Consider the following 72,089-nt stretch of genomic DNA (forward strand, 5'->3'; position numbering starts at 1 on the left):
GCTTTTCTCATCTCTTGCTGTTATGGTAGTTTGCAAAATCAGATATTCATGGAATAAGGGTTGTGCTAAATTTTGAATATGGTAGAAGTTGGTTTATATTTCTGCTTTCAATTTTGGTGCAATCATTCCCTAGGAAAAGTAATACAATGTATTATTCTCCTTACTCAAACAATTGGTATGTAATTGCTTCTCTGTGGTTCCATTTTATTGGATACTGGGCTTTTTCGATGGTACTGAGGCAAATTATGTGAATGATGCAGGAATATGTTGTTTGGTGGTGCTCGCCCACGAGAACTGGTGAGTTTTTTTTATTTATATTTAATTCATTAATTTGCAATGTCATATACAAATTTTCTTTGTTGCATCTTCATGCTGATGTTGACAATTATATGTTATCACATATGGTTTCTCTCTGTGTGTGTTGGGGCTTTTTGGGGGGAGGATTAATAATGGTTATTAGTTTGAAAATATTGTTTCTCTTGTTCCTCCCCCCCTTCCTCCACATTTTCCACTACTTCATAGTCTCTGGAAGGGTACTGTCCTGTGTTGATCTCTTTCTTTTCTGTTATTCAGTCATCAGTGGCTTCATGTTCCTACCTTGACAGCATAGCTAATCCACTTCTCAGGTTCTGAAGGAGCGAGGGGTTGATGATGTTGGAATCAACAACCTGGACTTGGTTCAACAATCTGATAGGTAGTGACTTTCAAATCTTTTCTTTTTGTTTTACTACAACTCTATTGTCTCTTAATTACCATTTGAAATTTCAAACTAATTCTAACTGATGACTTATTGTTTTGTGAAGGGTTGAACAAAATGTTCCTAGGACTGAAAGAGTTCATGGGCATGCAATTCCTGCTCGCCACAGTGAAAAAACTGAGAATCCTCATCTTGATCAAATGACTGGAAAGAGATATGAGAGGAAAGATCACAGGCAAGACTCTGAGAGAGTTGATATGCAGAGGAGGAACTGGCGTAATGAGAGCAGGAGGAATAACAACAGAGAGACTGAAAGGCAGCAGCAGCAGCCTCAGCAACTGCAGCAGCAAGTGGAGAGGCCACCTTCACCAGAGACTTGGCGCAAGCCTGTAGAGCAGCCAAAACCAGCCTCCCCTGATGCTGGTGGTCTACGCTATGGGAAAGCAGCTTCGGCTGTTGAGCTTGCCCAAGCATTCTCTAAATCAGTCTCTGATCCAAAGATAGCAGATCAGTTTTCTGGTCAAAAGGTCCTCCCTGGCCGGACCCAAATGCCTTTTTCAAGGCTGACTGGTCCAACCCCAAGGCCTCAGATTAATGGTTACTAGATTTATGAGTGGTTTGGTGGGCAATTGGGCATCCATTGTGGTAAGAAGAATGTGTGGTGATGTAACATTAGGTATGTGCAAGCTGCAAAAAATACTTGCAGCTTGTTAGCGATGATACCTGCACCTGATTCTTTTCTTGGTTTTCTTCAGAAAAATGATTTGTCATACAAAAACAACTCCAATAATCTAGCTGACTGGTGCCATCTGCTTTTACAACTACACATTATTTTTAATTTATTCTTGTGCCTTTTCTCCTTGGGCAACTGTACTTTTCCTCATCTTTTTAGAGGAGAAAGTGTTCTGTTGTCTTTTTTACTTGAGATTTGAGGCCATTGTAGCATCAGTTTACAATTTGCATTCATGGTTTTGGTGGTGTTATTTGGTAGTTTACAATGAGAATGGGCTGGTTTCGTTTTTTTCCTTTCGGGCAGCTCAATGAGAGCCTACCCCCAAAAAAATAAAGGTCAAAGAGAGTGGTTGAAGTTGCTGAATTTGATTTTTATTTATGGGTTAAATATTATATTTAGTTTTAAGATTATATAAAAGTGGTCTGAAGGGTTCCACTGTACGGTATAAAGAGGCAAATATGGGGAAATGATTTCAAGAGTTAATTTTTACGGTAGGTTTTCATTGACTTACAGCGACTTCCGTTGTAGATTGAACCCGATTCAACTGATGTTAAAACACTGTATTGTATCAAAATCTTAAATTTTCTAAAACCACACTTATTCCCTATTAGAATGCATTCTTTAATTCTGACTCTCAGTGGTGGGATCCAGTATCCACTAAGCGGTAGTTTTCGTTACAGAATCAAGCCACTAGGAAATTGGCGGCATAAGTAACGGAAAAGGAAAGGGCTAGCTGTGTCAAGCAAGAATTCTCACGTGGAATAAAATATTTATGTTGGACCCTAAAGTTGGTCAGAGTTTTGGGTTCTGAGCTTGTAAATATTGGCTTCTTGGATTTCCCACATATCCTCTAATTCATTCCCATATTATCTTGCAGCAAGAGTTTTGCAATAGCAACTATTTGTTCTCCTAAGTGAAGTCGCAATGCCTGCTGTGAGGTACATGACCTCCAGAAAAGAGAGTTTATAGACGCAACTTTCATGCCACAATTGTTGTCACAACCTTAACATGTATGACTGTGAGTTTATCGAGAAAAAATGGTGGATTCATGTGAAAGTGATTTTTCACCAATCACAGTTACACATGTCATCAAATTATTGCAAATGATGTGGTCCTAGAAGTGCAATGTGTATATCGATATTAACTGCTTGGTCATAATGTTGTATTACCTACTTCCAAGAAAGAGTTGGTTCTCTCCTAGAATCTTTGTTAGTCTATATATTATTTATATCATTTTAAAATGCCTTAGTTGCTTCTTATTCCCTTCATTGTCTCTTTATTAGTAGTAACAAACATGGTTTCTATACTTGTAATTGACTGAGCAACAGAAAGTTCAATGACAAATAGTTCCACTATTTATCTTTCCCTCCTTGGTGCACAACTCTTTATATCCCTTTTTATCCTTCTGGATCAGTCTGAAAAGTCCATCTTTTCCAAACCTTTTCAAGTTGCATGAACGTTTGTTTTAGGTGGGCTTTCAGATTTGTTTATGTGAACAATGGAAGGGTGCTGTGATCTTGAGGTGGATGTCAATGGGGAAGAAGTTTTTATGGTCCATAAGGTAAACACTTCACTTTGTTTGGCATTCATATCTGTTAAAAGTTTACTTCTTTTACACCTTAATCTCTCAAAGCATTAGAAAGATCTTTAGACCTCCTGCTTTGTTTGTCATTTATATCTATTGCTAATTTTTCTTAGTGGAATTAAAAGCTTCATGAGTTAGTAGCCTTTCAAGCTCTAAGATGTCAAAGTGTTGAGTCTTGTGAACAAGTTTCTTGTTTGGTTCATTAATCAAAGAATGTTAAAATGAAATCTTTTGTCTTTTGCTCCCATTTCTTAAACGATTTCCCTCTTTTCCTTCTTGTAGAAAACAAAACAGGAACATTCTTTTCTTTTTTTTCCCTTAAGTTTGAGAGTAGTTAATTTTCTGTACTTTTTGCTAGCCATATGACTCTGTTGTGTCATACATACTTGCAGAAAATTCTCATGTCCTTCTCAAGTTTATTTAGCAAATTATTTGGTAATTTGAAGGGCACAGCAAGGAACTTGAAAGTGGTATTCAATGAATTTCCAGGTGGTGCAAAGGGTTTTGAGCTCATGGCAAGGTTTTGCTACGACAATGGCAGAACTATGATAACACCCTCGAACATGTTTCTCCTAAACTGTGCTGCTCATTTTTTGGAGATGGATGGTAATGGTTCTAGTAGACATAGTTTAATAGACCAAACTGAGAAATCTCTTAAAGGGATCAACTTTTGGACTTGGTCTGAGCTCTTGGAAGCTTTGAAACAGTGCCAAAATTTACTTCCTGCCACAAAATCTTCAGTTATGCTTCAGTGTATCTTGGATTGTCTGATAGGAAGGATTGCTTTGCCTAGTATTGCAAGCCCATATACATGTTCTTCAGATAGTTCTAGTTTCCAATTTTCCTGTGATACAAGCATTGACAGCCTGAAAAGCAGCTCTTCTCAACTAACCTGGTGGTTTGAAGATCTTTTTTTCTTGAATGTTGATTTGATAGACAAGTTAATCAAGACAATGGTCTCCCTGAAAGTCAACCATGCTACAATCTATAAGTTTCTCTTCTATTATCACAAATCAAGATGTATTGGTGCAGCAACAGCTGAGAAGCGCAAAATCACAGAGGTTGTAATTAGTCTGCTTTCTTTGCTTGATAGGAGTTCTCTTTCTTGCAAGGGCTTATTTGAAATTTATCGAGTGGCTTTAGGCTTGAGAATCAGTAAATTTTACAAAAATAATTTAGAGAGCCTGATGGGTTCACAGTTGGATCAAGCAACAATTGATTATCTGCTCGCTCCATCTCCACATAAACGAGCTTATTTCTATGATGTTAATTTGGTTTTAAGGCTAGTACAAGCATTCCTCCTTGAAGGCGGTAGTTTGTCATTTACAAGTCGATTAAAAAAGGTTACCAAGTTGTTGGATTCATACCTTGTGGAAGTGGCTCCAGATTCCCATCTGAAACCTTCCAAGTTTACTGCATTAGTATTGCTGCTACCAGATTATGCCAGAGCATCTTATGATCGTGTTTACCTAGCCATGGATTTGTTTCTAGAGGTATGTACCATATTGCAATGTTTCTTACACTGATAGATGGAATTAGCACTTTACATTCAATAAAAAGCTTAGCTTGTTTGGTGCTAATTATGGAAATAGTGTTCAAGTGTCATTTTGTTCCTCTATTCAAATTTTAACTCTTCACAAAAAGTGGTATACTCCATGTTTTTACAAAATTTCAATCCTTGTACTGACTTCAGGTTTCCACAGGTTCATGCTGGATTATGTGAAGAAGAAAAGAGGAGTGTCTGTTGTGCACTGAACCATGAGAAGCTCTCAGAAGAAGTTTTGAAAGATCTATCCTGGAACTCAAAATTTCCTTCACAAACTGTGCAGATGGCTCTTATTACACAACAATCCATGATCAAATGTTCACTCCCAGACACCCACCATCTCTTAACTTTCTGTGACTCTTTGTTTTGTAGCAACACTAAGGAAAATTTAGGTAAGGAGGATTCTGAGACCAAGAAGCTTAGAGCAGATTTGCAAGGAATGCATTGGAAGATGATGGGGTTGGAGAAGGTTTGTGGTACAATGCAGACAGAGATGGCAAACATAATGAGATCAAGATTATCTATCCTTGGCAATGCTAGATCCGTACCAAAACTCTGTTCATGACCAAACTTTGGATACTTGCTACTCAATTTCATGTATATATTTTATGTGCACTTTCTGTCAAAATGATTTGTTGAGTAATAATAAAGGGCTAAATTTTTATTTCTTTTCTGTGAAGTAAAACAAATTCAGATTTGAGACTTCAGAGTATAAATGTAGCAGATGATATTTATATTTACACGAGGACAAAAACTTTTCATAACAAGTGCAAGCCAGCAAATGGGAGCAGTTTATGACTTTATAAACGTGAAATTGATCGTCTAGCACTATCCAAGTAAAAGGACAAAAAGATTGTTGAAGTCCAATCATAGCTCTTGCTCTTGCTCTTTATGCTTCTTTTGCAAACACCATTATTTTGTTGCTCATGATAGAAACGCCAAAAAGCACTCATAACAGTTCCTTTCTGACCTCGTTAGTATACACCACTTTTCCCTTGAAGGGTGTCATGCTCAAGTCCAAAGGGGATGCCTTAAACGAAGCATTTGGATTTCTTCATTGTAAATTGGTAATCTTTGTCAAGAATTCTGAATGAAACAAATGATACAATTGTTTCATCTTTTCAAGTCCAAATGTCCAATAAACATTGCAAAACTGCTGTTTCCTCAGTTTGAGATTGTATTTTTTGTCCCAATCCCTTGGAGTTAAAGTATAGTACCCAATTTACTCCACCAAAAAAAAAAGTATAGTACCCAAGTTTTGTCTTGTACAATTAAGTGTTGTATGATAGATTTCTCAATTAAATTCAACTATATAGTCGTATTAACCAATGAACCAAATGATTGAGTCTAATTCATCAACAAACCCCAAGTTTTGTCTTTTTTCTCAAACTGCTTTAAAAAAAAAATCATAATCTGATTGTGTAAATTTAACAAAGATAATTTAAACACATAGTAATGTTGAGTAAAGCAGACAATGTGGGCATCAATGTCCTTTCCATAAACCGAGGATGATGAAATTAGGCATTAAAAAAATCAGTGGATGTTTCTGAAGAATATTCATACAAACTAACGTCCAAGTCTATCGCCGACTGCGTCAGCGAGCTATGCGGCAAAGTGCACGCGTATTTGTGGGGCTCGCTAACACCAACGTTAATAGTTGCAATAACCAAAGTGTTTGTGCTTGTGTGTTTTTTTTTTTTTTTGTCATCCCCATTTGTTGTTGGAAAATCAAGATGAACACTTTGTCATGCCCATATTGTGATGGAAAATGCACCATGATTTACTATGGCTTAAATCTTATTGGGCTGTGAAGTAAGTAATAATGGCCAAATGATTAAAAATGTAGTAAGTACAACACAGTCAACTTTTTTTTTTTTTTTTTTGAGATAAACACAGTCAACTTTGTGTGGCTATTAATTGCAATTGGGGTTAATGAGCCTTAAATGCAAGCTATGCAGCAAAGAGAAGAGTGTCATGAACCAACATACTTGTAATCACCCTTGAATCTTACCAAGGGAGAAACACAATGATATTGATAATGGGGTTGTTTTTTAGACTTCCAATTTGTTGGAAGCAGGGAGCATTAAATGAATCGACAAAGTCCAGGAGCTCCTTCATAGAAATATTTCAAATTATTTGTATGTAAATTGTAAATGGAAAAAGTTTAGCTTTCAACTACTTTTGAGCTATTTCCTCCCATCTAATTTGTGACAATTTATAAGCTTTGAAGTTATTACATTTAATTTATTAAGTAATAATTTATAAAACTATTTATCTATATTATTTGAACAGATCACATAATACTTTAGAAAAATTATATGATTGAAATTACACATGAACAACCTCTTTAATCGCCACAATATATGGATTGAAAGAATATTGTTTCATACCAATTTGAAGCTAAACTCATTGTAAATACTCACTAGTCAGTCAAGACTCAAGAAGCATTCAATCTTCCCTCAAGGTCTATATATTTGTGTTTTAAAACTGGGGTGTATGAACCCATAATGGTTGGACTCCGGTATGTAAGATGTATAATCAATGTCACTAGATTCTCTAATTAATATAGACATTGTTTTTGTCTTCTTTTCCAAAGGTTTCTTTCCATTTAAAATTGATTATTTTATGTTTCATATTAAACATTACTACTCTAATTTCATATCCAGTGTCATGTTATTTTTAAAATAATGTGACACTCTATACAATGTCTGATCAAAAAAATAAAATCTGAAAACGTGAAATGAATTTTGTCAATTTCAAGTGAAATAAAGAGTGTTGTATTTCCCAACTGTTTTATTAATAATTTGCATTGGTTTAAAAGTAATTGGTGCTTTCGTGACCCTTTGTAGCTAATCATATTAAGCATTAAGTCTTTCTGAATTATATTTGATTTAGTTATTTATTAATAATAAAAATGATATGATTGCAAATTCTGGCATTAGTTTTATGATTCTTGTTTTTTTATCATGTTCATGTTATGATGTCAATGGGTATCTTTTGGTGCACACAAGATTTGATTCCAAATTTCTTATTTGATGACAAAATATTTTACCAATTTAGTTATTCGAATGCATGTACTCTTAATTTACAGCTGCAATTGCAATCGCTTTTTTAACTTTCTCAGAGATTAGTTTAATCATATTTCTTTTCTATACTTAAGATACAAATATTTAATATGGACAATATTGTAGGACCATTTCCTATGCCTTAGTGTCTTATTAGTTTGAGGACCCGTGAGGAAATATGAAGACTGCTATACTTAATAATTTTTAAAAAAGTGTTTAAAAGGTTATAAATAACCAAATAAGTTGATAAGCTAATGAAAAAAGAAAAGAAAAAAAGAAGCTCATCCAAATCCACTTGCCAAAGAAAAAGCTATTGAGGAAAAGAAGGAAGAAACCAAAGGTGCACATGAAAGGATGAGGTAGCTATTAATTGCAATTGGGGAGTGTGAGCCTTAAATGCAAGCTATGCAGCCAAGAAAAAAGTGTCTTGGACCAACATCCTTGTAATCACCCTTGAACCATACCAATAGAAAAACATAATGATATTGATAATGAGGATTATTTTAGTCTTCCAATTTGTTGGAGGCTGGGAGCATTAATGAATTGACAAAGTCAAGGAGCTGGAACTCTTTCAGAGAAAAATTTCAAACTATTTGTATGCAAAAATGCAAGAACTTACTAGGGCTATCAAGAGGCACAAAATCGAGGACTAGATCGAATTAGAATTTAAAAATCGAATACTTGGATGTATGAACCCAGATATGGTTGGACTAAATTGTCAAAGATGAACACTCTATTCGTGACTTGATTCCCTTATTTATATGTGCAACGTTTTTGTCTTCTTTTTCAAGGGTTTAAGGCTCAAAGTGACTAGCATTGTGAACCAGTTGTTTTGTTTGTAACTCACACTGGTCTGACAGTACAATCTTACGATCTGAGATGTTTTATACAGTTCAAATGGTACATAAAATCTTAAATTTATAGAACTGAACTGAGATCGAGATTTTGATTACAAAATCAAATCAGTACGATTAGGAGTCAATACTGATTTTAGATTAAACAGGCCCAAATGTCAAATTAACTTAAATAGACCCAAAATAATAGTATTTGCCTGAAAATGAAGGCATGCTCTATCAAAGTCTACCTAACAAAACTAATTTACAATTTTGGTTAGAAGCTTAGGAAATGACTTTGTCAATTACAAAACTTTGAAGCACGTATGTAATTGACTATTAAATTGGGAGACGAATGCCTATGCTGATGCTCTGGCCAGGAAAGCTGTTTCCCTTCAACAAGAATTTTGTATTCTAGACTCTCCGCCTGTGGAGTTGTCTTAGTTTCTAATATATATCCTTTTAACCCCCCCACCCCAAAAAAAAAAGACTATTAAAGTAATACGAAATATCAATGTGTCATCAATTAAACATTGATATTATAATATTCTATTACTATATATCTATCACTTTGATTTTCAAGTAAAAACATGATAGGATTTGAATTCGCAATGAACTTATTATTATTATTATTATTATTCATACTTTTAGTTGAATGAGAATCTGACATTTTTATTCATACTTAGTTGAGGTTAATAATATATATATATATATATATATATTTTATAAGAAAACTGAATTTTATTGAATACATGAAAACCTGAAGTACATCATGGATAACAACTAGCTCAATACAGCAAGGATCCTCTTCAATCCAACTAATATAGTCTACAATGCTAGATGCATGCTTTGCTAAAAGATGCGCAAGCTTATTTCATTGTCTATGTATGTGGGAAAAATCTATTCGTCTAAACTCCTTGCATAGCTCGAACAAACCCATAACAATTGGTTCCACAGAAGAAGGTGGTGGGGAATGAAAACAGGAAAGAAAGAATAATTTAAAATGTCAAAATTTGATAATAGTTTTTATTTTATTTAATATTGATTTTTGCATTTTATCTTACTTATGTTGGCTACTAGATCTAAAATGGCTGCTATACCTTTTAGGTTACATAGCCATTTATTTTATGACCATAATTTGTGCTAAAAATGTAATTTCTAAGATTTGGATAGGACTTCTTAACATATAGTATATGGATAAAGTTTAGATACAAAAACCTTACTTAATATCTTTTTATTTGAGGTGAATTTCAACAAATCCACCATTATATTACATCTTTTTCTTATATCCTCTATACTTGCAAAATTTCTAGAAAATTAAATATCGATAGTTATGTCATCAATAAATTGTTTAAATTGCAAATTTTTGTAATTTAAAATTATGCATAAAATATAAGCTTATAGATCATGTAGTAAATAATATCCAATTGACACAAAATTCAACATGTGTATTAAGAGCGTAAAGAACATGAAATTCAAAAGTTAGATTTTTAAAATATGTAATAATATTTATTTTATTGAGTAAGATTGTAACCTTAGGTTACAACCAATTTTGTAGCTAAATTTTGTTCATAGTATGTTATATATATATATATATATATATATATATATATATAGCTAAATTTCATATTCCACAAAATCTTACTATATTTAATTTGATTTTCATTTTTATTTTTTAGATTTCAATAGTTATAAGCTGCAATAATGGGAAGAGAGATTTGAAATGTTGATTCACTTAAAAAAAGAGATCAAGCAAAATTACTGAATTTCAAGATTCTTGACCACTTTTATAAACCTTCTTTCCAACTCAAAGCAACATCCCAATTTTAACAACTTTGGTGCTAATCATATTACCCATTAAGTCTTTCAAACTTACATTCAAGTTTTAATCTACGGTTGCAATTGCTACATTTTCAAAAACATGTTTAAAATACATTTTTCTTTCAATTTTAAATCACAAATGTGGATGACATTGCAATATAGCAGGCTTGCCTTGTTGATGTAGTTGATTGTACAACTTGATCCCAAATCCATGAGAACTTGCGTTGAAAATAAGAATAACAAAAAGTGCACTGTCGTTAGATCAAGAAGAAAATCTGTGATACTTAAGTCAGCAATGGTATGAATATGTCATATGTACAAAAGCAGTAGTGGAATGGTGACAATGCAATACTTATAAAGAGAAGGTAGAAGAATAGTTCCTAGGGTCAATAAGATCTCTTTGTTTTGGAAGTTATTAGGATTTAATTAGAGGAGAACTTCTTGAAAATAGGATCGTAGAGGTAAAATCTCACAATTTTTGGAATATCTCTCGAGCTTGGACCATAATTTGCTCAACTTGGCATTGATGTTGCTTTAGGTCAGGCACACAGATGTCACATCATTCTTTTGTCCATAATTTGTTTTGTATACATGGTTAAAAATCAAACTCGAACAGAAAACCAAAAAAGAGAGTGAATTTTGGTTAATGGATAAGATGAGCTTTGAATAGTCATCAGCTGTGGCATCACAAATCATAAATAAAAAACATTATAATAGTATATAGATTGTTTAACTTAACTTGTGAGCTTCATTACCCTTAAACTTACATCTTCTTTTTAACTTAGGAGAGAAGTTCTTAATAAAGCCTTGCTCAAATGGTTATGTAAACTATCAATATGAGACTTTTCCATCTCAAGAACAAAAGATAAAAGAGAAAATTAGCTCACTTATCTGTAAAAACTAATCTAAAAGTATACATGGTACCAATACCATCTCATTTAAGATCTTACTTTTCAAAATAAGGGATGATAACTTACAATAATTAGTTTTAAATGAGGTGGCTCTAATTTGTATCTTTGGATTTGTAAAGATAAAATTTTATCAAGAAATTACCTTTGTTGGTTCGAAAATACTACAATGCCACATCATTTAACATCTCATTCGATCCAAATGAAAATATTTAATTTTAAAGATGTAGCAGTAACACACACACACACACACACATATATATATATATATATATATATTTATTTAAATTCATTAAAAAAAATTAAAGCTTCAAGATAAAATAATCTCCCTTTATATTAAAGACAAATGTGGGAAAAAGTCTAATTCTGCCTTTTGAGGCCCACTCAATCTAGTCTTACTTTAAATTGGGCCTCCATAGAATTTGTAAAAACTCTATGGACCAAAACCCTTGGCTAACAACAGAAAAAGTCCAGACCCATAGAAGAAATGAAAAACAAAAAGAGAAAGTATAAAGTCCAAATGAAAATTTCTTTCTGGATAAGAATGGCTAGGTTGTGTGTGGGTCCATAAGTGGGCTTTTTTACACCCAACCATGAAGGCCCATTAATCTTTACCTGAAACGACGTCGTTAGCTCTTCCAAGTTCCAACAATGGCAAAAGCGAAAATTAAATTATCCTCATCATCACCAATAGAAGTCAAGTCACAGCTTTCCTTGAATCTTTTTCTTTACTTCCTTGCCAAACCCAAAATCAAATTCTAAGTTTTCTTTCCCTTATAATAATAAATAGATAAATAAAAGACCTGTGAATTAAACATTTTTGATTCTCTCTTTGATTTTTCATTTTCCTTTGAAAACTTAAAATTTTCCCGGAAAACAAACAAGGCGAAGAAGATGTTAGAGAAGATCGGATTGCCTGCTAAGCCATCATTGAGAGGGAACACTTGGGTGGTTGATGCTTCTCACTGTCAGGGATGTAATTCTCAGTTCACTTTCATCAATCGCAAGGTTTTGTTTTTGTTTGACTTTCCCTATTCTTGTCTTTATCAATTTTTTTTTTCTCTATGATCCCATTACCCAATTGATATTTTTTGATTAATTTGTATGTTTCTTCAAAACCCATATCGCAAAATTTGTTCTTTTGGTTGTAAAATGTGTACTTGACCATGATTAGGCTGAAAATGCATTGGTTTGGGGTTTGTGTGTGTGTGTGTGTGTGTGTGTGTGTGTGGTGGTTTTAGGATACATTGGAATAATAGAGTGTTAATGGAGCAACACTTGATTGTTAGTATTTTGGGAATTATGTTGTTTCAGTGGATGGGACTTATTAGTCCTGTATGCTTGCTTGCTGTTAATTTAAATTTGGAAAAGATTTGTTTATGGTTGTTTTAGATTAGGATGGATAAGTAGAGTCATGAAGGATTGGATTTTCTTTGATTGGTCAAATAAAGGCTTAAAATTGAGGATGATAGAGCAATATAGAAGGGTTTGATTTTTGTTTAGTAATTTGGAATTGAGTTTTGGTTTCTTTTTCCTATAAGAATAGATAGAGGGTGAAGTCTGGGGTTTGAAACTCATTTCATACTTGTAGCTTACCAATAGAAAAAAAGATTTTTGTGACCAATTTCTTGAATTTTTCTTTTACTCATTTTATGCTTTTGATGGGACTTGGGGGTCATTAAAATCTTTATTTTAAGTCATTAATAGTTCTTGATGATTTGCATTCTGGATTTTCAGCATCACTGCCGAAGGTGTGGGGGCTTGTTTTGCAACAGTTGTACTCAGCAAAGAATGTTTTTACGTGGGCAAGGTGATTCACCTGTGCGCATATGTGAGCCTTGTAAGAAGCTTGAAGAGGCCGCACGCTTTGAGATGCGACATGGGCACAAGGGCAGAGCTGGTAGAGGTATATATGTTGTTTTATTGTAGTTGGCCCATACATTTAAAAAAAATTAAGTTTCTATTTTATCGCATAGCAGTGATACAAACTGGGTCACCAATTGCATGGCCTTGCCTCATTCAAAGAAGCACATGCTCATTCCACTTCTTTGTTCATTTCATGTAACCCCAAAATGCCCAAAAAAATTTGTCATTCTTTTTATAACTTGTAATTACTCAGGTTTTTTTTTTTTTTTTTTAAAGTTGTTAACACTTTAAATCTCTTTGCAATTGAAATTGGTTCTATTATGACCTTCTGTATTACCTGAATACGTTATTGGTATCATTAATTTCTTATTAAAAAATACAGTATTGAAGCAATATATCAGTGTGATATACTTTGAAGAATTATTCTGCTGGCTATCAATTACAATGGACAAATCCAGTTGAGACAAGTTTAGCTGTTGCATTTGTACTTTCTTAAAACTCTGGGGAAGTGAGATCAGAAATTTGTTGGATGCTGTGCAAAATTCTTGTTTCCATTATGAAATTTTTAAATATAGATATTTAAGTCGAGCGCCTGCATATTAAGGATTGTTGTCAAAAAATGTATCATCTAGTTGAATTGTATGTCTCTGGGACAGATGTCTTATTTTTTTCCTTTTTAGTAACATCAGCAATCATTTTAAAGCCAGATTTATTATCTTGCAATATTTCACATAGTTATAGAACAAAATAGATAGTTACTATAATTTTATAGCTCTGTTCTCAATATTTTCATACAGGCAGTTCAAAATTGACATCAAAGGATGAGGATGAAGTTCTGAACCAGATTCTAGGTAGTGCTAGAGAGGAATCTTTTTCGTCAGCACGGGAGTCAAACAGTGACTTGGTGTCCAGTGTTCAAAGGACCACTAGCAGCGCATCCTGTTCGAATGCTCAAGAAGTTTCTACCCGGGATGGGGAAGGAGAAATAAATAGAAGTATATCTCTTGATGAGCCGAATCATTTAAAGAGTGAAATGGGATCTGCTAGTCCTGAGGAATTGCGTCAGCGAGCTTTGGAAGAAAAGAAGAAGCATAAAATTCTCAAAGGAGAGGGTAAATCGGAGGAAGCTCTAAGAGCTTTTAAGAGAGGGAAAGAGCTTGAGAGGCAAGCTGAGGCTTTGGAAATCTACTTAAGAAAAAGTCGTAGAAAGGTCTTGTCTTCTGGAAACATGGCTGATAGCCAGAATAAAGATGTTCCTAACGAATCTGGTAGAAAAAATACGATCATTCCTCGTGCAGGTAAAGAAAAGGATGACCTTGCTGCTGAACTCAGAGAACTGGGATGGTCTGATAAAGATCTCTTTGATGAAGGTAAAAAGTCTGTAAATTTGAGTTTGGAAGGTGAACTCTCTTCTCTTATTGGAGAAGTCTCTCAGAAGACTAATAAAGATAAGGGTGGTGGTGGCATTGACAAGACCGAGGTTATTGCTCTTAAGAAAAAGGCACTTGTGTTGAAGCGTGAGGGGAAGCTAGCAGAAGCCAAGGAAGAATTGAAGCGAGCTAAAGTTTTAGAAAAACAACTTGAAGAACAGGAACTCTTGGCTGGAGCTGAAGAAGAGTCTGATGATGAGCTCTCTGCACTAATCCGTAGTATGGACAATGATAAAGAAGAAATTTCTGTTCAATATGAGCAGGGGCATGGTTTAAATTTTGATCACCTAGTGGGTGCTTCTGATGACTTGATTGTTGATGGTAATCTTGAAGTGACGGATGAGGATATGGAGGACCCTGAAATAGCTGCTGCTTTGCAGTCATTTGGTTGGACTGAGGGATCTATTTATCCTGAAAACATTTCACACCAATCTGTTCCTGTTGACAGGGAAGCGATGTTAAGTGAAATTCATTCTTTGAAAAGAGAGGCTCTTAATCAGAAAAGGGCTGGTAATGTGGCAGAGGCAATGACACAGCTTAAGAAGGCCAAGGTACTTGAGAGGGACCTTGAAAACTTTGACTCTCAAGAGGATGACTTTATTATACAGAATCCCAAAGTAATTCAGAAACATTCAACTTCTCTATCTGCTGATAAATTTTTGAACTCAACAAAGGTAGATGATGCAAATGTTAATGCAAGGAAAGATGTTGATCCCAGACTTGCACCAAAGAGTAGATTAACAATTCAGAAAGAGCTTCTGAGTTTGAAAAAGAAGGCTCTTGCTTTGAGAAGGGAAGGAAGATTGGATGAGGCAGAGGAAGAATTGAAGAAGGGTAGGGCTCTTGAGCTTCAACTTGAACAGATGGATAATAGTTTTGGGGTGAAGGCTGCACAGGTTACTGTTGGTAGGAAAGACTCGGATTTTTCCTACAAACATCCGGATGTTAATAGAAATCTTCCGCTTGGAGAAGGAGAAGCCGAAGACGATGTAACAGATGAAGATATGTTTGATCCAACATATCTATCAGTTCTAAAGAATTTAGGTTGGACTGATGAGGATAATGAGCTTGCGAAATCTGCATCTAAACCTTCTAGGCAAGATGATAATCACTCTGTGCAGATAATTGAGCCTTCTTCAACTCAGTCCCCATCTAATACTCTAGTCAAAGCATCTAGAAGTAAAGCTGAACTCCAGAGGGAACTCTTAAACTTAAAGAGAAAAGCTCATGCTCTGAGACGCCAAGGGAAGGCAGAGGAGGCAGAGGAGGTTCTGAGCAAGACTAAGGCATTAGAGGCTCAGATAGCAGAGATGGAAGCTCCAAAGAGAGAAGTTCAGATTGAATCTAATAGGTCTGAAGACGAAAACTTCAAGACCCTTGAGGGGAGTTCATTGGAAGAAGTTGCTGAAGTGCACATTACAGAAAAAGATATGCATGACCCAGCAACACTGTCAGTTCTAAAGAATCTTGGGTGGAATGATGAAGGACTTGCACCTGTAACCATGCAAGAAATACATAAACAAATTTCTGTCAGTACTCATATTGCAGATCCATCTGTAATCGAATCCTCTTTTGACACTCATATTGCAGCAGCGCCTAGAAATAAGGCAGAAATCCAAAGGGAACTTTTGGGTTTAAGAAGGAAGGCCCTTGCTCTTAGACGCAAGGGAGAAACAGAACAGGCAGACGAAACATTGAGGATGGCTAAGGTTTTAGAGGCCCAGATAGAAGTTTTGGAAGCCCCAAAGAAGGAACCTCTTATTAATGTGATCAAGGATAAAAGGCCTGAGGCTTTTGAATTATTGGTAACTCATGAAAATCATGGGAAATCAAAAGATACATTCGAAGTGAATAAAGGGTCAGCCCCAGCAGCAGAGAGTACAAACAAACAAGTTTTTGAGTCATCAATGGGTTTTGGAAGATTGGAAAGTGACACAGTTAATCCTCCCTTGAGGAATGCTGATGTTTCAATTTCCCTAATCTCTCAGTTCACTGAGGAAAATAGTTCATCTTCTGTAAAATTGGGTACTCCAAGTGAAATGAGTCCTCCAGAAAATACCAAAACAGAAGGTGCTGATTACGTTCCTCCACCTGGCCATTCTCTAAACTTGATGGATCTGCTGACTGGTGATGATTGGAGTTATTCTCATAAGCCTGATGAAAAGCAAGAGAAGAAATTAAATTCTGGTTCTGACAATCGGTTTACTTCTAGTTCCACTACTCATTTGGGGTCCCTGACGAGTGCCAAAGGAGATCTGGGACTGAAGGACAATGTTACAACTGAAAAAAGAGAAATGGTGCATGCTGATGAGAAGCCAAATATATATAATGCAAGTTCAGTTCAGGGACTTGCTTCTCAGAAGAATGACAGCTCCCTTCATCAAGAAATTTTGGCTCATAAGAGGAAAGCAGTTGCCCTAAAAAGAGAAGGGAAGTTGACAGAAGCTCGAGAGGAACTTCGTAAGGCAAAGTTGCTTGAGAAGAGTCTTGAGGAGGACAATTCCCCGCCAAAAACTGCACCTAGTGATGTGTCTACGTCTAACATTCATTCTGTTGGAAGAAAGGATCATGGTACATCAAATTTGGCTCCAAAACCATTGTCCAGTCGCGATCGTTTCAAATTGCAACAGGAATCTCTTGGCCACAAGCGTCGAGCTTTAAAGCTGCGAAGGGAGGGTTTTACAGAGGAAGCAGAAGCTGAGTTTGAGTTAGCCAAGGCACTTGAGACCCAGTTGGAGGAGTTGGCTGAGTCTTCTGGGAGTAAATCAGAAACGGTAGATGATGTGGTTGTTGAGGATCTTCTCGATCCTCAACTATTATCTGCCTTAAAAGCAATTGGACTAGAAGACGCTAATATGGCAGTAGCACACGTCCCGGAAAGACAAGAGCCTTCGAAACCCAATGTTGGTAAAAGTGAAACCTCTACTCTAGAGAGAACTCAATTGGAAGAACGGATCAAGGCAGAGAAGGTAAAGGCAGTAAACTTGAAACGTTCAGGAAAGCAAGCTGAGGCCTTAGATGCTCTTCGGCGTGCCAAACTTTTTGAAAAGAAGCTGTCGGCTTTACAATGAAGAAATAAGAATATCCATTTTGAAGTTGAGAAATTCTACTGTAAGCTTGGATGATTCTGCAGGTAAGGTTGCTATTGGAAAATAACTTAAAAGCAGGATGAGATGGAAGATATTTATGAATCTTCTCTTCCATTGTTTGATTGTATTGCTAATTTAGGTTGATGAATGGTGGATGAAAACTGTATAATCGCTTATAAAGAAAACAATTTTTGCTTGAAAGTTGAAGATGTGTTTTTTAGCAGGTTCTTGCCAAGCCTCTCTGTGGTTTCTTTTGTTTTACTGTCTTGAGAGGGAAGGTATAAGGTACTATAATTTTGTTCAAATTTGTCAAAAAAGCGAGTTCTGAATTTTTTTTTTTAATCACTATTATTATAAATCAAGGACTTTGACCTCTATGTTAAACTCTGAAACATGGTATTTCATTTTGCTTGGAGCATTTGGTGGTGCTCATCCATTAGAAATGGTAAAGCTGTTTAATTTCGTCAATTTAGGATATCAGTTACCCGTTCTTGTCATTGATATCTCATGCCAATTTCTGATAGTCAAATGGTTATATATATATATATATAGAAGACCAAAAAAAAAGGTTGACCTTTTTTTATAAGTCTGGCTTGTTCATATAATTAAATTCTTTGTACTTGAATTAGTTCTTGGGCTCTAATTTCTGATAGAACTCACTCAGCCTGAACCCAAAGTAATCTCAGCCTAGCAAACTTTGGGCTGAATGAACGATTTCGGTTGTCTAGGTCCAATCGACAGTCCAAAGTACAACCAGCTGGTATAGGCTACAGCGGCACGACCAAAACACAAGCTGGTATAGCACCGAAGAGCATTGCAATCAACCAAATCTATTTATAATTGTTAGAAAATGTTCAAAGGGATACACTCCATAGACCAAACTTGCATAATAACCACACAATCAGTTTATGAGATTTTCAGGGTATCTTATGGGCAGGTGTGTACGCAGAAATTTTTTACTTGGGGATCGATTTGTTGTAATTTTTTTTTTAGAATCTTCACAACAAAAATTATAGTATTAATACAATAATCATAATTCAAAAATATCAACTTTGATATATCAACATATTCTCAACAATTAATTAGTTTACTATAGATACATACAAAAACTTTCATTATTATTTTAAAAACTATCAACCCATCATTATTTTTAATATTGAAAATTTCTATATTTTAATTTTTAATGAATTATTTAGCACCTAATTTCAAAAAAAAAAAAATCAACTTAAAAAAAGTGATGAAATAGAGAGATAAAATATATTATAATATAGCAATACAAAAATTGAACAACAAAATCTTGATAAACAAAACAAATTCATTAAACTAATTAGAAAGCCAAAAACTCATATGGTTAGATTCATATTATAATAAATAAATTAAAAAAAATAAAACCATATGACCATTATCATATGTATAACAAAACTTAAATCTAACACCCATATGCATGAGTTTATTTGGTTGAGTTGAAAAGAGAGTTAACCTGTTGACTTGAGAGAGGGTAGTGTATAGTAGGGGTGGCAATTTGTGCTCACGGGTTGGGTTCGTGTCGTGTTGAGCCACGAGTATTCGGCTATATGGTTGACCCAAACCCAACCTGTTTAGTAAACGTGTCAAAAATTCTCAACTTGAATATGACCTGTTTATTAAATAGGTCAACCCGACATGTTTAACTCATTTAATTAACAATTCATTTAATAATTTATTTGATTAATAGGTCGTACCAAACCTATATAATCTTTATCAATTCTCATATATCTAAAATTAAAATACTATTACAACTATAAATATAATAATAAACATATAAAAACAACCATTAATTAAGCAATAATATCAAAATAACTAATAATTTTATAAGCTAAATGGATCAAACGAGTTCGCATGTTGAACATGAACATAACCCGTTTATTAAACAAGTTAACCATATCAACTCGAATATGACCTGAATCTGTTTAGCCTCAACCTATGACCTGTTTATAAACGAGTTAGTCCTGTCGGGTTCACGGGTTGTGTCAGATTTTGCCACCCCTAGTGTAGAGTAGCAGAAGTAGGGAGAAGAACTAAAGGTAACTTCTTAAGATTGAGAAGATGGAAAAAAAAGGTAAATTTTGGTTTGAAGAAGTGATTAAATGATGCTCTTTTGAAACAGAATGTTATTATTCATTGGGTTTGCAACGAATCATTTGGACAATTGGGGGGCTAACTAGTATATTATTTGAGGATTTGTGGACTTTGGGTAATATATCTATTGGACTATGTTGAGATCCTAGGAGTGATTAGGGGGAGGGGGGGGTCATATTTTTTGAAGGGAATCCTTGTTGGATCAGACCTATAGCCTAAAATTACCACAACAGGAGAAGAAAATTAAAATTTTGAGAGGGTCATGGCCCCCAAGCAATAAGGTAGCCCTGCATATGCTTGCAGGTATAAAGTGGAATAATTTGGTCAATGACTAAAGCACCACTTTCTTATATAAGAAATAAAAATTCTTACATAAAAATAAAAAATAAAAAGCATTGCATAATAACTTGTACTGGTCATTAACAATGACCTTAGTCCAATTAAGTATTAGCACATTGACATTTTCGAGTTCATCTCATCAACTATATCTTTATCAAGAGTTGCTTATTTTTTTGCAAATGACAGCCTATTATTTTGTTAGGCAAATATGGGAGATCTTCAAGTTATCCAAAATTTACTGACTTTGTATGAACATGCATTGGGGCAACAAGTCAATAGTATAGAGGGAAGACAACAATGGTTTTCAATAAAACTGTTTTATAGGAGAGGAAGCTGGAGATTATGAATTTTTAGGGGTGGCTGAAATAAGAGAGTATGAAAAGCACCTCAGCCTCTAGCTATGGTAGGGAGAAATAAAAAGGCAAGTTTGGTCTATATAAAAGAACAGGTTTGGCATAAGCTCCAAGGATGGAAATAGAAGCTATTGTCCCAAGCACGCAGTGAAGTTCCGCTTAAAGCGGTGGTAGTATACCAACATTTGGTTTAGTAGAAATAAGTTTTGGTGTAACAAACCAAGCCTCCCTCCATAGAAAGTCTTTGAACATGCGACTTTATTATCAAGATTTTAGTTAAGAGTCACTAATTGACCCCAATAGCTAAAACCTCTCAAAACTTCATAGGCACCCCAGATAGAGACTCTTTGAAGATCAACTATGATGAGGCAGTGTTTACCGATACACTCGAGGCGGGAATTAGTGTAGTCATTATAAGTAGTAGTGGGACAGTGTTGGTTGTGCTATCAGAGAAAATTCCTATGCCTCTGTTGGTGGAAGTGGTGGAGATTCTAGCTGCATGGAGAGCTACCCAGTTCATGGTGGAACTTGGCCTAGATTAGGAAATTTTTGAAGGAGACTCGAAAGTGGTCTTCAAAGCTCTCTCAGAGGGGGTGGATGCTCTCTCACCCTTGGTCATCTTATTAAAGACTTTAAGTCTATTGCAGGTTTGGTAAGAGCCTATTCCTTCTCTCATACTAGGAGGCAAGACAATTTTGTCACTCATTTTTTAGCAAGGAGAGCTACGTCTTCTTTTTCCATTATTAGTTTGGATGAAGTTTGTTCTTCTAGAAACTTTTAATTTTGTAATTTCTAATCTTCTTTAGTTTTTTTAATAATATTGTGAGGTACTTTTTCTCACCAAAAAAGAAAAGAAAAAAAACACTATGTCCTTAACACAGTTACTCAACTTGAATTTTAAATCTTGCATAATGGTCTCCAACATAGTTGTAAGTTAAATCTAGTGCAATTTAAAGTAGTACTACTCTACCTAAGTGAGTTTTTATTGAACTAATGTTTTGAAAATACCACAACTGGATTATTTGTTCTCTATTTTTTTTAACATACATCTCAATTTTCGTATCAGTCGGATGTCATTTGTTATTTGATCTATAAACTTATCTTTTATGAATAAATTTTAAATTAAAAAAATTTGAAATTTAAACCTTTTATAGGTACTCTCCTCCTTTGAAGTTTGTGAATGAATAAACATTCTCCTCCTTAAGGTATGCATAAATTAATAAAGTTTTTTTTTTTTTAAATTGAAATATTTCATTGTTAAAAAACTAATTTTTGCATTTATTTAAAATTCAAGGGTAATTTCATTCATGAAACTCATTTTGTAAAATCTCACGAAGGTAAGGTGTAATTTGTCTTCATTTTAGGTAAGCATAAGTATGGATCGGAACCCAAATATTAACTTCTTTAATTTTCGTGTCCCTTTCCCTCAATCTGTACCAGAGGTGGAGGCCCTTGCTTGTCGTCAAGTTGTATCCTTTGCTATCGACCTTGGTTTTCATGAGGTAATCTTCGAAGGTGATTCGGCAATTATGAATCAGGCCATCAACAGCAGACTGTCAAGCCTTGCATTGTATGGTCACATTGTGGATGACATCCTTCACCTAGCTTCGCAATTGCAATACCATAAATTCTGTCAGGTGTCAAGAAATTGTAATAAGGTCGCAGATGCTTTCGCTAAGAAAGCTCAGGTTGGGTTAGACTTTAAGGTTTGGGTAGATGACATACTTGGGGACATTATCCCCCTTGCATTGTTTGATGCTCATTAGTTTCCTTCACTTGTTTTAATAAAAGCCCCAATCTGCCCACATGCTGGTTTCTAAAAAAAAAAAATAATAATAATTAATTTTCTTAACATTAAATCCAAATCTCATAAAAAAGTCAAATCTCCAAAAAAAAGAAAAGAAAAGAAAAATGTCCTTATCATTTAATTTTTTTTATATATTTTTTCAAGAAGAGATTTCCTTATCATCTGACCCACGTGATCTAATTTTGTTCCAGGAATTCCTTAAATTCAGTTATAACGATTTCTAGCCATTTTAAACTATTTTCAAATCTATCTAAAACTACATCTGGCAGTCCTACATTCCCACTTGAAATCAATCTAAAGCTTCTTCCAATGGTCCAATGGTCCAAGTGTCCAACCTATTAACACTGATCCAAAGTTTTTTTTTTTTTTTTCAAAAACTTAAAATCAATTCAGGTATGAAATTCAATGAAGAATTTTCCCATATTCTAAAACATTTGTTGCTGTTGTTGTTGCTGTTTTTTTTTAACACGTATATCCATAAGAATTAATTTTTCATAACTTATTTGAAAATAATGTAATTATATATAATTTCATTATTGCATACTCAAAGAGCATGTGATGAAAACTTTTATTTTTATTTTTTTATTTAGTATCATAATTTTTTATTTATTTCAATTTGAGTTTTACATTTTTTTTTACCAAAAATTTGTGTATTCAAAATTATTAATACGGTCAAAAGTGTCATAATGTTAGCTCTAAAAAATAAACACCGAAATAACATTGAAATAAAGCAAGGTTTATTGACAAATTTTTTGCGCTCCGACTGTCTATGAATATAGCACACTTCAACTATATATAGGTGTAAACACTCAATGAATCTTCCTTGTGTATCTTCAAAAAATTCTAGTTTTTGGCATGTTTCTCTTTTATTCAATTAAGCCGCACGCACAGTACTGCTTTTATTCAAAGAAATAGCCCCTTGATAAGGATTGTATTTCTCTTCTATTCAATCAATCTTTGTAAACGTAATAAACACAATTGAGAAGAGATTTTGTACACGTAACAAACGTAACAAAAATTCTATTTGATTTATTAGGAATAGGAATAATAGTTCTTGTACACTTAAGTCGTAACAAACTACCAGCCGTGAAATTGAATTGGTCACACGTGAAACAACCAGTCTTGTCACTTTCACTTTGAAAGACTACCTGATGTTACTACCAATTCCACGCATTCTTTGAATCAGAAGACTTTATGGTCTGTTCAGCCAAAAAGAAGACGTTGAGGTTTGGAGTACGCTTCACGTTGAATCGGTCGTTATCTCGTACGTTGTTCAGAGAGACCCCATCTCCCTATTTTCTACGCTAGTCTTTAGCGTTTTGTAATTATCTCTCTTGCTGCGCGAGCATTCACATTACTGTGTATAATGGTTAGCCCAAAAAAAAAAAAAAAACATTAATGTGTATAATAGAAAAAGAATAGAATTTATGTATTTTTGTATAAAAATAATTCATATGAGTTTGTGTATAATTGTACAAATTTATAAATTTGTTATAGTTTTAATGTAAATTTATACTAATACTATTCATTTTGTATTTAGTTTTTTTTTTTTTTACGTATGAAGAAAAAAAAAGAGTAGATGGTAGTTGTTGTGTGTGAAGAAAGAGAAAAAATAAATAAAAATCAAGAAAATTTGATATTTTATTGAAATGTAGTGTAAAATAGATAATTTGATATGAGATATTTTTTTAAAAATGAATATGTAAAATAGAAAAGTAGGTTCTTATGTTAAAATATATTGAATTTTTTGCATGAATGGTTGTGAATACTTTAATGATAGGGGGCTGACCCTAGTCCAACGCTACTTTTTTTTTTTTTCTTATAACAAAAATATATATATATTGAAAACCAAAACAGGCCAAAAAAAAAAAAAAAAAAAGAGCAAATGGGTTGTTAATAAACTTACTTACATGTCTCCTCCAAAATTACATTTACAACTTGTCACCAATTATAAGATGTCCTTCAAATTCGATATATTATCTTCTTGATTTTTTTTACTTTTATTTGATCTTTAACATTACTCTTGTGTATTTGCATTAATTATTGGGCTTTCCAATAAAAGGGGTAAATTCAGGCCGGGATTGATCTTATTTTCTTTTGAGATTGCTTAGGTTGTAAGAGACAATCGCACTTTTAAAGCATTTAAACATCTAAAAAATGCGTTAAAAATTAGAAGGAAAAAAAATATTTTCTCCTTTTTATGTTTGAGGTAGTTCATAATATCTCCCTCTATGTTTGGGAATTCAAAAAATATCCTAATTTCGTTACTTTTTAATTTAAATCCAATAGAATCACAATAATTACAAATGCAATCCAAGAAAACAGCATTGTAATCCTCAATTTTCTTTTATCTTTCTTGTGGTGTATGACTAATAATTTCTTCAAAAGATTTCATTGGATTTTACTGAGAAATTAATAAATTGGGGATATATGTTCATTTTCCAAACATGAAATTGGTTGGTTTTAAAGGGAAGGAATTGTGAACTACCCTATATATAAAGGGGGAAAGTTGAAGTGATTTGTAATTCATTTGAGAGGGGGAGGGAAGTTAGGGTTCTAAACCTACATGCTACTGTTGGGGTGCACGGCTGCACCAAGAAGTCCAACCCATATATAATGAATCCTGTTTCAACATTAAATAGGTGAACTTGGTGTACAAGACTCCTAATTGTAATAGAAAAAGGAATAGTTGGCTTGCGTGAATAAAACTCCTATTCCTAATTATAATAGGAGTGTTAGGTGGCTTAAAAGTTTTTATATAAAGCTTTGTACGTGGGTTTCAAGAATAGAATAAGTGATATTTAGAGAGACTGAAGAGTGAAACACAGTTTTGAAGCCGACTGAAGGAAAAAGAATAGTGGTTTGTGTGGCATTGAGGGAAAAAAGAAAATGTGATTTTTCTTTTGCTCAAGACACACAAAGAAGATAAATTGGGGGTTTTCTCTAGGACAATTATCGTGTATCTCAAGAGACTAATGCAGAAGCTCTTTAGGAAAAATTGAAGGGTTTCTATGAAAGAAAGACAGCTCAAAATAAAGCTTTTGTGGCTAAAAAACTTGTGAATTTGAAGCTTAAGGAAGGGAGATCCATTACCGAGCATTTGAGTGAGTTCCAAGACTTGGTGAATCAGATGGTTACAATGAAGCTGATAATTGATATAATTTGCAATGGTCAAGGATAGCTTGTTCAATGAAGAAACAAGAAGAAAAGACATGGGCAAGGATAATGCGCAGACTCTTATCACAGAGAACAAGGGGAGGAGTAAGACTAGAAATTCTAAAGGGAGTGGTAAATCCAGAAGTCAGTCAGAATCGAAAGGAAAATTCAAGTGTTTCCATTGTGACAAAGAAGGTCACATAAGAAGAAACTGCAAGGCTTGAAAGAATAAACAGAAAGATGAGAAAAATCAGAAAAAGGCAGAAGAACAGAATACCACTGTTGTCTTGACAATTGAAGATGTGGTGATCTGTGTAGGAGAAGATGAATGTTGCAATTATACACATCCTTATGTTGAATGGGTGATTGACTCAGCCTCTTCCTGTCATGTCACTCCAAAAAATGAGCTCTTTACTTCATACAAAGTAGGAGACTTTGGAAGAGTGAAGAAGGACAATAACAGTTATGCTGACATTGTGGGAATTGGAGATATTTGTATTGAGACTAACACTGGATACACCTTAGAATTGAAGAATGTGCGACATGTGCTTGATATACGCTTGAGAATTTGATTTCTACTCATATTCTAGATAAGGAAGGCTATGGTAACTATTTTGGAAATGGTAAATGGAGACTCTTCAAAGGATCATTGGTACATGCTAGAGGGAAGATTTGTTGTACACTTTACAAGACATAAGTAAAGGTGTGCAAAAATGTTTTTAGTGCAACTTAGGAAGATTCTAGGCCTAACTTAAGGCATAGGCGGCTGGCTCACATGAGTGAAAAGGGGTTGCAGATTTTGGCAAAGAAGTCTCTCATTTCTTTTGCCAAAGGTATTTCATTTAAACCTTGTGATTATAGTTTATTTGAAAAACAACATAGAGTGTCTTTTCGCATTCCTTTTACTAGAAAGCCCAATGTGTTTGATCTTGTTTATTTTGATGTATGTGGTCCTATTGATGTGGAGTCTTTAGATGGTAATAAGTATTTTGTTACTTTTATTGATGATGCTTCATGAAAAGTGTGGGTGTATTTTTTAAAAACTAAAGACCAGGTATTTGAGCACTTCAAGAAATTCCATGGTAGAAAGAGAGAAAAGGAAACCTTTGAAGTGTTTTCATACTGACAACGGAGGTGAATATACGTCTAATGAGTTCAAGAGCTACTTCTCCGAGAAATGTATTAGACATGAGAAGGCAGTTCCTAGTACCCCACAGCAAAATGGTGTGGTAGAGAGGATGAACCGCACTATTGTTGAGAATGTCAGATGTATGTTGAGAATGACTAATCTGCCTAAATCATTCTAGTGTGAAGCTGTTCAAACTGTGTGCTACCTAATTAATAGGTCTCCATCAGTTCCATTGGAGTTTGATATTCCAGAAAGAGTATGGACTGAAAAAGATGTTTCCTACTCTCACTTAAAGGTATTTAGGTGCAAGACATTTGCGCATGTGCCTAAGGAACAAAGATTGAAACTTGATAGCAAGGCCACTCCTTGTATATTTGTTGGATATGGAGATGCAGGATTTGGCTACAAGTTATGGGATCTTGAGAAAAAGAAAATGATCAGAAGTCGAGATGTGATTTTTCATGAGAATGAAAATTTGGCAGACCTTGAGAAATTTGAAAAAACTTAGGATGCTATTGTAGATGTTCCTGACCTTACACCTACCTCTTTTTCCTCTAATCGTGCCACAAATAGGGAAGAGGTGTAAGATGAGAATCTTGGTGATGATCCAATAGCAGTTGATGGTGATGAGCAAGCAAGAGTTGATGGTGATTATACTTAAGATATTGAAGATGTTGAACAAGGGGAGCAGCCTATTCAACTTGAGATTGAAGAACCTCAAGTGAGGAGGTCTACTAGGAAGCGTCGTCCATTGATTAGATATCCCTTTTCTGAGTATATTTTGCTTACTGGTGAGGGGGGAGTCAGAATGCTTTCAAGAAGTAGAGTCTCATAAAGACAAGCAAAGCTGGATGAACGCTATGCAAGAAGAGATGAATTATTTGCATAAGAATAAGACTTATGAGTTGGTTGTGACCAAAGAGAAGCTTGAGCTTTGTGCCGAAACAGCTGGCATGAATTCTAACTATAGAGTTGGGATGAAGATCTCTTTCCTCAATAAGCTGAAGGGGGAGATTGTTGGGGTGCACGGCTGCACCAAGAAGTCCAACCCATATATAATGAATCCTATTTCAACATGAAATAGCTAGTGAACTTGGTGTACAAGACTCCTAATTGTAATAGAAAAAGGAATAGTTGGCTTGCATGAATAAAACTCCTATTCCTAATTATAATAGGAGTGTTAGGTGGCTTGAAAGCTTTTATTTAAAGCTTTGTACGTGGGTTTCAGGAATAGAATGAGAGAGATTCAGAGAGACTAAAGAGTGAAACACAATTTTGAAGTTGACTGAAAGAAAAAGAATAGTGGTTTGTGCAGCACTGAGGAAAAAAAGAAAATGTAATTTTTCTTTTGCTCCAGTCACACAAAGAAGATAAATTTGGGATTTTCTCTAGGACAATTATTTGGGTTCTACAATCATAGAGAATTGAAGTATTCAGTGTGGAAGATCTTGCTACTGGGTTTTGTGGTGAGGTTGTATTTGTTTCTAGAAGTATTATTGTATTGTCCCAATTTATTATGAACTTACGTTTTGGGTATAACTTGAGTGTTGTAATCTCTATTTTATTATAGTGGATTGATCAGATTTGTCCCATGGTTTTTGCCTTTACACTTGAGGGTTTTCTACGTAATTTTTTAGTGTTCTTGTTGTTTATTTTTTTTATCGCTCTCGTAGATTTCTATTTTCTTTGTTGTTTGGGTTATATTGAATATAATTCACACATAGACGAGAATTTATCCCAATAGCTACAACTGGAGGTTACATTATTTGGTTGCATCTAAAGAAAAAGAAGAGAAAGGGAAACCATAAGAAAAAGAAAAAGTTTTTCTATGTGTGTTTGCCTTGGATGTAAAAAAGATAGGAAATGAGAGAAAGGGAAAATGCTTTTACCTTTGTACCTTTATTTATGTTTAGAGAACTTAAATTCTAGAGAATTGTTTTTTGATAAATCTAGAAAGTAAAAAATAATAGGGAGAATTTAGGCTATATGAGTAATTTATAATATTAAAAAAAACTTTCAAATTACTTTTAACAAATCTCTCTTCCACTCTATTAGGCTAACAACTAAGTGTGGGTCTCACAGAAAATGTACACATCAATTTATCTCTTTTCTTTGGTTTCAACCAAATGAAGGAAATCCACATACTGATTAAATAAAATAAAATAAAAAACACGCAAATGGTGTGTAGTTGGGTTAACACTTGACTTAACACTATAGATTTTATTCTAACTAAAAAAGTTTAAAAATTAGTTTATTTATTTTATTATTATTTTTAATTAATACAAAACAATAATTTTTATTGAGATTAAAAAAATAAAGAAGGAATATATAATAACTTCGAAAAATTCCCTCGAACCCTCTAATCAAGCTTCCATCTTATTGGGTGTTGTATGTATATATACGTGGCTTGATTTTTATCACAAGGCATCAATTATGCCACATGAAATTGAGATTTATATTACTTGTCAGCTGGCTGGAATATAGTTTGATTTTTCACAACTTAATGAGAAAATAATGATACCACTGCACGTTTTTGGTGTTATGATTGCTTGTGAAGTGTGGGGGTAATGATGGGATTCAAGTCTCTAGGAGTGAGTTAAACACACATATATACTTAACTTAGGTTAGAATAAAATTTTTATCTTATATATAATAATAATAATAATAATAATAATAATAGTAGTAGTAGTAGTAGTAGGAGTGTAACTGTTGGCTGCTAGCGGCTTGTAGTGCTTGACAGCTTTAGAATGACTCGAAAATATGTTCGTTCAATATTAATTTTCGTCGTGACTGGAACTGCACATTGCACCTCCATATTTGCATTATTGGACTCGATGATGAATGAAAACTTAGGTAAATAACTACCCAAGCTTTATAGAGCATTCGCATTCATTTTTCTCAATTCTATCTTATTTTACCATCAAAAAACCACTTTATCAATTATACAATACCATTTTTCAATACACCCAACTCAAAACTTTTATTTTTCTATTGTACTCATTAAAATAATATATCTTCACAATAAAATATTTTTTTTCCTTTTTTGTTTTTTCTCAATTTTATTCTCCTTCCAGAATCCTTTGTTAGTTTATTTTTTACCTTCTTCCAGACTCCTCCTCCATCATCCAAATCAACCCAACTCTTTCATAATCATTCATCCATATCAACCCAGATCGGTGAAATTGAAAAAATAAAATAAAAAACCATCACACCATCACAACGCCACAGCTACCACAGCTCCACCAATCTCCGCCACGCCAATCTCGCCACCCACTGATCTCCACCACACCGATCTCCACCGTTGTCAACACCCACACCGATCTCGTCAAAACTCACGCCGATCTCCACTGTTCTCGGTCACACCACCCACCTCCGCTAAGCAAAATCCAGCCAAATCAAAATCAAAAATCAAAATCCATCATCAAACCTATCGGAACAAATCCCCCAAATGCCAACCCAAACGCCAAATGCCAACCCAAATCCGACCCAAACGCCAACCAAATCCGACCCAAATGCCGGAAACCCATGAACAAACTCACGCCAGAAATCCATGAACAAACTCACGACCTCTACGCCTCCACCACAGAAGCTGATCGAGCCTCCACATAGTTGCCTCCATGCCATTGAAGAAGAGAGAGTAGAAAGAAAGAGAGAAAATAGAAAGAAAGAAAGAAGAGAGAGCAGAAATTATCTTCGGCGGAGAGAGAAGACCACGGACCGAATAAAAAATAGTTTTTTTTTTTTTTTTTTTTTAATGTCATTGAGCTACAGGGTGATTCTACATTTAGAATCGCTGTATTTTTTTTTTTTTTTACAATTCTTGTATTTTACAATTTTCAATAGAGATATCTTTTGCCCCTCAATTATAAATAAATTTGAAATTTGGCATGCATTTGAGATTTTCCCCCCTCAATACTGACGCTCTAAGCTCAAATTATGTAAAAACTTTTATGCTTGTAGGTGGCAGATCAAACTCATTGCAGGAGAGTACCAATTCTAGTGTGACTACTTGTAAAGAGTAGCCGGTGTTGTTGACAATTGAGGGGCAATGGTTGGTAGGACACGAACTTCCATGTTTTTTGAAAAGTATTAACTACTTGGTTTTTTATTTTTTATTTTATGGTTATCCTTCTCTCTTTCTCTGTATGTTAGAGAATTCTCTGTAGGTTACAGTTCAGTGCTTTACAGCTGTTAAAAGATGTGGCTTAAATGAATAGATGCTCTGTAGTTGTTTATTATTTTACTTATTAAAATATATAATAGTTTTGTTATATACGTATATAATCGAAATCTACGATACTTTCACCATTTTTAACATAAATATAATATTTAAATAAAATTATTATTTTAATTTAATAAAATTAGTTTTACTTCTCATAAACTTAATAATAAGTGAAATTTTATCTTTCTAAGGATAATTTAAACTCAAACTTATCATCATTATTTTTTTAAATAAAATTATTATTATTTAATTCAAACTTAATAAAGAGTGAAACTTTATCTCTCTAACAAGTTCAACTTAAACTCAAACTTAAATATTAATAATTTATCTCAAAATTTGTGAGGTTAATCGTGAACACTATAAAAGTAAAGCAAACCCCAATATATATTTTTAAAAGCCGAGTAGAGGTATGAGATTTTCTTATATTAGTTTCTTCTTCTCTGCTTTGTTAAAAAAAAAAAAAATTATTTTATGGTTTTTTTCATGTATTTTTTTAAAAATAATTTTCGTACATGAATCACAAACTCTCTTTAGCTATTTTTTATAAGTAAAAAAAACTTGCAATAATTGAAATTATTTTTTCGAATGTAATCCATCTTTCTTTTATATTTCTCTATTGTTTAGTCATATATATATATATATATATATATTATTTTGTTTCAATAATTTCTAAGTTTTGAATTATCTGATTTTTTAATATATTTTGGTCTTTCAGAAGTTTTAATATCTGAATTTTTGAGTTATTTTTTTCAGTATCTGAAATTGTCTGACAAATTTTTTGTAAGTCATATTTAAGTAATGATTTCTTTATCAAATTGTAACACAAATTGAAGTCATATAAGAGCAAATAATGTAATAGTGTAATTTTTTTAAATTTTTTGTAAAAATTATTTTAATCTACCTCACAAATAGGTAGGTTCTCGTGCATAGCACAAGTTAACGATTAATTATGTGTAAAAGTGTTGTGTTTAGTTCTTTTAGGAGAAGTGTCATACTTTGATTTGAATTGGGAATGCCACAACCTTTGTAGTTGATGAGAAGGTTTACTTTTGCAATTGATGAAAACGAAAGAGACTAGTGGAAGAAAGAAGAGTATTTTTTAATTAAAAAATGCCAAATTAGTGGGTGACATGGTGGCATATTTGTAAGGAACTCGATTTTTTAGAATTCGAGTTACATGTAAAATTTGAGTTTCACGAACTCAAGATACAAAAATAGTAGTACATTACTAAATATTTTGCAAACAGTGATAGATTGCTAATATTTTAAGTAAAGATGGTATTTAGCCATTTTGGTCCACACTCCATATTCTAAACTTGCATAATAACCACATAATCGGTTTATGAGATTTTCAACGTATCTTGTGGGTATAGAGTGAAATAATTTAGTCAAAGACTAGAGCACTACTTTTTTTTTTATTTTTTTTTTATATCTCTTGCACAATTACTGAACTTGGTTTTTTTTTTTTTTTTTTTTTTTTGTGATAATTAACTTAACTCAACTTGAATTTTAAATCCTGCATATGGTCTCCAACAAAGTTGTAGGTTAATTCTAGTGTAATTTTAAGTAATGCTACAATACTTAGTAATTTTTTTTTATTGAAATAATGTTTTGATAATTCCACAATTAGATTATATGTTCTCTATTTTTTGACATGTATGCCATTTTTCATATCAATCAGATGTCATTTATTATTCACAAAACTACACTATTAGTCCCTTAAGTATACCTTATGAGGGCAATTAGTCCTTCAAGTTTCAAATGTTAATGGTATTAGTCCCTCATGTTTTTAAGATGAGCGGTATTAGTCATTCTGTTAACTATTGTTAATGATATTGATTATGTGGCTAACTTAATAGTGACAAGACATTTTTTTTAATGTTGTAGCATTTTTTAATAAAAGAAATTTACATGAATTAAAATTTACAAAACTTATTATACAAGTAAGAAGCAAATTGATCCAATTCCAAAAATCAAATCTTAATCCCACTTGGCTCCAAATCAAAACCCCACTGGGCCATCCCCATCTGATTCTAAAATGAGAGAGAGAGAGAGAGAGAGAGAGAGAGAGAGAGAGAGAGAGAGAGAGAGAGAAAGAGAGAGAATCTTCAAACAGCTTCAAACGACCTAGCGGTAGAAATTGAATCTCATGGTTCTTGATGTTGACTGACTCAATTTTGGATTAAGGATATGATCTTTGTCTTTAGTCTTTACAATGTAGTAATTCTAAGCAATGTTTTAAATTCTGTTTTGTTCTGGCTGGAATATTTCATTTCAGTGCTTAATCCAGTGCACTAACCCCTTTGTTCCATTTCAGTCTAAATTCCAGTTTGTTCCAGACTATTCTGGTGTTTCGAACAAATTTTGGTTATTCTAGTATCTAAATTCCAGCCTATTCTGGGATATTCGGATTGTGTTGGATTTTTTAAAACTTTGATGCCCAAAATTCATGATTTGACTCATTTTATTCCCATATCATATTTTAATTTTTTTTTTGGTTAATTGGATATAATGAAATATAAAGTTATAAAAATATAAATATGTGTGTATATATATTCAGTGTGTAATCTCAAAATGGTGCACCGAAACACACTTGTACCGGAATTTTGTTCCAATTTCCAATCCAGAACAGTCTCTAAAATGGAATTCAAAACTTTGACTCTAAATAATCCCAATAAATAGAAACAATAAAGAAAAAATTTTGGCTTGCAATTCAAATACAATGATCGTGAAAGAAAGCAACAAATATGCATTATGAATTTCTTTGTCTTTTAGTCTTTACAGGGCAATTCTCGATGGCATTAGTCAGAGGAGCAAGGAGAAAATAGTGCACTGCCAGCTAACGATGGAGCCCACCAAATGTCTTCTTCTTCTTCTTCTTCTTCTTCTTCTTCTTTGATTGATTGAGGCGAAGAGAGGACTTTGCTGTAGGATTAAGATTTGAATTTGATTGAGGTGAAGAGGGATTCCCTCTTCTCTCTCTTGTGTTTCAAAATCAAATGGGTAATGGTCGAGTTGGACTTTGATTAGGAAACGGGTCAATTGCTTATTCTGTGTAAACTAATTTTCATAAATTTTCTCATTAAAAAAATGCCACATCCTTTAAAAAAAAAAAAAATGCCAAATAGGTATTTGGTTAGCCACGTAAAGAATATTACTGACGGTCGTTAATAGAATGATTAATACCGATCACTTTTAAACTTGAAGGACTAATATCTCACACTTAAAATTTGAGGGATCAATTGTGCTTATATGATAAACTTTAAGGACTAAAAGTGCAGTTTCACATTTACTATTTGATCTAAAAACTTATTTTTTATGCATAAATTTAAAATAAAAAAATTAAAATTTAAAAATTTTCATGGATAAGGTAATTATTGATGAAACAACAATCCCCTCCCTTAAGGTTTATGAATGAATGAACATTCTCATCCTTATAAATTAATAAATATTATTTTAAAAAAGATATATTTCATTATTGAAAAACTAAGGTTATGTTTGGCAATAGTTTTTGTTTTCTATTTTCAAAAACTTGTTTTTTGGAATATAAAGAAAAAAAAATTTCTTGTATTTTTAAATCAAATATATGTTTGGTTAGCTAAAATTAAAAAGATAGGTTTTTGAAGAAAAAAAAATAGAAAATACTAAAATATGTTGTTCTTAAGATTTGAATTTTAATACTAACTCATTAAATGAGATAGAATCATTAAATTAAATGTGTGTTTACATTAACTTTTGAAAATTAGAATTTGAGAATAGTTTTTGTTTTCTCATTTTAGATTGTCAAACAAGTTTTTTAATCTTAAAAATAAAAAATTGTTTTCAGATACAGAAAATAAAGGGAAAAAATAATTATTAAACATACCATAAGTTTTGCATTTATACAAAATTAAAGGGGAATGTCATTCATGAAACTCATTTCGTAAAATCTCACGTGAGGTAATTGTAATTTGTCTTAAATAGGGAATATTGGAACCCAAATATTAGCGGTTGTTTGCTTTTTTGAAAACCATCACTCAATTTTCGTCACTCGTCACTCATCCCTCATCACTTATCACTCATTACTTAAAATGCCCCAATTCTCTAAACCCCACTCGTTTGGCACACTTTACTTAGCTTCTCATCACTCAAATTTTTCTACTTTTTTGTGGGACCTATGCCTGTAAATTGGTCAGACCCTTTTGTTAAGCCTACCCGCGGAACTCACTCCTCACCATTTTCTCTTTTCTCATTTCCCCTTCACCCCTGTTACTCTCCCAAAACACAAACCCGAACCCATAAAAATTTCAAAAGCTCCCTCACCTCGTCAAGACTGTCACCAGTGAACAACACCTATCTCTCCGACGTGTATGGTGGTGTGATCTCCTCTGTTGTGACCCAGCGGCATTGACGAAATTTGAAGAAATGTGACCCATTTCCTCTATTCGTCACAAATGATCTCCCACCTTCTTAACCCAGTGGCACCGATCTCCCACCTTCTCAACCCACCGTCACCAAGGCTTTATTTTTCATGGGTCTGAGACTGAGATGATGGTGCTAACGGTGGAAATGGGCTATTTCCATCACCGCCACTCAACAACAATGCTGTGCCGAGCTGGACATGGCTTACGACAAGGTACTCTCTGTCATATTCCTTGCCATGTCAAGCTAGACATGGCTGACAACAATATTCCTCATTCCATTGTCGTGCCGTGCCGAGATCCCTTTTGCTTTTTTTTTTTTTTTTTGTGTTTTTGGTTTGGTTTGGTTTGCTTTAAGATGAGAGTCAGTGACTTTGATGTTTGAATCTTCGTTCTTGTTCTTCTTATATCTAAGAAGGCTCCGATCTGGATTTCGTTTTTTTTTCATTCCAACGATTTTGTTTTTTTTGTTTTTATACAAATTTTCCTAATTTTGGAGCTTAATTAAGCTATTACAGGGACCAAATTTGTGTTTCCGAGCTAGATTTTGCTTTAAATTACTGTAATTAGCTCTTGAATAGGTTTGGTTTTGATAAACAGTAGATTCTTTGAAGAAATTGGGATCGATTCATGTGTGTTTGAAGAGGAGATAAAAAAAAAAAAAAAAGATGAGAGATAGAGAGGGGGAGAGCACATGCTCATGAAGTCAGATTGATGAGACAAGACATAAGTGGGTCCCATTTGGTTGACTAAAATTACAAAAATGCCACATAACTTAGTTTTCCATAACATGAAAACACCTAAAATGTGTTTTCAGTTTCCATATCTCATCACTCAAAAATCAGAGAATTTAGTGATGGAAACAAAAATTAAAAAAAAATCCAAACAACCTCTTCTGTCGTGGGACCCACCGATTTTGAGTTATGAGTGATGTAAATAGAGTTATGGGTGATGGAAACTGAAAATCCAAACAGCCCCTTAACTTGTTTACCAAGAGGGCGGCGCTCCAATAGAAGGCTATTGGCATATTTCACGTGTAAAGTATGATATCTATTAATTTAATTTTCTTAACATTAAATCAATATCTCATGGAAAAAGTCAAAGCTCCAAAAATTGAAAAAACAAATCCTTATCATTTAATTAATTAATTATATATATATATATATATATTTTCAAAAAGAAATCTCCTTCTTATCTAACTCACATGATCTAATTTTGTCCCATTCATTCTTTCAATTTACTTATAACAACTTCTAGTCGTTTTAAACTATTTTCAAATCTATCTAAAACAACGTCAAGTAGTCCTACACTCCTTGAAATCAATCTTCTTCTTCTTCTTTTTTTTTTTTTTTTTTTTTTTTTTTTTTAGAAAGAAACTTTCATTCAATTATAATAGTGAAGCATCATGATACAAGGCTGCCAAGGCAGGTGGAGGAGAATCCTCCAACCAATATAAATCCTCATCTAAATTTCTAGCATATTGGGCAAGAACATGTGTCACTGCATTCCTTCGCCTCCTAATCTGATTAGGCATAGTCCAATGTAACCCATATATCAAATGGCGAATATCATCCACCATATAGCCAAGCATGGAATGGTTGGGCAAAGATGAAGAAATGGCTTGTATTATATTGACATTATCAAGCTTGTAAACCCAGCATCCACGACTAACTACAAGGATCTTCTGCAGGCCAACAATTCCACTTCTTCACTATTTTCTACACCTGATCCAACAGTAGACATTGCCGCCATAACCTCCCCCTTGTTGTTACGAATTATAGCTCCTATCCCTGTTCTTTCCAGCCTCGAAAACACTGTAGCATCAAAGTTAAGTTTGTATACATCAGGCGGTGGAGGTTGCCACACTTCAGAACTGATTTGCTTGGTTTGAGAGACTGTCAACTGCACCTGGGCTTGCTGAAATTCCTGAATGAAATCCTTTGCTTGCTTGTTAAGGCATTTAGGATCCTTCAATTTTCCCCCATGCACCACACAATTTCTTTGGTTCCATATAATCAATGCCTGCGCCCAAAACAGCTCCAACTCCTCAACTGATAATCTATCCACTAGAAACTCCATTAGTTGAAGTGTATCACGAAAAACAGAGCACCCCTTCTGCAATTTCGAAATACTGCCAGCCCATATGTCTTGCACCATAGCACACTCCCATAATGCATGCATTGTTGTCTCCGACACTCTAGTACACAATTGACATTTATCCTTAGTTATAATCCTCCGGTGTGACAGATTGTAGTATGTTAGTAATATATCATGGCAAGCTCTCCACCCAAATACTTTAATTTTTTTTGGAATTTTAAGCTTCCACAAAATTGGCCAAATTTTTTTCCCAACTCAGCCACTTGAAGCCTCGGCCTTATTTCCATGAAATTGAGTTCGTCTTGCAAGTTTATAGGAAGATTTCACAAAAAACTTACCATTCTTGTGTGCAGCCAAATAATAGAATCTAGAACAGATCTTCGACTAAGAGGGATTCTACATATAGCTTCGGCATCTTCTCTGTGAAACATTGCCATAATCATATCACTTTTCCATGCATGCAACTCCAGGTCAATCAATTCTGAGACTGCTAAATCTCCAACCAGCTCATGTCTTGGATGAATGATTTTATTTGTGGGATGGTTAGGGATCCACCTATCCCCTACAACACTTATTGAAGACCCATTATGAACCCTCCAACAATAACCCGGTCTAAGAATTGGCGGGGCAGCCATTAAACTTCTCCACACATAGGAGCAATCAGGTGATTCTTTGGCATCAAGAAAAGAAGATCGAGGAAAATATATTGCTTTTAAAACACTTGTATAACAAAGAATCATTCCATTGAATCATTCTCCAGCCTTGTTTAGCTAACATAGCTAAATTAAAATCTCTCAAATCTCGAAATCCCATACCACCCTCCATCTTTGAAGTTGACAGCTTATCCCACCTCTTCCAATGGATTTTCCTTTCATCACCTACTTGACCCCACCAGAATTTAGCACACATACTATCCAGTTCATCACATAGTTTCATAGGAAGTTGGAAAACACTCATAGTATATGTAGGTATAGATTGGGCCACCACATTTATCAAGATTTCATTTCCAGCTCTAGATAACAACATACCTTTCCATCCTTGTAGCTTCTTCCAAATTCGGTCTTTCAAATAAGAAAAAGTATAATACTTGGCTCTTCCAATCAATGTTGGCAATTCTAAGTAAGATTCAAATCTCTCCACCTCCTTCGCCCCTAGGATCTGCAGAATCTGTTGCCTTTGACTAGTTGTATTACTACTAAAATAAATTGAAGATTTCTCCAAATTTATACATTGCCCTAAAGCCTTTGCATATGTTTGAAGAATTTTTAATATAGCTTGCCTTTCATTCTGTATAGCTTGAAAAAACAACAAAGAATCATCTGCAAACAGTAGATTAGTAACTCTGGGTGCCCTTCTACAAATAGAAGCCCCTTTAATCCTTCCTTCAAGTTCTGCTTTTGCCAACAGAGCTGTAAAGCCTTCTACACATAAGAGAAATAGATACGGTGATAATGGATCACCTTGTTGTATTCCTCTTGATGGGTGTATCATACCATAAGGTTTACCATTCACCGAAATAGAGAAAGTTGGAGTACGGAAACAACTCATCACCCTCTCTATCCACAGTGCTGGGAAGCCCATCTTTTCCATAATCCCTGAAGAAACTGCCATTCCACATGATCATAGGCTTTATTGACATCCAATTTCAATGCCAAAGTCCCTCTCTTTCCCTTCTTCCTAGCATGCATTGTATGTAGTGTTTCATAGGCCACCAAGACATTATTTGTGATCGACCTCCCGAGTACAAAGGCACTTTGAGTAGGCAAGACAATATATGGAAGTACCTGTTTGCCAAGACTTTTGACATAATCTTATAAATCATATTACATAAACTTATAGGTCTAAAGTCAGACATTTTTTTAGGATTTTTCACTTTAGGAATAAGAACTATGTTTGTGTGATTTATCTTAGGTAACATATTACCATTATTTAAAAAATCCAAAACAGCTATAACCATATCATCACCCACTATGTGCCAAATTATTTTTAAAAAATGGCATTCATACCATCAGGTTCTGGAGCTTTTGTAAGTCCCATTTGAAATAAGGCTACTTTAACTTCTTTTGCAGTAAACTCCCCAAACAAAGCCTCCTTCATTTCTTTAGTCACCATCTGTGGAACAGTAGCCAGGCACTCCTCCATCTGATCATATGCTCCTGCATGAAAAAGGCTTTCAAAATAATCAGAAGCAACTGTCACCACCTCCTCTAATTCTTCCATCCACTGCCCTTGGCCATTTTTAATACCCCAAATAAGATTCTTTTTCCTTCTTTGTGATGCCTTTGAGTGAAAGAACTTTGTATTTTTATCACCATGCTTCAACCATGAAATTCTAGACCTTTGAGCCCTTTAAAATTCCTACTTTTGGAGAAGCTCATCCATCTTTTTGTTTAGCTTTAGGTATTCGGCCTTGCTGTCAGTAGTCATCTCCTCTTCATTTAATCTGTCCAGCCTCTTTTAGAACTATTTAAAAGCTTCTTCATTTGGAGTTGTTCTTGCTGAGCCCCACTTCATTAATTTCAATCCATAAGCTTGTATTTTCTTTAAGGTTAAAGCTAATCCCTACTCAATAGCCAGCTCACCGTCCCAAGCCTCCTTTACCGTAGCTTCACAATCCTCCATAAGTAGCCAAGACTTCTCAAATATAAATCCTCTATAATGTCTTTGTGGAACAAAAGATTGAACATGTAAAAGAATTGGTAAATGATTCGAAGCATGTGCTGATAAGTGTATAACTTTGCTCATTTGAGATTTCCCAATCCAGTCTTTATTGGCCACGACTCTATCCAATCTGATTTTAGTATTTGCCTCACTCGGTCTCTTATTATTCCATGTAAAAGGATATCCTTTGTAACCCATATCTTGAAGTTGAAAAGACTCCAAAGCTTACTGGAATGCATCAACCTGTGAAGATTGTAGTGGTCTTTTGCTTTTCTTCTCTGAAGTATGTGAGAAAGCGTTAAAATCCCCTATAACCAACTAAGGTCCCTCCACAAAGGCCTTCAAATATTCCCACAACTTCCATGATTTTTCCTTTTGTTGTGCCTTTGGCCATCCATAGAAACAAGTCAATAACCATTTAAAACCATCTTCCTCCGTAACCATAGCCAAAACATGGTTCACAATATAGTTAATAACTTCCAATGTGATAGAATTTTTCCACAAAAGTACTAACCCTCCACCCAAATTAGGACGCTTCACAAAAATCTTATTCTGATATGGCAAATTACCATCTAAATTTTAAAATCCATCTTTATCTAGTCTTGTCTCCATCAGAAAACAGACTATGGAAGCTTGTTCTCTCACAATCTTGCAAAGGTTTCGACCTGTCCAAGGGTTCCTAAGCCCTTAGCAATTCCAACTTAACAATCTCATTGCTTCTGGCAAGGGTGGTTGTCCACCCCCGCCTAAATTTCTTTTGAAAGTCCTTCCTCATTGATCACCTTCCCTCTCTTAGTCTCATGCTCATCAATCTGCTCACCAACAGTATCCCTCGTTTCTCTCTTTCCAAGTGTTGGAAGTGTAATTGCCCTATTCCATCCTGTTGATCCAAGTCCATGTAGTTTTGGGCTTAGAATTAGATAGCCTAGATCCATTTGTAGATAATTCATTAGGGAGAGACATGTGCTCTTGAAAGCCATCTGGCCTAATCTCTACTTGCACCTCATCCGTAGTAATATGTGCTAATTCCTTCTCAGTCCACATATTTAAACCAACCTTGCTATTTAAAGTTAGCTGAACATCTGGGATTGGATTTACTGCCACAGAATTATACTCCTCCATGTTAGTATGGCTCGCAAAAAACACTCTATCAGCTTGCATGGAATCCGTGACAACTCCTAGATTCTCGGCTTAAACCTTATCAGTCGCCCTAGGGTTTTTGTTCCTTATCTCTGTTTCTGCCACCGCCGTTTGCATGGATTTAGCCATCGGAACTGGATCTTGTACCTGACCACTACCTGCACCTCCTCTGTAAAGGATTTAGGATTAGAATATTGATGGACTGGAACCCTTGCTCGACCACCTACTGCCCTTAAGAAATCTCCATATTGATAATCAATATTTCCACCATTCTTCTCCACCACATAGTGTGTTGCATAGTGTTTTAAATCATGTCCCAACTCTCAAGAGCTTCTAGTCTTCCTTCATCTGAGATAGCTATGATTTCTTCTTCCTCTAATGTTAACTTCATTTTTCCATACTGTCAATGACCTCGTTAGTCATGATTTTGTGAAAAAGCAAAAACAATACCCTTCGTACTAGACCAAAGGAGGGAGGAACTCGTGCTAGCACGAGAGAGAGAACTCCAAGCACTCCTTGAAATCAATCTAAAACTTCTGCCAATGGTCCAACTTATTTAAAACTAATCTTTTTTTTTATCACAAATTTTTTTTGCTGAATTTTTATTACAAAAAATTAATATCAATTCAGATATAAACTTCAATGAAGAATTTTCTAATGTTCTAAAACATTTGTTGTTATTTTTTTTTATAATTTATTATAATAATAAATAGGTCAACAAACTACATTTAAAAAAAAAAAAAATCAAGAATCAACAATTTGAATACTCTACCAAATGATTTTTTTATAAGATATTTTTAAGAGTTAGACAAAAATGAATATCAATAGTATTCAAATTAGGTACGAAAGTGTAACATGTATTTGAAAGCTCACTAGTATAAATACAAGAGCTAGTTTAGACCCCTAATTTTTAAATTATGGCTCGATTGCTTTTAATCTACTCTAGATAAAGAAGAGCAAGAGTTATTAATGCATAATCAACTTGGACTACTAACTAGTGCATGGACATACATAATTGAAAATTAAGTAAATAACACAAGTAGTAAGTGAAAAGAGAAGTAAACACAAGATAACACCGTGGTGTGTTATTGAAGAGGAAAATTGGAAAACTTGGCGGAAAAACCTCTTCGCGGCTCTACAAGCCAAATCGATCCACTAGTAAATTAGTTTAAGTATAAGGATAACAAATAGACCCTCCAAGTCTAGACTACCCTCTGTACTTGAGCCCTTCAAGCCCTAACTACCAACAGGTTTCATTGAGCCTCATCTTCACTAGCTTTTCGAATCCCGCAATCATCCTCAATTGCTTCCACCAAAGATTGGCATGACCCAATGCTTTCCAATTGCTCCAAATCAACTCACAACACTTTGAATAAGTGTGGTTTGGTTTTTGGGTGAAGAACCTCTCAAAGGATATGGAATTAGAGAGGGAAGAGAGAGTGAAGAAAACTAAGATAAATGTGTAGATGATTGTTAGTTTTCAATCTCTAACTTTCCAATAGATTTCTATGGTTTTTTCTTTGAAACTCTCCTTAAAATTTCGCGGGTAATGTGGGCTTTTATAGTGTGGTTAAAAGTATGAGGGAAATACACAGAATTTTAGCTATCAGTGTATCTTGTGACTTCGTTTGCGAGTTGGCAAGTCAGGAGCTACTCGCAAAATACCTTTGACACTTGAGTCATTTGAACTTCCAACATTTGCTCTTCATGTGATATTTTATAGGTTGCAGCAGTTATGAGTCATTTGCAAAATCCTTTATTCTCATAGATCTTCACCAAATTGAAAATTATACCCATTGCGTGTAATCCTACAAAAATGCAGGTAAATGATTGAATGCATTACAATCTATACAATCAATAAAGTTGTAATTTACAACTATTTTGTGTTGGCTTTAATTCCATTGCAAATTTGATTGTAAATTTCTTCAATCATTTTTTCATGTATGTATGTGGGTTTCAAATTGTAAGGGATGAGTGTGAGAGAATGTGAAGACTCAAGCTTTAAAGGATGAACAAGTAGTTTTCGCGAGTATCTCGCGAGAAGCTTACCCGTGAAAGAGTCACGTGTAAAGCACATGACTGAAAAATGAAGAGTCATGCCAGACTGGAGATTTTTGCGAGTGTCTCGCAGGTAAGGCCAACCTGCGAAGGACTTGCAAAACTCTTTGTTTGGCAAAAAGTGATATTTTACTTTACCAAGTCTTTACCTACACTATATATATCCTCATCACCCACACTATATATATCCTTATTACCCACGAATTGTAAGGAGTGTTTTTTAGAGAGAAAATTCTAGAAAATACACTTGAGAGTTAGAGATTGTTATACCCACAGTTATCTACACATTTCCTTGTGGTTTTCCTCAACTCTTACTCCTCTACAACTCTGCATCCTTGAGAGGTTGATAGTCTAAATACTTACCACACCCATTCTGAGTGTAAAATGAAATTTTGGTGCTATTGGAAAGTATTAGAAGAAGCTATTCATTAGCGGATGCAATCGGACTAAATTGCGGGATCCAAAAAACTAGAGAAGACAAGGCTTCGAGAAGTCAATTGGTAGTAGGAGCTTGGAGGGATCAAGTACATAGGGTAAACTAGGCTTGGAGGGTCTTTTGTTATTCATGTACTCCAACTTTATTCTCTAGAGGATTGATTTCGACTTGGAGAGTTGCGGAGAGGTTTTTCGCCGAATTCTTCAGTTTCCCCGTTGATAACATGTTTCGGCTTTATCTTGTGTTTGCATCTCTCTTCCTTACTCTTAAACTTTCCTTTCATTGTTGATAATTGATAAACATGGCTTAGGGTAGTGATAATGGTTGTTTGCGCTTCTTTATTCTTGTTTCACACTTAGTGTAAGTTAGAGTAAAAGTTATCTAGCCATAATTTTATTTTGGGGGTCTAAACAAACTCTTGTGTATTCACACAAATCCGAGCTTTTACAATCAAATTTGACACGGAATTTAAGCCAATAAACATATATTGAAAATCACAACTTTATAGTACTTATTTGTATTTACTATCTGTTAGGTTCTAAGACCTTAGGGACTAATATATTAGAACTTCAATATGTAATGTGTTGGCAAACCATGATCAAAACATAGAATCTAAGTTTAGGCTTGCTCAAAGTGTGTTTAATTGTAAAATTGGAATTGAGTGATTGCAGGAATTTTTGGACAAAATATGCAAGGCTTGATCGATCGAAAATTAGATTTGATCAATCGAATCTCGAGCAGGTTTATTTTTCTACAGAATTTCCAATTCAGCCCAAACCAGTTTGATGTGTAGGGTTAAGTGTTTTACTTCATATATAAAAAGAAAAACCCTAGCTGCATTTTAGAGGTCTTTTGTGTGTTGTGTTGTGAATCTTTTGTGAGATATAAATGTGTTTACCTTCATACACACACATAGGGTTATCAAGATCAAGATTTGTATCAAGAGCTTGATGATCGCTTTAGTTGCCGCTTAAAGAACTTAAAGAAAATCTAAAACTTTTGAGTGGAGTCTCAAAGTCACAAGTAGGAGAACCTGTGATTGTAGCAGATCAACGAAAGAAGCAGTTCGTGGACTTAGAGCTGTCACGTGGTTGTGGTAGTAAGTTTTCTACACGAGATAGCAATAGGATGTTAGTGGTCTAAGTCTTATTGTACAAACTTCAATTCTTTCTTAGTGGATCTGTTTTTTTACCTTGAGGATAGCTAGGTTAAATCCTTCCTAGGTTTTTCACCTGTTTGATTTTCCTGGGTTATCATATCGTTATATTTTTTATATTTCCTCATTATTTACATGATATGATTTGATTTTGTTAACCTAGATCTGTTTAATTTATCTAAGTAATTTCTTGGCTAAATAACTAGATTAAACAACTTGTGTTTAAGGAGTTTAAAACTTTACACTACCAAATGCCTTTGTGTGTATTCATGAAATTACAAGTTAGTAGCTACGATTCATGAACACTTGTACAATGCTATCTCAAACCTTCTATATATATTGAGTCCATAATAACATAATAATTTTCAATGTTCAAATGGCCCAATGTTAGTGAAGTGGTATCTCCCTTTATAATGAGAGCTTGAGAGTTTTCTTTGGGCTCGCTAGTTTGGTCCCAGAGAATGGGTTTTAGGTGGAGTTTTGATAATTAGATAAGAATGGACAATAATGTAAGATTGAGACTTGAAAAAAGAGACTCTCAATATCAATTATTGTATAAAATAAATGGAAAAAAAAATTAAAAAGCGAATGACTTTTTTTTAAAAAGAGAGACATGGAGTAAGTAATGCACCGAATTCAATTCCCAACTGTGCACATGTGGATGGCGTTTCTTTGATTTCATTTCGGAGGCAAGGTACATTGTCACAATAGATGAAATTACATGGAAGGTCCTTGCGCTCTCTCTCTCTCTCTCTCTCTCTCTCTCTCTCAATAAATTGGGTGTAGTTGACCCCAACCCTACACCTACGAAACTAACAAACTGAAAGAAATATGGCACAAACTACAAAGTAATACCCACCACCGAAAGCAACTTATGTGGAATCCACAAGATTATTGGACAAAGTATTAGTCATGTCTTCTTGTCTGTAGTCTGTACAACACAGTAAGCTAAATAGGTCATTCTCAAAAAAAAAAAAAAAAAAAAAAAAAGCTAAATAGGTATGAAAAATGAAAGCCACAAACGTAACGCTAAGTGATGGAAAAACCAATAAATAAGCAATAATTTAAGGGTCTATTTGGATAGAATTTATTGTTAAAAATTAAAATTAAAAATTAAAAATATTGTAATAAAATAAATTTTAAATGTGTGAATAGTATTATGAGATTTATTTTTAATAAAAAAATAGCTAAAAATGAAATTTGTGGGTCCGTAAACAGTGCACGAATGCACTGTTCACGAAAGAAAGGGCTGAAAAGTCAAAAATATATGACTACTGTTCATAAACAGTAACCATTTGTCCCTGAAACACGTGCTGCAGAGAGAAAAAAAAAAGTGAAATGCAGGAAAGTCAATAAGTGCGGCTGAAAAAAAAAAAAAAACTGCAAAATGCGCTTGGGCTAAACGCTGACGCCAAGACGCTCTATCCAAACACATTCTAAGTTTGTTTTGTTAGGACACTCATATTAATGTGTATAATAGAGAAATGGCTAAAAGTTCACAAATTATCCTTTTGAAAAAAAAAAAAATCAAAAATTATCTACATCAATAAAATTATAAATGTGTATATCTCTGTAAGTTAGTATAAAGTTATAAATCCATTAATAATTTAAGCCATTAAAAGAATTATTTTCCTTGTGCGTGTATATATATTATATATATAAATATATGGTTTCAAAATATGTATGTATATATATATATATATATATATATATATATATATATAAACTTACAAAGAACTTTTTGTGTGGACTAATGGAACTAAATATATAACCACGTTTTGTACAATCTAAAACAACCAATGTTTTGTTTTTTTCCCAAGCATCAAGACTTGTAAAATCATTTAAGTAATCTTGCCTTCATTTGGGAGCACTGGAGAGCCACTCTGTTTGTATTCTTTTAGGTTTGGACGATATTTGTATTATTTTTCTAGCAAGTCACAATTTATATGAAAATTAATAAATATTAGGGATAAACTATCACTTATCCAATTTTTTTAATTAATTGATTAAGTGAATTTTTTATATACTTTTTCTCATTGGGACTTGCCATCATTTTCTATATATAAATTAATTAACTATTATAGGAGGCAAGGACTGGAGCTTTTAGAACAGAGTTTTATTTTATATATATATATATATATATATATATATATATATATATATATATATATATATTATCCTAACTTTAACAACTTAGCATCTGGATGTAGATACATAAATTAGCTTGATAAAAAAAAAAAAATCAATTTACAAACTTAAACAAACATACCCACTATCTTTATTCTGATTATTACAACATTAACTACTTTTGTTTTTGGTGTCTAACTATAAACTAAGAGATCATAATTAATTAATCTTATTTTCAGCTTAAGTGAAATTGTATTGGTCGTGAAGCAACTACTCTGTCACTTTCCCTTTTGAAAGACTTCCCCTGCCATGCATCAATTGAATCAGAAGACATTGGAGCTAGTTTGCGTGCTTCACGTGAGAGATCCCATCTCCAGATTTTCCAATGTAGCGTTATCTCTCCAAGATGGGATTCAAATACTGATTTGTATTATCTTATTGATTTTACTCTTTTGGACTAGAATCCTCTCAACTTTAGTCAAACTAAAAAGTTGAAGTGATTTGTAATCCATTTGCGAGGAGGAGGAGGGAAGTTGGGGTTCTAAACCCTATCATGATTGGCTGTATCTTTAGAAAAAAAGGAAGGAAAAAGAAAATAACTGAGACATAGAAACCATAAGAGAAAGAAATTTTAAAATGTTTTTTTTTCTTTGAGTGTTTGGATGTAAAAAAGAAAAGTAACGAAACAAAGGAAAGAAATAGTTATTTTCCTTGTTTGGTTCCCAAACAAAATGGAAAGGAAATAGATGTTTGCCTTCATTCCCCCTTTTTTTTTTTTTTTTAATATTTTTATATATATATATATATATTTTTTTTTTAATGTTTAGAGAAAGGCTTTTGTTAATGGGTGCTGGACAGCACTTGTTAAGTTTTACTTTAGTCCACATGTTATTACTGAAATAGCCCTACTTTAATGGGAAACTCAAGAAAAATGTCGACATCTAAATGATGTACGTCAGGCAGCATTAGAAACATAAAATTTTGCATTATTTTACTTAAATACCCTCTTAACCATTTTTACTATCTCCATGTTTATGGCATTTTCTCCCTATGATCTCAGATCTCTTTCCCATCCTATGGCTTCATGTTTATTTTTATCTTTTGATTCTTTTTAATTTTTTTCCGTCTCCTTCACAGCTATAGATATGGGTAGGAACCTTTTTTTTTTTAAAATTTTTTTTTTCTTTTTCTGGTGGGACCCAGGGACCCAAAATTTTCCCCAACAAATCTCCAGTTACTCGCATTCGCCATAGTGGCACATCCATGGAACTCAATTTACGGTGGAGTTTTGGTAGTTGAGATCTGGATGAGGTTGATTTGCTTGAGAGCATCGTTTTGGCATAGTCAAACTCGCCGGAGCTAACAACTTAGCAGGCATTTCGCTGGGTCCAGTTTTCTACTGTCTATTTCCTCCCTCATTCACACCCAAAAAGTTTTTAATTTCGGATCAAATTGTTCTTATTTTGTAAAAGAGTGTGATTTTGTTGTTTTTTGAGAGTATTGAAATTGTTGTTTGTTGGCAACTTATAGAGATTTTGGTTTTGGTTTTAGTTCTTGGCAATGGATATCTCTGATTCCCAATATGGTTGCCCACCCAAATTTATTTTCTGTTTTTTCATAAGCTGGTAGTGTTAAGTTCTCTATTGAAGTTTTTGTGAGATGCTCCATTCTAGTCTATTGATTGTCTAGTATAGCGTTAGATTTGTTAGTTTAGTCTGGATTTTCATGGAGGGCCCCCTCTCTATAATCACATTTTTACTAGTGAAGTGGGGTCTCGTTGTGGATTAGTACAATTGAATTCTGAATGGTCTTATATTTTGTAGAGAGAAATTGTTGTTCGTTTTGGTTTGAAATTTTTTCTTTTGAGGGCAAAAGAGAGACGGTTAAACTAGTTTTGATCGTAAAAAGTATGGAGAGTTAAAAGATGAAGAAGGGTATTTTTGTCTTATAAATAAAAAATTTAATGGCTTTACTTTCTATGATAGAAGTCTCTGTCTGTAAAAAAAATTATTATTAAATTCCTTTTTAATGGGTGCTGTGCATCACTCGTTAACAGTGTCCTTAGAAAAATAGTATACTACAATAGATAATATTTTTTGATAAATCTCGAAAGGAGAAAATTTCTACTAAAACAAAATAATGGAAAATTTAAGGCTATATGAGAAATTTTATACTATAAAAAACTATCAAATTACTTTAACATCTCACTCTTCCAATCATTAGGTCTAACAACCAAGTGTGGGTCTCACTAGTGTGACTAAAAAAAAAATCAGTAGATTTATGTATTTATTTTATTATTATTTTTAGTTAATAGAAAATCATAATTTTTATTGAGATTAATAAAATAAAGAAGGAACATATAACTTTGAAAAAAAGCCTCGAACCCTATAATTAACCAAGCTTCCATCTTATTGGGTGTTGTATATATGGCTTGATTTTTATCTTAAGGCATCAATTTTCCCACATGAAATTGAGATTTATATTACTTATCAGCTGGCTGGAATATAGTTTGATTTTTCACAACTTAATACGAAAATGATGATGGGAGTGATGGGAGTGTGTGTCGGCTGCTAGTAATTGTTCAATTTTGGGCCTTATGGCTTGCGGTGCTTGACAGCTTGAGAATGACTTGAAAATATGCTCGATCAACATCGAATTTTTGTCGCAAGTGGAAATATTCAGGAGTTGGGCTCATGCATTTTTGTTTTGGGGGAGGATGATTTTATTAACCCAAAACATGCAGTCGGTGTGAATGCTCTAGATCTGGTGGCGCACTGTGAGTTCAAACTTCAAAACAACAGGCACACTGTGAGTTCAAACTTCAAAACCTTCTACAGCAAGAGGCCCACGCAGCTAAATAATGTGAATTGGTTTGGTCTATGGACGAAATCGGCTGTAGCGTTTAGTGGGGTTACTGTTGTTAGAGAGACGAGGACGAATGGAGAAAGCAAATGAAGAATTGACGAGCTAGATTTAGTCTAATGGCCCATGTTCATGATACCAAAGGAGTGACTACATTTTTGTTACATTGAATTATGTATTACTATACAGCCATTGGAAGGACTTAACCAGTTAATCCTAAGCTAATCACTGAGTAACCCTAAAGCATACTATAAGTCAAGATGTGGAATACAAGTAATTACATGACCACATGTAACATGACAATATTATAAATTGTATGGGCCGGAGAATAAGCAAAAAAAAAAAAAAAAAAAAAAACTCCAAATAAATATCCATATAGTATTAATAAACTATTAACCATAAGAGATCTGAGATTTAATTTCCTCTTATAACAAATGTTGATTGATGTCTTAGTATGGTAATAAAAGATACAATCATTAGAAATGGAAACCATAAGTTGTGAAACTCTATCTAAAAAGAAAAGAAAAGAAAAGAAAAGAAAAACTATCAATCAAAGCAAACACACAAAATAATGTTGTTTCTTAATTCCCACTTATACCAAATGCTGATTGATGTCTTAGTTTAGTGATAAAAAAATACAATCATTAGAAATGGAAGCCATATGTTGTGAAACTCTATCCAAAAAGAAAAAAAAAACTATCAACCAAAACAAATACACAAAATCATTGTTTTTTAATATATTAAGATGAAATCATCTACCAGCAAAGAAAAAAAAAAAAAAAAAAACACACACACACACAAACACATACACACAAAATAATGTTGTTCCTTAATACTAGGTTGGCTAGGATTCATCCTCAATCCTAAGAGGTTAGTTAAATGGTTTTTAAGACTTTATGATATTCATGAAATTTTGGGTTCAAAACCTCTTGTCAATATCTTGTGCCACTCCAAAGGGATTTTTCATTATAATAACCTAGTGTGTATGGAATGGACGACCACATATACTCGAGATAATAATTAGATATATGAAGAGGTCTAGATATTCTTGTTTGTCAAAAAAAAATTATTACATCCTCTCATTGCAGAAACTCATTTAAATACATCATAAAAGAGAACCAAAAAAAAAAAAAAAAGAATAAAAAGGCATGCCCTTGTTTTGGATTGGTTTTATTTTTGGGAGTGTAAGTATGGTTAACGTGGGGAAAGGTGCAGAGGACGTGGTCAAAGACAGAAAAGTAGCAAATGGAGCAAGGGTGTGAAGACCGGAGATTTCTTATGTCATTAATTTTACTTACATCATTTATGGTTATCATATTCTCAATACAACCTAAAGATGAATGTTTTTGTGACCAGGTTGAAGGATGGTTGTACGGTGTTCAAGTATGGCAAATTCAAGATAGAAGTTAGCAATTATGATGATTAATGCTGAACGGTGGTCAGAAAATAATTTATTTTTGACACTTTTTTTTTTAATACCAGATAAAATTTCTATTTTAGTCTAATTTAAGTGTATATGTGTATGAAACTTCCTCTTGAAGATTTGAACTCCGACCCTGCTTGCCCGTCATACCTTACAAGTATTTATACTTATTGAGTAATCATCGTACCAACTACCGCACCAAGGATGTGTGGTAGTATAATTCTGACACTTTCTAATGTTTCTTACGAATACCTACACAATTCAAATTTCTCATTTCTTAACTATTAAATTAAAAAAAAAAAAAAATACGTGCACGATATCAAATTGAATACGTGCATTTTCAAGAATGGTCCTACGGTCTGAAACATCAATGCATTTTCAACGCATAGAATTCTGAAATTTTTTTTTTTGTTTTTTTTGAAAAGCATAGAATTCTGAAAATTGGATGAAGAATTCCACGGTATCAAATTGAATACATGCATCTTGAAGCATGCTAAACATGGTCCCACGGAATTTAACGTTTCTGAAGCATCCTTATACTTATCAACGCCTTGAATCCTATAAATTGGATCAAGAATTCTCCAAAGCATTAAACTCTTCATAAGAAAATTTTCCCTCCTACTCCTCTCTCCCATTTACTTTACCTGTGATACTCATTCTCTATGCCTTTGTCTATGAAGCCCCTCTTTGCTTCCTACAATCCTCCAATTGCTCCTAAGAGGATTCCACAAGCTACCAATTCAGACCACTTCAACCAGAATTCTTTGCCTACTGCTCACAAATTGAGCACCGCCCATGATCACACATTGTCTCTCCCTTTAAAACATTACAACTACGGAAGCAAACATGATGCTGTAAGATTATGTGTCATTTCTTAAAGCGTGACTACCTTGAAAAAGTATTTGTTAAAACCATCTTATGAAGTGTCTGCATATTTGATGAGCCTCACACACTTATGAGATTCACATGTTTTGAAAGAATGCTCCATGAAACCCTCTTATTAGTTAATCTTTCCATTGTTATAGTCGCTAAACTAATCACTATTTCCTTGAGAGTAAAAATTATTTATCCCTTTTCTTAGGAGTTTCACTTAATGTTCTACCAAGTGTTGTATACTATGTGTTTGAATTTTTTATTTTTCATTTTAATCTTTAATTACTTTATAAGGGTAAGAAATGATACATATGATAGACTTTAGTTAGTAAAATATAAATTGAAAAACTCAGAGTGGGATAATGGATTTTTATTCAGCCCACGGAGTCTATTTTGTATATGATAAAACCACTTCTGTTAGGTTGCGATCAGGAGCCATGGGGTCACTATGCAAAATTTTCATCACTACCCCTTGTTCTCATTGAGCTTTTGTTTTCTCACCTTGTAATATTTTAATATCTTCCATTCTTAACAAAAAAAGGTAAAAATATGATAATCTTTCTTAAACTTTATGCTAGAGATGATACAATTAACCTTTAACAAAATAACTTTATTTAGTCCCCCCTCTCCCCCCACCCCTCCCCCCCCCCCCCCCCACCCAAAAAAAAAAGTAATATAAAAATGAATTTTCATTGATAAATTATTATTTACCCAAAAACTTATAATGTTATCAAAGTAGTTGGTCTTGATTTAAAAAAAAAAAAATACACACACAAATGAGAGAAAATGCATTCAAAATTCTTATGCAAAAGTATACTATATATAAACTTTACTCAAAAACCATGATGAATAAGTCTTAAATTTAAACCTTGACTTTGCTCACGTTAGCTTCTATCTACTCGAAGCACTATATAGTTTGTATATGAATATAATACACTATTATGATTTAATTGAATACATTAAAGATGTCAATTGGCATTTAGTTACACACTTTTTTTTTTGTTTCTGGTTCTCATTGTGCCTGATATTTTATTTTATTTTAAGTTTTAGTTCTTAACAGATTTCTCACCTCCCTTCCAGGATAAAATTCACAGCCAACATGCACGAAAGTTGAAAGAAGTTAAGCACGTGCTGAGCAAAGCTGGAGAAGATCCATTGGAAGGTTTATATATGATTGATGCGATTCAACGCCTTGGCATTGACTACCACTTCCAAGAAGAGATTAAAACAGTTCTACGGAGGCAAAATATGATATCTAGTGCTTGTGGTTATAATGATATCAACAATCAACCTTACGAAACTGCTCTACGCTTTCGATTATTGAGACAAGATGGTTACTACGTTTCTTCAGGTTGGCATTTTCTTTTCTATAATTTATATATAAAGCCAATGGCATTGCTTAGACATAGAAAAAGGGGCAGGGCGGGTCCGGTCGGGTCGGGTTGCTAGTCAAGCGGGTCACGGGTCAAAAATGGGTCATCTTAAGTGGGTTAAAACTGGGTTTGAGTCAATTGGGTTGCGAGTCCGGTCAGGTTAGGTTGGGTTGACCCGTATTTTTCATAAGAATTAAAAAAAAAAAAATGTATTTGTCATTTAGAAAGTTATGTAACAAATTATTTGATGTAAAATCATTATTTTGACTTCACCACTTATATCAAGAATGAATTCAGTTAAACTTATTAATACTTATTCAATAATTTTAAAATTATACAAATCCTAACATTGCTATCTAAAACAAAATAACACAAACATAAGTAAAATAAATACACATGTTTTATTTCTACACAATATCAACATTCCAAAATATAAAACAAAATTCCAAATGACTTATTGGATAACTCATTTGATAAAGAATAAAAATAGATAAGAATATCATAATCTATTATCAATTGTGGTTGGCATTCTATTTTAATTTGAGATATACATTAAAATTTGATTGTTTACTTATTTATACATGATCTCTTTTATGAATATCATATCATTGTTAAGCAACACACACTCTAGGAAATATCATAATTTATTTTGAAAAGCCGTTTATTTTGGATATAAATTGTTAAAAAATAAGTCTAAGCATTCATAATTTATGCTAATTTGATACTTTTGCTTTACCATTTTTACACTTGTAAATATTTTTCACACATGTTTACAATTTTAAATCTATATTTTAATTTTACTATAACCATATTATCTTGACATGTACTTTGTTATTTGATATTTAAAAATCTTTACGCATTACAAAATGCTCAACTTTTTATCTTTCAATTAATTTGCATATGTAAATGTATCAATTGTTTCCTTAAAGCTCACTATAAACAATTAAACTACTATTGTCTTAATTTTACTTTTTTTTTACCAAAAAAAAAAAAGTTTTAAAAAAGTGATTCGGGTTTAGGTCGGTTCGCGGGTCAGGTCAAGTTGACCTGCAAAAAACTCGGATCGGGTCACGGGTCAACTGGTTTTTGTTTCGGGTAAAAAAAATCGGGTTTGGATCAAGTATTTTTCAAGTCGGGTCAAAAAATTTTGACCCGTTTTACCATGTCTAGCATTGCTCATGGCTATAAAGCCATCATCAAGGGTGAGGGAGGGGTTTGGGATTTTGATTCTCACAAAGATCCAATAGCCAATGGCCCAAATATCGAAAATTTATTGTAGTGTATTTAGTGGGCTACATACTTCTCTTACATAAATATGAGTACGTAAAAGGACATAGTTTATTAGGTACAATAAATGATTTTACTTAAACACCCCTACCCTCTCCTACTCCCCTGGTTAATTAGGCTTAATGGGGGAATTTGTCCAATACGATGGCCCAACCGAACCTAACGGATTACACCTTTAACTAAAAGCCACTTGAAAATTTTATGTAAGAAAATATTTTAGAAATATTGTCAAAACTGTATGCCACTTCATTCACCTACAATATGCATTTTGCAAGTTTTATTACATCAAAATACAAAATTATGATTGATTACTAATTGTGAAATTTTATTATAAATATCTTGAATTTTTTGTAATATAATTTTAGTTGGAATAGAATTTTTAATTTCTTGAAAAATTAAGTACTATAGTTTTAACTAAATTAAACTATCATTACAATTAATGATATAAATTATTTTAATAATTATTGAGAGTGTAGCTACTTGTTACCAAGAGAAAATAATCATTTGGCAGAACCATGACTTATAAGACTTGACTTTTATTTTATTGTACATGATTTATGATATATATGTTGTGGGATCTAACCTTTTTATAATCTTTTTTTAAAAAAGACACCATTAAAAATTCAACAGACGTTTTACACTTTTGCAATATTGTTCTATCATCTTTTTTTCTAATTTTTTATTTTTATTATTTTTATTTCTTTTTATAAATTCCTTTTGCAATACTATAACATCCTTTTATAGTTTCCTACAATCCATAAAATTTCAATAATTTGAAACTAAAAGTTATGACAGAAGAAGTATACTAAACACTATACGTACATTAAAAAAGAAATAAGAAAAAACTAAGTCACGTATAGAGCTTCTTGTATATTTATCGACACATTTTCAAACTTTTATACTTGTACAATGATTTTCTTATTTATTATTCTTAAGTAATTAATTAAATTATCATTCTTGAATATTTTTTATAAAAATATTTGGATTATTCTTTTAGACAGATCTACTGATGAATATATATATATATATATACACACACATATATTTAATATCTTTTACTAGACACTATGCATGAAAAATAAATTGATTTTATAACTGTTATATTTTATATGACAATTAAATAATTTAATTTCTTACTAGCTAGCTATGACCTTTTTTTCAACAGTAATTTTCAACTTTGTCTTTTAGGCTGAGTTTGGATAGGGTGGCTGCGTCTGGCATTTGCGTTTTTGACTTTTTTTTTTTTTTTTTTTTTTTCCTGCGCACATCTTCCAACAGGGGACAGGTGCACTGTGCACCACTGTGCGTGAACAGTAACTGCACAGTAATGCACTGTTCATGTACTTTTCAGATTTTTTAAAATTAAAAATGGGACCCGCGTCACTATTCACCCATTTAAAAATTATTTTGCTACAGTGTTTTCAGTTTTCAGTTTTCAGCTATATCCAAACGGACCTTTAATCTTTGTTATCCCAACTTAAAGCCTAATCCCACCACTAATTATTCGAAGTAATAAGGATACAAAAGCTAAAACTAAGGGGAAAACAATTTTGTTCCTATTTGTAATCCATTACTATATGCTTTTAGGACAAAGCTATATACTCGCTAAATGAATATTGTATATACACTTGCACAGCGTTGTTTAACAACTTCAAGGACAAGGAGAGGAAGTTCAAATCAAGTCTAGTCGGAGATATAAAGGGATTGAAGGGCTTATATGAAGCTTCTCAGTTAAGTATTGAAGGAGAAGATATACTCGATGAAGCTGGAGAGTTTAGTCGCCAATATCTTACCGAATGGGCGACCCGTCTTGATCATCAACAAACCATTAGTATCACGGATACACTGAAGAATCCTCGTCACAAGAGCCTGGCAAGGTTCACGACTAAAAACATTCAAACTAACATTCAAGGGACAAATGAATGGATCAATGTTGTGCAAGAACTAGCTCTAATAGATTCCCACATGGTTCATGAAATACACCAAAAGGAAATTCATCAAATTTTGAAGTAAGTTGAGCAATGATGTTGAGGATTTATTTTGCATTTTATGGTATATTATTAACGATTTACTTAAATCTCTTTGTTTGTTTTAGATGGTGGAAAGACCTAGGCTTGGCCAATGAGTTGAAATTTGCTAGAGACCAGCCACTTAAATGGTACATGTGGCCCATGGCATGCCTCCCAGATCCAATCTTGTCGGAGCAAAGGGTTGAGCTCACAAAACCCTTGGCACTACTCTACATAATAGATGACATATTTGATGTTCGTGGAACCCACGATGAACTTAAACACTTCACAGAAGTTGTCAATAGGTATGGATCAGCAGTGGAATAATATAAGCTAGAAAAATGTTGAAACTATAACGACTTTTATTACTAAAAAATTACAAATTGACATAATAACAAATATGATTGATGTTGCTTCAACATAACATATAATAAGAAAAATAAATGTCTTAATTAGTATTTTGTGATAAGTGCATGCATTATTATGTAAAATTAATGCAGTAAAATTTTTGACACTCCCATATTTATTTGAAAAATAAAAATAAAATTGCATGCAGATGGGAACTTGATGCTGCTGAGCAACTACCAGACTACATGAAGATATGCTTCAAGGCTCTTTATGACATTACCAATGAAATCTGCAACAAGGTCTACAAAAAGCATGGATGGAACCCCATGGAAAGCCTTAAAAAAACGGTATAAGATAATGTAACACTGAACCTAGCATGAATTTAGTTTGAGTATGGATTTAGGAAAGTTTAATGAGCTATGTGTTTGAGAATTTATATTAATATTTACAGTGGGCGAGATTGTGCAACGCATTCTTATTAGAAGCACAATGGTTGGCTCATGGGATCTATCCAAAGAGAGAAGAGTACTTGAAGAATGCCATTATCAGCACAGGAGTGCATATGGTGCTTGTTCATACTTTCTTTTTCTTGGGTCAAGGCATAACCAATGAAACTGTAGATCTTCTAGATGATGTTCCGGGCATTATATCTTCTACTGCGAAAATTCTTCGTCTTTGGGATGACTTGGGAAGTGCCAAGGTAACATATAATTTAGTGATGAACCTTTTCCTTTTTTAACAAAGAGATTTTCATTCCAGATTGTGACCTTTTAGGTGGGTTAAATACAAGAAAGAAAAGAAAACTTAGACTACTTCGACAGAATCCAGCATCATAACAAAACAAGTGTCGGAGTTTTTAGTTAAGAGCACAGACTTGAAGGAACTGTACTTGCCTTCTTTTACACGCTTGACCAAGGAACAAAATTATAAAATAGAGATCTTTAGCACCACTATGAGTCTATGGCACTACATTGTTCTTAGTCCTAAGAAATAGAAACTGATAATGGAACAAGCAATCAATTGGGACTCAGCTATTTGCTAAAACCTAGGACTACCAGATAAGCTTAATATTTTCAAAACAACTTTAGCAAGCATATGAACAAAGTTTCTCTTTAAATTAGTTTAATGGGAAACTCTGCAAACTTTTCATATATCTTTTTTTTACGTGTAAATTTTGAAAATCTAACGGTTAAATTTCATGTTTCTTATGTTTTTAACATGCAAATAAAATTTCATTCAAATCAGATGTTATTTATTATTAAATTAATAAACTTATTTTTTATACACAATTTTAGATCACAAAATGTTGAAATTTTAACATTTATTTAATGGCATAGTAGTTGATTTTCGATCTTCTTGAAATTTTGTAAATATGAAGTATATGATAAGAACATGAAATCTAATGGTTAGATTTTTAAAATATACACTCAATATAAAGATATATGAAAAGTTTGTAGGGTTTCTCTTCAAACTAGTTTGGAGAGAAACTTTATTCCAAGTAAATGCTTCCTATAAAGTTAAACTAATTAACTTAAAGATCATTATTAAAATTTTTCAGATGAAATAATACACATAAAAAACACAATGACAATCATTTCCATGAGACATTCTCGGATGGAGATGGTCTAGCTTATGTTTACTTAGTTATTACCAATCCCATGCATGGTGAAGATTAAAGGAAAAAAGTTGACTTCAAACAGATTTAGAATCATCTTTTCCAACCCATTAAGGGTGAATTATAATGCTATTCATTTGTATTATTTAAACAAGTTATACGATTTTGAAAAGTTATATGACTAAGAGTCCGTTTGGATACAGCTGAAAATTGAAAACTGAAAACTAAAAACACTATAGCAAAATAATTTTTAAACATGTGAATAGTGTTGCGGGTCCTATTTTTTATTAAATAAAAACTGAAAAGTACATGAACAGTGCACCACTGTGCAGTTACTGTTCACGCACAATAATAAACAGTATATCATGTCTCCTGTTGAAATTTGTGCCCTAGGAAAAAAAAAAAAAAAAAAAAAGATAAAAACGTGAAACATAAATACCAACTTTCCTATCCAAATCCACCCTAAAACTACGTATAAATAATCTCTGTAATGCTTACGTATTAAGTTTGCGTCAAACATTTTCCAAGACCAAATGTTTATATTATATTATTGTTCTTGATAAGAATAAAATATAAATGATCCATTTCATAATTATGAAGACAAGACGTTTTACTATATACACATAACAGGTCTAATGCTACAATGGTACAGTAATAGGACAAAACCTTTGACTATATACACATAATAAGTCTAATAGTATAGTAATAGTACATTGATGGGACAATTGAACTTGACAAATAATTTCATAAAAGATGAAATGAAATGAAAACCCGTATAAATGATATATATATATATATATATATATATATATATATATATATATATATATATATATATATATTTTAGATAGGAATAAATGATATATATTAAAAATGGAATAAAGTTAAATTACCTATAAAAATAACTAAGTGTGTAGGGTACAAAATATTTTTTTATACAAGATAAAAATTTTACTCTAATTTAATCTAAATGTATATGTGTATGAAAATAGACTTGAACTCTGATTCTTGCTCTCATATCCTACAAACATTTGTACTTGTAGAGTGAAATAAAACTGGTTGAAAGTTAGTAAAAGTATAATTATATTAAAAAAAAATATTAAAGTTTCAAAACATTTTATATATATGTGTGTAACTTTTTGTATATGTAAATAAAATAACAACGTGGATTTTTTTTTATCAAATAACTTTCTTTGCCGGGTAAGATGTATTTTCAAGGGTCACAGGTTTAGCTAATTAAGACTTTTTAGGGTCATCCAAAATTTTGGGGGCAGCCCTAAGCTACAACGTGGATCGATCCACGCCTTGATAAGGGAAGTCGCGTGCTATTCATAACATTTATCGTCTTAAGTGGTTAGTTGCCAATAAAAATTACAGAGAAAATTCTATGGACAGAGAAATGAGAGAGAAAGCTATGGACCGAAGTTATTTTGTGAAACACAAAATTATAGGATTAAAGCTATGGACCGAAGTTATTTTGTGAAACACAAAATTATAAGATTAGTTTGTTTCGCTGCTATTATCAAATTTTGCAGAGCAAAACTATAGCTTATTGTGAACGAAATGGAAAAGAAAACTATTCATTTCTTTTACTGGGGGCCCGTGACATAAAGGAGAGAAGAGTGGCTATAGATAGATGGCTTTCCTTTATTCAAAGAGGACGTGTTTAATTTAAGACAAAGAATACTCCATTGATGTCCTTAAAGTTTATGGCATGCTGCTCCACTTCATGGTTGGCAGGTTACTTTTTGCAATAATTTGTCTGGGATCTGGGTGTATAGAAGAGGAAATAACAAAGTTTCTGTTGCTCCAGGATAGTGAGTGTATGTATGACAGTATGAGTGGCTAGTATCATTATAGCTTTTTAGGCTGGCTAGCAGTATTAGACATTTGGACCTACATTTGCCAATCATTACCTGAAGCTTCCAGGTAGTGCTATGGCACAGCAATTAATGCAAAGAACCACATACTGTTGGCTAGCGCAATAGTATGATCTTATCAATAGTCACATAGTAAGGGGGAAATTTTTCTTCCAAAACAGTTTGAATGGTAACACAAAGCACAAAGTTTTTCTCTTTGGGTGAATCTTGTCCGAAATATGTGCAACAACCATCTATCTGTAACAACAATCTATGTGTATTATTTAAGTAAGTCACATAACTTTTTATACAAGTCATGTAATCCATCACCACATAGTGAAGAGAAATAGATAAATTTTTCTTAAGACCAGTTTGAAGGCAAATTTGTATTTGTTTTGGTCTTGGTGGACTTAGTTGGTCAATAATATCACGTTAGGTTTTGGTTTTAGTCCATTAAGTCCATTGGATCCTCACTGGATCCATACAAACCTAGCCCAGTTACACTTATTATTAATAAAGTTTTAAATATTGTTTCAGCTGAAATGAACTTTATACAAAGTGATGTAAGATCAATTATAACTTGTCATGATTCTATAGTTGAGTGGTATTGGCTAAATTTTTAGAAGGAAAAATAGAATTCAAATCCCCATACCTTTATTGTAATTAAAATAAAAAAAATAAAAATAAAAACTCACAAGCTCTGCAAGTTACGAAACAATGTCACTAGTACAGCACTAGTCGATCCAGGGTGCCAGAAATTGGCTTTTAATTAATGTTTGCATCTTTCTCTTCCTAGTCACTGAAATAAGCCTGGTTTTAACTACAGGATGAGAATCAAGATGGGCGTGATGGATCTTATTTAAAGTGCTACATGAAAGAACATTGTGGCTCTTCAATCAAAGACACAAGAGAACATATAATATCTATGATTTCAGACGAATGGAAGTGCCTCAACAAGGAATGCCTCTATTCATATCCATTCCCTACATCTTTTAAGAATGTTTCTCTCAATGCTGCAAGGATGGTTCCTTTGATGTACAATTACGATGACAATCATCGCCTTCCAAGTTTAGAGGAGCATATGAAGTCGCTGCTAATTGGTGGTGTTGTTACACAACAAAATGAACTAACTATTGTATCACGAATCAAGGCTGAAGGATAAGGAAGCCAGATCAGAATTAGAAGTGCGCAAAGATATAGAGAATGAAGAAAGACCAGGCTAAACAACATGCAGTATTGTTTCTGTTAATAGTGTTGCTTAAATTGTATGTAGTTTAGTCTAGTCTAGTAATGGGCATGTAATATGCACATGTGTGATTAGTTGTAGTCTTCTTGTTTGTTAGAAATCTGTTATAGTCGTTAAGTTAGTTAGTTAGCTTCTCTGTTGTATATAAACTACAACATCAGTGTATCATTATTCAAGTTAATGAGAATTTACTCATAACAAATTTCACATGGTATCAGAGCCTAGATTGCTCTAATTTCTCCCAAATTTCTAGGGTTTTCCTAAAGGCTTTGAAGCTCCTTCAATGGCTTTGACACCTCCTTCCTTCTCTAAGAAAGATCCAGCATTGATAGAGGACATCTTAAATCCTTTGTTTCTTCATCATGCTGAAAGTCCTGGAGCTATGCTTATATCTGAGGCCTTGATTGGTGAGAATTACCATGCTTGGGCTCGATCAATGAAAAAGGCTTTGATTGCCAAGAATAAGTTTGGTTTTGTCAATGGCATCATTACTCTTTCCTCTCCATTGGTGAAAACTCTAGCAGCAATTGATGCTTGGATTCGTTGTGACAACATGGTGGGTTCTTGGTTGATGAAGGTAGTCTCACCTCAAATTAGAATGAACATTGCTTATAGAGACACAACATTGGAAATTTGGAATGATCTTAGAGATACACATTCTCAAGGCAATGGACCTAGGGTTTTTCAACTACAAAAGGACATTGCATTAATCAATCAAGGTGATTCTTCAATTACCACTTATTTTACTCAATTGAAAGTCTGTTGGGATCAACTTTAGAATTTTAGGCCTACTCTAACTTGTTCTTCTAGAAAATGTACTTGCAATATTTCTCAAAAGATTGAAAATCTTCATTTTCAAGATTCAGTGATGCAATTCATGATGGGCCTTAATGATTTGTATTCTCAAATTAAAGGACAGATTTTGCTAATGGGTCCACTACCATCCATTAACAAAGTCTACTCCTTGCTGATTCAAGAAGAAAGATAGAGAAATGTTGGAAATAACACTAATGTTCACATTGAGTCTACTGCTCCAGTTGTGAAAGGTTGCAATTCCACTGGTCCTAATCCCAATTCTGATTTTTCTGGTTTCAATTACTTCAGAAGTTCTGGTTTTTCTTGAGGAAAGAATTCAAGAGGCAAAGATAGGCCTATTTGCACTCATTATGGAAAACATGGTCATATCATGGAGAAGTGTTTCAAGTTGCATGGTTTTCCACCCGGGTTCAAGCCTTAAGGAAAGACTTTCAAGATGATTTTGCAGAGAAGGTTCAATCATCAATCCAATATTGTTGCTCAATTTCCTTTTATTCAAGAGCAATGTCAGCAATTCTTGACTATGCTGGGAAATCAAATGCAAATTGCTGCCCAATTTAATATGGGAAATAAAGAAGTCCATATGCTAGCAATGTGATCAAGTCTCATTCAAATCTTCAATTAGCTACTTTTGCCACATAGGTTCTATTTCCTATTCAGCCACCTTAACTCTTTCCAATGTTCATTGTGTTTCCTCTTTTCTTTTAATCTTTTATCAGTCAGTCAGCTTACAAAATCTTGTTCTTGTAGTCTCATTTTCTTGTCCAATTTTTGCTTTATACTGGACCTCATTTATAGGAGGACGATTGGTGTGAGTGAAGTTTATGATGGGTTGTGTTTGTTGCTACATAGCCCCTCAGATACTTGTACCTTTCCAATCAACTCCAAGGTTTCTAGATCATCCTTTCAATCCATTTTCAATTCGGTTTTCCAATCTATTTTCAATAATATCTTAATCTCATGTAATCAATAATGCTACTATATCCTGCTCTTCTACATGGCATTTTAGGCTAGGTCATCCCTTTGATGCTAAACTTTCTTTTTTTAGTGAATGTACTTCTTAAAACAATTTGTACTTTTAATAAAGATTGTGAGATTTGTCCCCTGCAAAGTATAAAAGGCTTCCCTTTCCTTTTCATAATTGTTAGGGACATATTTGATGTAATTGGCTAATCCTTTGACAAAACGCATTTTACTTGTAATTGGGTAAATCTAGGATGTGTTTAGTACTTCAAGAAACAAATGTTCAAATTTAGTATTGAAGTCATGCAGGTCTAACCAAGAAGCAAGTGAAAAAGTTCCATTCATTAAAGCTTGACAGATGTCTCGATTGAAACCCATCTATCGAGATTTAATGTTGAAACTCGACACAAGCTGTATCTGTCAAGAATTATGAAATTATAATTTTTAGATCTGATTTTACGCATATCCTTGAGTATTTTTGTAAGGTTTCTTTTTTCATAACCTTAGACATATATAAGGATTATTTTAGGGGCCGTCTCAAGGTTATTACACTTTTTTTGCATGTATATTGTGACCGGAGACAGAAATTACTCTAGTTCATCATGCTCTTTGTAGAAGTTACTACGTCTTTGCGCCAAGGGTTTTGTGACCAAGGAGCTTGATCTTCATGTTGATGAAATGAAGAACTTTGCAGCCAACATCTTCTTCAAGTTGGTGTGTTAGTCACGTACTGAGATCTGTGCATCATTGGTTAGTCACGTACTAGGATTCATGCATTAAAAGGAGAGATTGCCGCTACAATATAAGTCTAATTGGGTATTAGGGTAAGGGTTCAATTGTAGGTTGGTTAGGTACTGGGATTCCTTTTACTTGTAACTGCTTGTAACTAATAATAGTGGATTCTCCGGAGTAGTGACCTTAAATTCATCCGGTGGGGTTTTGCCTTGGAGGTTTTCCTCATTCGTGATTTGTTTGTGCTACCACGCTATTGCATGTTAAATTGACTTAATTAATTTTCCAAATGGGTCAATACATTTTTGGCCTATCAAGTGTTATCAAAGTGGGCACATTCGGATTATGGTTAATTTTGCTATGTGATCCATTGACCCCTGTTTGTCATGGATAGGGGACAATATCTTATTATACCTAATTTATTTGATAGCACTAATTATGCCTGTTGGAAATTACGCATGAGAGTTTTCTTACAGTCTTTAGATGAAAAGGTATGGCAAGTTGTGGAGATTGGTTGGATTAAGCCAAAGGAAGTGCCGGTTGAATGGGATGATGCAAAGATTAAAGCGGCAAACTTCAACAGCAGGGCATTGAATACCTTTTTCAATGCGGTCACCAATGAGGAATTCAAGAAGATATCCTTCTACTGATAGTGTGTAGGAAGCATGGACTATCCTTTAGACAACTTATGAAGGGACTAAGATTGTTAAGAATTCAAAGCTCTAAAGGCTCACTATTAGTTTTAAGTAGATAAAGATGGAGGAGGATGAGTCGTTTGATGAGTTCTATCACAAAATCAAGGACATAGTTAACTCAACCTTTAATTTTAGGGAAACTATTCCCAAACCCAAGGTTGTGAGAAAGGTGCTTAGATTTCTCTCTGAGAGATTTTATGCCAAGATTATAGCAATTGAAGAATCCAAGGACATTAACTCTATCTTTTGACGGAGCTAATTGGCAACTTGCAAACCTATGAATTGGGTTTGACTAGACTTGGGAAGGGAAGCAAAGGTAAGAGCATGGCACTAAAGGTCAAGAGTAATGAGGCAAATGAGTCTTCAGATGATGGAGATTCTAATATAAAGTCCTACATCACAAGGAAATTCAAAAAGTTCATGAAGAATGCCAATGTGAAAGGCTTTAACAAGGATCGTAAGCAATCCAGTTCTTCTCAATTTAAAAGTCAAGACAAGGAGAAGAAGGATGCTAAGGATGGTGATCAATACACCATTCCCTTTGGACCAAAGTGCTTCAGATGTCAAGGTTTTGGACACATGAAACAAGAATGTCTAACATATCTCAAGTCGACTGGGAAAAGCATGGCTTTTGCTGCTATCTTGAGTGACACCGAACTTGATACTGAGTCAGATGACAATGATGACGAGGGAATCTTGAATGCTTTCACTATCATAGTGGGTCCTACTTAAGGGATCATAGAAGAAGTGGATGAAGAAGAGGACTTGGTGGAATCCAAGTTCGAGAAGATGGATGATCAAGATGAAATTTATACAGCCTATGCAAAGTTATACAAAGTGTCTGAAAAACATGAGAAATTGTATAGGTTGTCCATTATGAAGCTTAGTGGAGTGGAGCTGGAACGAGTTGAGCTCTCTACAAAGGTTGATAAAGCCAACCAAGTTATTGGAGCACTGCATTTTGAGAACAATTTCTTAGCTAAAAGAACTAAGAAGCTTGAAGTAGAATTGTTCCAAGTTCGAGCTCAATTGGAGAGGACTTCTAGTGCAAAGCTGGACAAAATGCTGAACCTTTAGAAATCAGCTTCTGACGGAACCGGCTTGGGGTATGAACTTTCTAACTCTTCTCATATTGCCTCTTATAGTAGAAATGTTTTTGCCTCACCTACTAACAATGTTAATTATGAGAAAAATGAATCTAAAACTGATATAGCTAGTGAGAACATAGACAAGAGAAAATCTATTATAGGAGCACCCCCTAAGATAGAGAAGAAAAAGACTAGAAACCCTATGGCTAAGAAAGACAACAAGGCTAAAAATAAGAAGTCTCAACCAAAAAAACCGCATTTCTGTCATCACCATAGAGCTTTAGGGCATACTCGTCCAAATTGCTACAAGTGGTTAGCCACTTAACAAAGCAATAGTATGCTCTTGTCCAGAAACTAGAATCAGTTTCCATCCTCTCTGTCCCCTCTTAGAGATCTTTTCAAGGCCCTAATGTTCTTTTCGAACTTGAATGGTTTCAATTCTTTTCCTTCACCTTCGAATCAAAGGTTCTCGCAAAGGAAAGGTTCTTCCAAGGTGTGGAAGGAAAAAGACTCAAAGTGATTTAGTCATTTTTTTTTCTCTTTCTCGCCTTATGGTTATGCATTACCTGTTTGTTTTTCTTTCCTGTTTTTGAGTCAGTCTAGTTTTATGCTTAGTGTATTTCTTTATGTTTTTGTTTGTATGCTTTTCAGTTTTTGTTTTTATTTGTTTTTCATAAAATTTTTTTTTTGAAAAATCAGAAAAATACAAAAACAATGTGTTTGTGTATATTGGTACTTGTGTACCTTGGATGGCCATTGAAGCAAAGTTTTCTAATCTTTGTATCTCTTGTAACATAGATGAGCATCACAGTGCATAACTAAGCAAGCGAACTTTGTGACTCGTAATCTCTTATACTTATCACTCATATCACTCTTTTTGATGGGAATGACTAAAAAATCCTAAGAGAAAGGCATAGATAATCATCTCACCACTAAAGCCCCGCAAATCATGTAATAACATTTGTGTGCTTCGGCATAGCAAAATTGTGATGTTTTGGCTTACATAATTGGGTATTTCTTTTCTCTCCCTTATATACCCATGCATGCTATGCTTAAAAAGAAAAAGAAAAATATGCAAAGAAAATCAAAAGAAAAAAGAATCAAAATGCTTTTAAATATGGTTGCAAGCGTGTGTTTCTAGGAGATATGGGAGTTATAGGATGTACCTTCAAGGTGATAGTCTACATCAAGCAATTATGATTGTGTAAGAGTGTATTTGATTTTCTCATATCTCAAATTATCATAATATGAGACACCTATGCACTCTTGTTATGTTTTTCACTCACAACACATAAATTCTTTGCTACTTTTAATGCATGTGCAGGTACAATGTGATTTGGCCATCACAAGGAATACATGTGTTAATATATGCTCAATAAACTGTCTTAACTTGTTTTTGAAATATAGAATTGGTTAGACTTGCTTAGTGTGTGTGTGTGTGTGTGTGTGTGTGTGTGTGTGTTTTTGGATCTGAATGCTTTGCATATATGTTGAGAGATGTTTTGAGAGCTTAATATGTTGATTGGATCTATGTTTGAGTTGATTTTTTGTTGCATACATCTTTTTGTGTTTTTCCCTCCTTGAAAAACTCCTTTTCTTCAAGTTCGATACCTTCTTGACAGATCTTCGACAGATCTTCTTTTATCGAGCCCCCTTTTCTTCTTGTCTCGACAGATCTTAATACATTCTCGATCCATTGAGGTTTCTGGGTTTCTTCTCAATAGATGCCCGACAGCTTCTTCGATCCATCAAGCAACTTTCTATTTGTTTGATAGATCTTAACAGTTTCTCGATCCATTGAGGTGTTTTTGCCGTCAACAGATCCTCGACAGCACCATGATGGATTCATTTTTGTCGAGATTTAGTGCTCGACAGATATCTCGATCCATTGAGCTGCGATTTCTATTTAAGGTCTGAGCACAAATCAGATTCATTTCTCACTTCTCTCTCTCGATAGAAAACCTCTTTCTCTCCCTCCAAACACATTTTTCACACTCAAATCTCTCTACCCATTGCATTTTCGGCCTATATCAAGATCAAATCACTTGGTAAGCTTTCTAAAACCCTTATTTTTCATGCATTCATGTATTTTAGACCTAGGTTTTGGGGGTTTTTAAAACTTTTGAGGTTTTTGAGTTTTTTCTTTTTGTGAAATTATTGGGTTGGGTGTTTTTTATTTGATATTATTTGCTCATGCATTGCATTCTCATTGCATTTTAACAATGTTTCATGCATTTAGATGTGTCTTTGATTTTTGGAATGTCTGCTGGTAGGTTTGGATTGGGTTTTACCCATGATGAAATTTTAAATTTTGCACTTCACATGTTTATGCATATTTCATGCATACATATTCTTTCATTTCTCTACTTTTGGTTTGTGATGTGTTTTTCTCTTTCTCTCTGTCTCTGTCTCTGTCTCTGTCTCTCTGTCTCTCTCTTGGATAGACTACGCATGGCACCTAAAGCATGTAAATCCACCCTGGGCCAAAATCCTCTTTAAGGTTCCGGTTCTTCTTCTTCTGATTCTGTTTCATCTCCTCATGATCGGTTCCGTGATGAGAAGGCCCAAAAGGACTTCTTGCAGAACTTTTAGAAACGTGGTGTTCATCCGGAGCGCCAAGTTATCCTGTCGGACTTTTCCTACACTCCTCTTCCTGTCATCATTCGGACTCGGGGCTAGGAATCTCTACTTGAGAGTCCCTTGAGGTGTCCCATCATGTTTATATAGGAGTTTTACTCCAATATACACGGTATCAATACCTGTGTACCTCGGTTTGCCATGACATTTCAAGGTACACGTATCGTAGTTACCTAGGATCTTATATCCGAGGTACTACATATACCTATGGTAGCGTATCATGACTACCCTAGTTGTGAGCGTCTTTGGACCATGTCTAGAGACGAGCTTATCTCTCACTTCTGTGAGACTCCTTCCACATGGGGCGGTAAGCTAAACACCCCATGCTCGGGCTTTGCAAAAGGTTTGAGGTTCCTTAATATGGTGATGACATTCACTCTTACTCCTTTGTCTCACTATAACTCTATCATAGAGCCTTGTGCTCGTTTTCTTTTATCTCTCTTAGAGGACTTCTCTATAGACTTCCCTTTTCACTTCATTACTTCTATCTTAGGGTACGACGACCTATGATAAGCTTATATTTCCTTCGGCCATCATGCGAATCCTTCGCCACTTTTCCATTCCCATTCCTGATTCTCCTTACTACACCACCGTTGGTGCATCAAAGCCAGTTCTGTTCGACGAAGTCAGGCTTAGCTTCGATCGAAGCGGCCACGTGTGGAGTCTACTGGTCCTACAGCTTTTGTTGTCCCTTCTACCTTTGCTCCTTCTTCCTCGATTGGTGATGTGACCTCAGAGGCTTACCTTGACACTCTCTCTGATGAGTTGTGTTAGGTGAACACTCGTGTCAGTCATATAGCACAATGACAGGCTCACCTTGGTGGCTTTACTGCTTCTCCATCAAATAAAATTGACTTGAGGGTGTTTTGTGAAATACATTCTTTTGATTCACTATTTTCTAGTGAATCTTGGGTTTTTTCCTTGAGATTTCTCTGTATTTTGAAAATGTACCATGTAAGGCATTATATAGTGGAAACAATGGGGTTTGGAACAACATCTAGACGTGTGGAATTCATTCCAAACGTCAGCCATTATTGCAGAAAACTTGTCTTTTTTATGCTTCTGAAACCCTAACTGCGCATGAAAGTATGTGCTTGTGTACATATGCTTTAGCTTGTGTATGCAGGCTGTGACCCACGTACGTAGGCTGAGGGTCTCTTTGGTCATTTTATTTCAAAAAATGGATTTTTGTTCATTTAAAAGGTTATCATTTCTATTTTAACACTTCTCAAGGCAATTTAATATCTGATTGGGTTCCAAACTGGCTTTGGGCTTTAGAGTTCGAGCATTATTAGGGAACGAAGGCCTGAGTCGTAAGGGGTACAAAATGTTTTGTTTACAATGGTCACAAGTACTTTGTTACACTTGTTAATGATTGTACTAGATCAACATGGGTTTACCTTATGAAATCCAAGTTTGATACTAGAATCCTTTTATAGTCATTTTATACCATGATCAAGACTCAATTTAACAAGCCTATGAAAGTCTTTAGGATTGACAATGGTGTTGAATTCCAAATGACTGATTTCTTTAAGACTCATGGTATCATACACCAACATAGTTGTGTTGCCACTTAACAACAAAATTCTGTTGTAAAGAGGAAACATTAACATATTTTGTGTGTTGCAAGAGGCTCTGTGCCTCTACTCTTTCAAGTATATACTAGAGATCACATTCATACTATTAGTACCGGTGGAATCAAGTTGCAACCCAAGCTTCAGCTATCAAGTGTACTAGAGATCTAAAGTGTGAATTGAAGGTTCATGTTGGAACAAATCCATATTAGAGAAGTCTATGGGATTCAGAGTTAATTTTGTTGATTCTAGTTAGGTTTACTATGAATTAAATATTCAGAAAATAAACTTTTATCTAATAGTGGATTGTTCTTCTTGGGATTGGCCCTCTAGGTTTTTACTATGAAACTAGTTTGTTTCATTGGTTTACTAGGTCATCAGATCTTGTGTTATTTACTTATCCGTTTTATATGATATGTTTGATTATTTTTTTAACCTAAGGCTTGCATAATTAATTTGATTAACAACTTGGCCTTAAAACTGGTTAAACCCTAAACCAAACCTACTACTCTCATAGCTGAATGGTTTTATTCTCAAAACAAAGCTACTAGATACAATAGAAAAACAATGAATGCAATATTCAATGTTGTTTCCTTAGAAGAGTTTAAAAAGATTTCAAATGTTGTAGTTGCTCACAATGCGTGGAACATCTTTTAAACTGTGCATGAAGGAACTAAAGCTGTTAAAATCAACAAACTTCAATGGTTAACCACCAAATTTGAAAGCATTAAAATGTCTGAGGATGAGTCTTTTGGGGTTAGTGTGTGTGTGGTGGTGGTTTTAGGATACATTGGGAGCATAGAGTGTTATTGGAGCAACACATTGTAAAGTTGTGATTTACAACTATGTTTTTATTGGCTTTATTTCATGACAAAAAATGTTGTAATTGTATAAATTTGTTTCCTTGTATTTTTGTGGGATTTATTTGTAATGGGTTTAGTATTGAGTGGTGGAGATTTGATCAAGACAGCTAAAAGTCACATGAGGTGCACATGCCAGAAGCTGAAGAGTCATGCAAAGCTGTTGTTTTTGCGAGTATCTCTCAAGTAAGGCCTTCTCACGAGTTACTTGCAAAATGTTCTGCCTAGAAGATTTTTAAGTAAGACTTTCTTACCCTTCACCCATACTATATATACCCTCCTTTATTACCTACAAAAGTATGAGAGACCATTCAGAGAAAAAAACCTTAGATAGGTTTTTTACAACACACACACCCATCTTTTAGAGAGAGATTTAGAGAGAGAGCTACTCATCCTTAGTGAGAAATCATTGTAGCCTCTTCTTCCCCTCTCTCCCATTGTTATACATTGAGAGGAGATTTGTACCCAAACACAACCCACACCTTTTCAGAGTGTAGAGAGTGTTTTGGAGTTTGGGAAGCTTTGAGGATTTGCCAAAAAGAAGCTAGTGAGGCTTGACAGATGTAATCAAGGGTATTGCGGGATCCAAAAAACTAGACAAGACACAGTTCCAAGAAGCCTTGTTGGAGTAGGAGCTTGGAGGGCTTAGATGCATTAGGTACATTAGGCTTGGAGGGTCTCTTACTATTCATATATTCCAACTTATTGTCTAGTGGATCAATTTACCGCTTAGGGGGCGGCGGAGAGGTTTTTCGCCGAATTCTTTGGTTTCCTCTTCGATAACACATCAGTGTGTTATCTTGTATTTGCATCTTTTTTCCCTTATTCTTGTTCTTTACTTTTATTGTTTGTTGTTCATTTTTATGCATTAGAGTAGTTATCGGTTTATTGCGTTTCATTTACTCTTGTTCCACACTTAGATAAATTAAGCAAAAACAATCTAGCTGTAATATTTTAATTGGGGTTTTAATTGGGGGTCTAAACAAGCTCTTGTATATTTACACAAATCCGAGTTTTTAGTGGAGATTTGATCAAGACAGCTAAAAGTCACATGAGG

General features: G+C 33.8%; 6 protein-coding genes and 1 pseudogene across 7 annotated transcripts in view; 6 read left to right on the plus strand and 1 right to left on the minus strand.

Annotated features, from left to right (window-relative positions):
- The window catches only part of LOC142636346 (uncharacterized), a 10,179-nt gene extending 8,481 nt beyond the window's left edge, over nt 1-1,698 (plus strand). For both annotated transcript variants that reach the window (XM_075810534.1, XM_075810535.1), the window contains exons 4-6: nt 261-297; nt 627-694; nt 804-1,698. In XM_075810534.1, coding sequence (XP_075666649.1) covers nt 261-297; nt 627-694; nt 804-1,302 — 604 coding nt within the window. In that variant the 3' untranslated portion in view covers nt 1,303-1,698. The remainder of the gene's footprint in view (nt 1-260; nt 298-626; nt 695-803) is intronic.
- A 98-nt stretch (nt 1,699-1,796) lies between these two features.
- On the plus strand, nt 1,797-5,300 carry LOC142636347 (BTB/POZ domain-containing protein At3g22104-like). The gene is made up of 3 exons (XM_075810536.1): nt 1,797-2,991; nt 3,408-4,508; nt 4,719-5,300. The coding sequence occupies exons 1-3, from the start codon at nt 2,929-2,931 to the stop codon at nt 5,124-5,126; spliced, it is 1,572 nt and encodes a 523-aa protein (XP_075666651.1). The 5' UTR covers nt 1,797-2,928; the 3' UTR covers nt 5,127-5,300.
- A 6,592-nt stretch (nt 5,301-11,892) lies between these two features.
- Nucleotides 11,893-17,774, plus strand: LOC142636345 (uncharacterized). Its single transcript, XM_075810533.1, has 3 exons — nt 11,893-12,196; nt 12,926-13,094; nt 13,852-17,774. The coding sequence occupies exons 1-3, from the start codon at nt 12,083-12,085 to the stop codon at nt 17,553-17,555; spliced, it is 3,987 nt and encodes a 1,328-aa protein (XP_075666648.1). The 5' UTR covers nt 11,893-12,082; the 3' UTR covers nt 17,556-17,774.
- A 3,985-nt stretch (nt 17,775-21,759) lies between these two features.
- On the plus strand, nt 21,760-22,149 carry LOC142635732 (uncharacterized). The gene has a single exon (XM_075809840.1). It carries the CDS (start codon nt 21,760-21,762, stop codon nt 22,147-22,149), a length of 390 nt encoding a protein of 129 aa, XP_075665955.1.
- A 14,335-nt stretch (nt 22,150-36,484) lies between these two features.
- On the minus strand, nt 36,485-40,053 carry LOC142635733 (uncharacterized). The gene is made up of 6 exons (XM_075809842.1): nt 39,777-40,053; nt 39,201-39,350; nt 38,010-38,798; nt 37,533-37,903; nt 36,832-37,212; nt 36,485-36,781 (listed from the first exon to the last, which is right to left on the minus strand). The coding sequence occupies exons 1-6, from the start codon at nt 40,051-40,053 to the stop codon at nt 36,485-36,487; spliced, it is 2,265 nt and encodes a 754-aa protein (XP_075665957.1).
- An 11,614-nt stretch (nt 40,054-51,667) lies between these two features.
- LOC142634367 ((3S,6E)-nerolidol synthase 1-like) lies at nt 51,668-61,861 on the plus strand. Its single transcript, XM_075808661.1, has 7 exons — nt 51,668-51,911; nt 53,011-53,281; nt 56,227-56,599; nt 56,686-56,904; nt 57,156-57,294; nt 57,399-57,647; nt 61,248-61,861. The coding sequence occupies exons 1-7, from the start codon at nt 51,720-51,722 to the stop codon at nt 61,581-61,583; spliced, it is 1,779 nt and encodes a 592-aa protein (XP_075664776.1). The 5' UTR covers nt 51,668-51,719; the 3' UTR covers nt 61,584-61,861.
- A 6,957-nt stretch (nt 61,862-68,818) lies between these two features.
- The window catches only part of LOC142635734 (uncharacterized), a 19,643-nt pseudogene continuing 16,372 nt past the window's right edge, over nt 68,819-72,089 (plus strand).

This window comes from Castanea sativa, chromosome 5 (genome assembly GCF_040712315.1).
Source record: "Castanea sativa cultivar Marrone di Chiusa Pesio chromosome 5, ASM4071231v1".
NCBI classification, from domain to species: domain Eukaryota; kingdom Viridiplantae; phylum Streptophyta; class Magnoliopsida; order Fagales; family Fagaceae; genus Castanea; species Castanea sativa.

Coding starts and splice junctions, on each gene's coding strand:
- LOC142636347 (XM_075810536.1), top strand. CDS start 2,929: ATGGAAGGGTGCTGTGATCTTGAGGTGGATGTCAATGGGGAAGAAGTT. Junction 2,992..3,407: donor AAGTTTTTATGGTCCATAAG/GTAAACACTTCA, acceptor ACATACTTGCAG/AAAATTCTCATGTCCTTCTC. Junction 4,509..4,718: donor CCATGGATTTGTTTCTAGAG/GTATGTACCATA, acceptor AGGTTTCCACAG/GTTCATGCTGGATTATGTGA.
- LOC142636345 (XM_075810533.1), top strand. CDS start 12,083: ATGTTAGAGAAGATCGGATTGCCTGCTAAGCCATCATTGAGAGGGAAC. Junction 12,197..12,925: donor TCACTTTCATCAATCGCAAG/GTTTTGTTTTTG, acceptor CTGGATTTTCAG/CATCACTGCCGAAGGTGTGG. Junction 13,095..13,851: donor CAAGGGCAGAGCTGGTAGAG/GTATATATGTTG, acceptor ATTTTCATACAG/GCAGTTCAAAATTGACATCA.
- LOC142635733 (XM_075809842.1), bottom strand. CDS start 40,053: ATGGGTTACAAAGGATATCCTTTTACATGGAATAATAAGAGACCGAGT. Junction 37,904..38,009: donor AACTTCAAAGATGGAGGGTG/GTATGGGATTTC, acceptor GTGTTTTAAAAG/CAATATATTTTCCTCGATCT. Junction 36,782..36,831: donor TTATGGCGGCAATGTCTACT/GTTGGATCAGGT, acceptor GTTGGCCTGCAG/AAGATCCTTGTAGTTAGTCG.
- LOC142634367 (XM_075808661.1), top strand. CDS start 51,720: ATGCCTTTGTCTATGAAGCCCCTCTTTGCTTCCTACAATCCTCCAATT. Junction 56,600..56,685: donor GAAATTCATCAAATTTTGAA/GTAAGTTGAGCA, acceptor TGTTTGTTTTAG/ATGGTGGAAAGACCTAGGCT. Junction 57,648..61,247: donor ATGACTTGGGAAGTGCCAAG/GTAACATATAAT, acceptor TTTTAACTACAG/GATGAGAATCAAGATGGGCG.
- LOC142635732 (XM_075809840.1), top strand. CDS start 21,760: ATGGATCGGAACCCAAATATTAACTTCTTTAATTTTCGTGTCCCTTTC.